This window comes from Pan troglodytes, chromosome Y (genome assembly GCF_028858775.2).
Source record: "Pan troglodytes isolate AG18354 chromosome Y, NHGRI_mPanTro3-v2.0_pri, whole genome shotgun sequence".
Taxonomy (NCBI): Eukaryota; Metazoa; Chordata; class Mammalia; order Primates; family Hominidae; genus Pan; species Pan troglodytes.
Window position 1 is genome coordinate 22,782,764 of NC_072422.2, and position 72,089 is coordinate 22,854,852.

Below are 72,089 nucleotides of genomic sequence, written 5' to 3' on the forward strand. Positions count from 1 at the left end.
CATAATAGGAATTTGGGGCCTCATAAGAACATCATGATTGAAACAAAGGTGTTCTGCTTCCTGTGAAGCCCAGTAGCAGGCCAACAACAGCTTCTCAAAGAGAATATAAGCTTTGCCAGCCTCTGGCAGCTTCTGGGTCTAAAACCCCAAAGGTATCTTCTTCCCATCTTGTTTCTACCTAAGGCTCCAATAAGCATGTTGATCTAGGACAGTTACTTGCAGTTCTGTTGACCCATCCTATAAGGGCCATAGATCCAGGGCCAGTTGCTCCGCTTGTCTGGCTTACTGAAAAGCCAGGCTGTCTTTCTGTCTCCAGTGAAATTCATAGCGTTTTCAAGTGACTGCCTGCAGAGGTTGTAAAATGTTACCCAAGTGGGGAATATGATGTCTCCAGAATCCAAGCAAGCCACTACAATTTTGGACCTCCTTTTCAGTGGTAGGGCTGCAAATTCTAGTATTTTAGCCTTAGCCTTTGGTAAAATGGACCGTTTCCCTGCATTCCATAGGATGCCAAGAACTTTACAGTTTGTGCAGGCCATTGAATTTTACTAGAGTTAACTTCCCATCCTTGAGACAGGATTTGGGTTTTTACCCTCTCCAAGCCCTGAAAACTGACTAGTTCTTCAGTTTTACCCTGACCGGGCCACTGGGACAGCTGCTTTTTCTGCAATAGGCTGGTAGCTTTGAGCCTGATCAGTCAAGACATAGGCCTGGCATGGGGCCAGGGCCAGTCTGGAAGTCAGATTAAAATTTTCCTTTTCCAGCTTACATTTCTCTTGTAGCAACCAGTCCCTATATTGACACTTTAACTCATAAGCCGTAAGCAAGCATCATCAATGCTGGGAAATTCCCTCAGCATTCCAATTACCAACTGGGATTCCCTGCAGCACCTCACGCACAGCCAATGATTCAAAATGCACTAATATAGATTCCCAATTTTCACAAAGGCCAGTTCCCTTGGACCAGTCAAAGGCCAAGGGGAAGAACTGGAGGAGTTTCCATCTGAATACATGGGAAGTTCCTGAGCTCCCTGTCTGGTTTCTGCTGCCAAAAAAATGGCACGCTTTTGCTTTTGAATCCTGTTCATGACGCCAAAAATGTACTGTGCGGGAAACACCCAAAGGGAGAAGAAAAAAAACACACACACACAATAGCTTTAAGGGTAAACAAACTTTATCCCACTTAAAAGGCAATGCAGATATAATAAGCAAATATATAAGCAAGTTGCAATGGGAAGGGGAGAAGGGAAAGTATATATATTATATATATATATAGTGTATGTATACATTATATATAGTGTATATATATTTTAAATATAGTGTATATATATTATATATAGTGTATATATAATATATAGTGTATATATATTATATAGTGTATATATAATAGCTATAGTGTATATATATTATAGCTATAGTGTATATATATATTATATATACTGTATATATATTATTTATAGTGTATATATATTATATATATAGTGTATATATAATATATATAGTGTATATATATTATATATAGTGTATATATATTATATATATATAGTGTGTGTATATATATATATATAAAATATATATATTTACACTCACCAAACTATGGAGGATTCACCACCAGACTGTGAAGCAACAGCCTGGGCTCCAGATTGGCCACTCATCCGTGCACAGACGAGGAGAGATCTCATGAAGCTTTGGCGCAGTCTGGAACCCTAGCTCTTTTTGTAATGAGTTATTTGGCATGAAGTCCAGTCAGGAGGGCCCTTCACGACTGGGCTCAAGGAACACAAAAAGGTCAACTTGTTTTTTTGATTATCTATTGTTTTTCAATAACTAACATATAGGAATAAATTGAAATAGAAATTTATCTGAAACAGAGCCGGATGAAGCCTTCAAGGGGCTCACACAACCTGTTCTGGGACTTGGTGAACATTGTTTGAATGTTCAATTGAGTTCAAATTTAATATTTAACTTTTACTCCACAAAGTGTCAAAAGTAATTCCTTCAAATGCAGGAAATTATGTAGCTACTCACAAACTAAAATTCTCAACCAAAAGTCATAAATTGAGTACAGAGATAAAAAATAAAATAAAATCTAACTACATTTGTCTACAGGGTGCTCAATTTATTTATTGATTTATTTATTTTAGAGACATGGCATTGCTGTGTTTCCCAGGTTGGTCTCAAACTTCTGGCCTCAAGTGAACCTCCTACCTCAATCCCCTAAAATGCTTGGATGACAGATATGAGCCATCATACTATATAGTAACAAAAACAGACTAAAAGTGGCAAGATGCATCAAAACAATTTTATGCAAATCGTAAACAAATGAAGACAATGTCACAATTACATTATGCAAAATACTTTTTAAATGACTGTCTTAGTTTATAAAATATACTGTAAGTTAAAACTGTCAAAGAAAACAAAGGACAAACTAATAAAAGAGTTTATTCACTGGAAACCTAGGACAATTATATACATTTATATAATTGTATTTATCTAATTATGTATACACACACATATATATATGCACCTCACATGAGGATTTTAAAATAAATCAACAACATTTTGTCAGAACATAAACAAAAAACTGCAATATACTGAGAACAATATTTTAATACACCAGTTCTGTAATTAATAATAAAGCCAGATAGAATATTAAAAAGAAAACAGAGGACATGAAAATACTATAAAGCAGTTAGATTTAACAGATGCATAGAGACCCCTCTACACAACAACAAAACTCACAGTCTTGTCAAAAGCTCATAAAACATTGTCCTAAAAATAAATATTAGGCAAAAAAATTTTTAACAGAATTAAAAAAAAATTGCATGTTACAGAAAACCCTTCAAAAAATCAATCAACCCAGGAGCTGGTTTTTTGAAAAGATTAACAAAATAGACAGACCGCTAGTAAGACTAATAAAGAAGAAAAGAGAGAAGAATCAAATAGACGCAGTAATAAACGACAAAGGGATATCACCACCAAACCCGCAGAAATACAAACTACCATCAGAGAATAGTATACACACCTCTACGGAAATAAACTGGAAAACCTAGAAGAAATTGATAAATTCCTGGAAACATACACCCCCACCCCAAGACTAAATAAGGAAGAAGTTGAATCTATGAATAGACCAATAGCAGGTTCTGAAATTGAGGCAATAATTAATAGCTTACCAACTAAAAAAAGTCCAGGACCAGACGAATTCCCAACAGATTTCTACCAGAGATGCAAAGAGGAGCTGGTACCATCCCTTCTGAAACTATTTGAATCAATAGAAAAAGAGGGAATCTTCCCTAACTCATTTTATGAGGCCAGCATCATCCTGATACAAAAGCCTGGCAGAGGCACAACAAAAAAACAATATCCCTGATGAACATCGATGCGAACATCCTCAATAAAATGCTGGCAAACCAAATCCAGCAGCACATCAAAAAGCTTGTCCACCACAGTCAAGTCAGCTTCATCCCTGGGATGCAAGGCTGGTTCAGCATATGCAAATCAATAAACATAATTCATCACATAAACAGAACCAAAGACAAAAATCTCATGACTATCTCAATAGATGCAGAAAAGGCCTTCAACAAAACTCAACAGCCTTTCATGATAAAAACTCTAAATAAACTAGGTGTTGATGGAACATATCTGAAAATAATAAGAGCTATTTATGACAAACCCACAGCCAATGTCATGCAGAATGGGCAAAACCTGGAAGCATTCCCTTTGAAAACCAGCACAAGAAAACGATGCCCTCTCTCTCCACTCCCACTCAACATAGTATTGGAAGTTCTGGCCAGGGCCATCAGCAAAGAGAAAGAAATAAAGGACATTCAATTAGAAAAAGGAGAAAGCCAAATTGTCTCTGTTTGCAGATGACATGATTGTATATTTAGAAAACCCCATCGTCTCAGCCCAAAATCTCCTTAAGCTGATAAGCAACTTCAGCAAAGTCTCAGGATACAAAATAATGTGCAAAAATCACAAGTATTTCTATACACCAACAACAGACAAACAGAGAGCCAAATCATGAATGAACTCCCACTCAACAATTGCTACAAACAGAATAAAATACCTAGGAATCCAACTTACAAGGGATGTGAAGGACCTCTTCAAGGAGAACTACAAACCACTGCTTGATGAAATAAAAGTGGACACAAACAAATGGAAGAACATTCCATGCTCCTGGAAAGGAAGAATCAATGTCATGAAAATGGCCATGCTGCCCAAGATAACTTATAGATTCAATGCTATCCCCATCAAGCTACCACTGACTTTCTTCACAGAATTGGAAAAAACTACTTTGAAGTTCATATGGAACCACAAGACAGCCTGCATAGGCAAGAAAATCCTAAGCCAAAAGAGAAAATCTGGAGGTATCATGCTACCTGACTTCAATCTATACTACAGGTCTACAGTAATCAAAACAGCATGGTACTGGTACCAAAACAGATATATAGACCAATGGAAAAAAACAGAGGCCTCAGAAATACCACCACACATCTACAACCTTTGGATATTTGACAAATGTGACAAAAACGAGCAGTGAGGAAAGCATTCCTTATTTAATAAATGTTGCTGGACAAATTGGCGAGCCATATGCAGAAAACTGAAATTGGATTTCTTCCTTACACCCTATACAAAAATTGACTCAAGAAGGGTTAAAGACTTAAATGTAAGACCTAAAACCATAAAGACCTAAAACCATAAAAACCTAAAAGAAAACCTAGGAAATACCATTCAGGACATAGGCATGGGCAAAGACTTCATGACTAAAACACCAAAAACAATGGCAACAAAAGCCAAAATAGACAAATGAAATCTAATTAAACTTAAAAGCTTCTACACAGCAAACGAAACTATCATCAGAGCGAACAGGCAACCTACAGAATAGAAGAAAATTTTTGCAATCTACCTATCTGACAAAGGACTCACATCCAGAATTTACAAAGAACTTAAACAAATTTACAAGAAAAAATGAGCAATCCCATTAAAAGGTGGGCAAAGAATATGAACAGACACTTCTCAAAAGAAGACATTTATGTAACCAACAGACATGAAAAATTGTGCATCGTCACTGTCATCAGAGAAATGCAAATGAAAACCACAATGAGATACCATCTTACACCAGTTAGAATGGGGATCACTAAAATGTCAGAAAACAACAGATGCTGGAGAGGATGTGGAGAAATAAAATGCTTTTACACTGTGGGTGGGCGTGTAAATTAGTTCAACCACTGTGGAAGACAGTGTGGCAATTCCTCAAGTATCTACAACCAGAAATACCATTTGACCCAGCAATCCCATTACTGGGTATATATCCAAAGGTTTATAAATCATGCTACTATAAAGACACTTGCACACGTATGTTTATTGTGGCACTGTTCACAAGAGCAAAGTCTTGGAACCAACCCAAATGTACATCAATGATAGACTGGATTAAGAAACTGTGGCACATATACACCATGGAATACTACGCAGCCTTAAAAAAGGATGAATTCATGTCATTTGCAGGGACATGGATGAAGCTGGAAACCATCCTTCTCAGCAAACTATCACAAGGACAGAAAAACAAACACTGTATGTTTTCACTCATAGGTAGGAGTTGAACAATGAGAACACATGAACACAGGGCAGGGAACATCAAATGCTAGTGCCTGTTTGGAGGTGGGGGGCTAGGAAAGGGATAGCATTAGGAGAAACACTTAATGTAAATGATGAGTTGATGGGTGCAGCAAACCAACATGGCACATGTATACCTATGTAACAAACCTGTATGTTCCGCACATGTACCCTAGAACTTAAAGTATAATAAAAACTGAAGGTTACAGACTATAATTTCTGACCAAAATGGATTAAAACTAGAAATCAATAACAGAAGAAAATTCATAAAATTCACAAATACATGAAAATTAAACAATTTACTCTTCAACATGTTTTTGTTCAAGAGTTAGAAAATTTAGTATTTTGAACGTGTCTATAACACCCAAGGTGAGCTACAGATTTAATACAATCCCTATGAAATTCTTAAGATTATTTTTGACAGAAACAGAGAATGTGACTCCCCAAAGTATACGGAATTTCAGGGGACCACATAAAAAAGTTGGAAGCATTACAATTCCTGATTTCAAGACATGTTAGAAATCTACAGTAATCAAAATCGTTTGTTACTGGCATAAAGACAGAAAACTAGACTAATAAAAAAATCTTTGCCAATTCTGCAGACAGTGCCTGCATCATCCTGCAGACTGAAAATGATCATTTTGCTGCTGATGACTTTAAAGTGTGAGACAGAGCTGGCCATATGCCAGTTTGTGGAGAGCGACATTACTGATAACACCAGTATCACTCAGCCTCTGCTGGAGACAGAGATGGAGGCCCTCAAGGAAGAGCTGCTCCTCATGAAGAATCATGAGGAGGAAGTCAAAGGTTTATAATACCTGATTTCCAGCTCTTGGTTGACCATGGAGGTAGATGTCCCCAAGTCTCAGGACCTTGGCAAGATCATGGCAGGCATCCAGGCCCAATATGACGAGATGGCTGAGAACAACCGAGAGGAGCTGGACAAGTACTGGTGCCGGCAGACTGAGGAGAGCACCACAGTATTCACCGTGCTGTCCACTGAGATCGGAGCTGCCGAGAGGATGCTCAGGGAGCTGAGATGTACAGTCCAGTCCTTGGATATAGACCTGGACTCAATGAGATATCTGAAGGCCACCTTGGAGAACAGCCTGAGGGAGGTAGATGCAGATGGAGGAGCTCAACAGGATCCTGCTGCACCTGGAGTCAGAGCTGACCCAAACCCGGGAAGAGAGGCACCAGGCCCAAGAGCACGAGGACCTGTGGAACATCAAGGTCGAGCTGGAGGCTGAGATTGCCACCTACTGCCACCTGCTAGAAGACGGGGAGAACTTCAATCTTGGCGATGCTCTGGACAGCAACAAATACCTGAAAAACATCCAAAAGAACACCCCTGCAGGATAATGGACGGCAAAGTGGTGTCTGAGACCAGTAACACCGACGTTTTGAGGTGCTGAGCCAGCAGAAGCAAGGTCCCTTTGGGGAGCAGGAGGCCAGTAAAAAGTTCAGAGGTCAAAAAAAATTACCTTCAAATCACAGAAGTGTTTCCTTCACACAAAAGTAATATAGAATCATTAATACATAGAAGTGGAAATTAAGACAATTTCCACAACTACGCACCCAGAGAGGATTAAAAAAGTAATTGACCACCAACTAATAAAACAAATACACAAGTCATAAATAAAGTATGAGTAAAGTTTATACAGGCAAATGAACAGAGAATTATGTTGGCAATAGACATATGGTTGATTCACATTTGACTTATTTTCTACACTCTTTGAAACTGTACACAGTTGAATATAGTCGTGCAAAATTATAATATATAGGCAGAATCTAAAAACACAAATGATGTAAGGCAGCCTATCCTAACAAGGAAATACAAGAATATATAATATTAGAAAATAAAATTAAATAAACATTAACCTGTGAAATACTGAATAAACAAAGCATACAACGGAAGAAGACTCTTTCTAGGTAACTAGCATGTTCAACCATAACTGGGCACCCAGAAAGATCAGATTTTGAATTATTAGCATATGGTTAGAGTAACAAAATTGCACAACAAATACATTATAATCTCCCATAAAGAGCATTTAGAAGAAAATTTTAATAGAGATTTCAATGATATTAGAGACACTTTTTATTATATTCTTAATATATTTATTACTCCTCTTTTTATACAAATGCAAAGGCTATAATTTATTTATTTATTTATTTATTTATTTATTTATTTATTTATTTAATTTTTTGAGACGGAGTCTCGCTCTGTCACCCAGGCTGGAGTGTAGTGGCGAGACCTCGGCTCACTGCAACCTCCGCCTCCTGGGTTCACGCCATTCTCCTGCCTCAGCCTCCTGAGTAGCTGGGACTACAGGTGCCCACCACCACGCCTGGCAAGTTTTTGTGTATTTTTAGTAAAGATGGGGTTTCATCATGTTAGCCAGGAAGGTCTTGATCTTCTGACCTTGTGATCCACCTGTCTCGGCCTCCCAAAGTGCTGGGATTACAGGCTTCAGCCACCGCACCTGGCCGGCTATATTTTTTGTAGTTTTAGTAGAAACGGGATTTCACCATGTTGGCCAGGCTGGTGTTGAACTCCTGATCTTGTGATCCACCCATCTCGGCCTCTTAAAGTGCTGGGATTACAAGCATGAGACACAGCACTGGCCAATAATTTATTTTTATAAAAGCAAAGAAAAGCCTTACATTTTTACATATGGGAAAAACATGAATATTGTAAAATATGCTGTGGAACACTACAATATAATAAGCAATTAGAAATAAATTATACTATCATTCAGATAGATGTTGAGGAAAGTAAATGGAAACACTAATGATAAGTTTTTCTATGCAGTGAACTTAGACACAAACTAAAACTTTTCTTAATGTGATGTGCATACTATCTACTTCACTTTCTGTATAACACATAAATTCAAGTATGCTATTCTGAAACCCCCGAAGCTAAAATTACAGGCTAATTTGACATACACAAAAACAGGACAGGGAAAACGTACAGATCACAGTCTCACTAAGCTTCATATAAGATTAATTAATAAAATAACTCATTAAGAAATCATGTGACAATTAAGAATTTGTTCTATTCCTCGCAAGTTTCCAAGTTTTTCTATGGCATCAAGTTCTTTAAAATTTCTTTGAGATGAGTAGATACAATAAACTATTCCACAGGTGAGACGTTTGGCATAGAGAGTTCACATTTCTAAGTTAGTTTCTACTAAGGGAAAGAAAACATTTTGACCTACATTACCAGAGATGAAAAAAAGAATAAAGTGAAATAGAAGATTCAACTTTATCATATGTGCTAAGGTGCTTTGGGCTCTGATAATTTTTTTTCCAATTTTTTTGCAGGATCACATTTGAAATCATAGGACTGAAAATTATGAAGAAGAAACCTTTGTCCTTGGACTTTCTGAAATATGTGAACCAAACCCCAATGCCTGCACTTTTACTCTCACAGACTTCTGACATGAGGCACAGATTTTTACAAAACAGCTTAACATGGAAGTCTCACAAAATGTGCAGATTTCCTCAGATCCCAAAAACAATGGAAAAGTACTCAGACCACAAGGCCTTCACAGGAATAACAGAAAGAAGAGGAGAACTTTGGCTGTCACTGTGAATGCCCTGGAATGCTAGAGGATGAACAGGAGAAGCCTTAGAAGACTGAAGAGCATAATAAGCAAGGGTAGGAAATTCCCATCTGTGGAGGCAAAAGAAGTAAATCTAGAATTTTCCAGAACCAATTTCTTTGAAGCAGAACTTCCAACACCACATTTTTAAGGTTTTCTCCTTGGCCTTTGCACCTCTCATCTTTGTTATTTGTTCATTCTTTCCTATTGGGGTGATGCCTATTATTCTCTCTTTTTACATTCCAAAGATATTTCCTTTACTGTAGAATGGGGCATCCAAGGGAGACTACAGCCATGAGTTCTTAGCTTCTGCTTCTGGTTGAGCCAGTAAGGTCCTTTCCTCATCCCCCTTTGCTGCTTATCACTAGAGACAGAACCTGAAAACCATTGCTGCAGGCTGCTAAAAACCTAACACAAAACAGAGCCATAACAAAAACAAAACAAGGCGGGTTGGAAAAGCTTGCTGTACAAGGCAACCAGGTCTGGCTTATATTCACCACATCCCTTCTTCTTTCCCAGAACAGCAATTGGGCTCAAGAGAAAACATCCAACTTTCAGTATCTCCCTCAGTATAGAATGAGAACAGTGGAACATATATTCAAAGGTTTGGCTTTTTGGGCTACCCCCATGACTAGATTCTGTCTCCCCCAACAGGGAATGCTAAAGGAAATGGCAGAGTTATGAGAATGACAACTTATGACTGCTGAGAAGAGAAGTTCCATGCTTATCACAGCCTCAGAGAAACAAACACTGCAATCAACTGCGGAAGCAAAGGACTACCGTGTCTGGAAAACAATGGGAAAAAATATCTTTACCTTAAAAATACACACACAAGCCCACAGAAGACACATTGAGGACCCTGTTAATGAAGCACCAGGATGTACAGCCTCGCTGATTGTTGTATTATCTTGTAGTAAGAAAGTTTGTACATACTACATTACACAGTTGTTTTATAAATTTCTGAATCTCATCAAAAGATTGCAGGACATACAGAAAAGGACGAAAACATGTCCCAAATGAAGAAATAAAATAAACCTACAAATATTGACCTTTAAAAATCTTTGTTGACTTTTAAAGGTCAAAATTTGTAGGTTTATTCTTTGTTGTTTTTGTTGTATTCGCATTATATAATTTCAAAAATCAAAATAATTATCAAAGCTCCTTAATGACATGGACACTCCTCCGGTCCGCAGGGCCCCCGCAAGGGAGGAGACTCGACACCATGCAGGACACCCGGGTGGACCCCCAACCCACGCCCAAGTCTCAGAGCAGGAGCAGGCACCTGGCTGCACCAGGACGAAGCCGCCTCCACCCCCAGCGGTCGCGGACTCCGGGAGCTCCAGACCTAGGGTCGTGGTGAGATTTTTTGATTGACTGCGCGATGGTGGCTGAGTTGCAAGCAAATGGGTTTCATCACCTTAAATGGTTTTGAACCAATGAAGCTATATTCCCTTAAAAAGACGGACAGCCCATCGTGTGAACTATAGAGTTTGTGAACAAATTTATATTGGGTTCATAGTGGCATCATGCATACAGACTCCTGCGAGTTCCCCTAAGTTCTTAGAGGACTGCTTTGCCTTTTCAGCTGAGAGTTGCAAAGTTCCGTAAAGAATGGCCCTTGTGGATAAGCGCTAAGTCAAGAGACAGCGATTGGACAGAATTTGTGAAGGAATTCGCCGCCAGATCATGAAAGACCCCCTGAGCCCCCGCTCACTGGCCGCGTTCCTGGTCGGCCGTGACTGCACTGTGTACATGCCCATCCTGAAGGACCTGGCCACCGTGGCCTTCTGTGATGCAGTCTACGCAGGAGATCCACGAGAAGGTTCTAAACGGAGCCGTGGGCTCCATGATGTACCACGCCATCACCTCACCAGGGAGGATCTGGCAAATTTCAAGGCCTTGAGAGTGATCGTGGGGGTGGGCAGTGGCTATGACAACGTGGACATCAAGGCTGCCAGCGAGCTTGGAATTGTTGTGTGAAACATCCCGTCCGCAGCCGTGGAAGAGACAGCAAATTCCACCAACTGCCACATCCTCAACATGTACCGGAGGAACACATGGCTGTACCAGGCACTGTGGGAAGGCAAGCGGGTTCAGAGAACGGAGCAGATCTGCGAGGTGGCCTCGGGAGTGACCCCCATTCGTGGGAAGACGCTGGGCCTCATCGGCTAGGGTCGCACGCAGCAGGCTTTCGCAGTTCCAGCCACAGCCTTTGGATTCAGCGTCATATTTTATTACCCCTACTTGCAGGATGGGATCGAGCAGTCCCTGGGCATGCAGAGGGTCTACACCCTGCAGGATTTGCTGTAGCAGGGCGACTGCATCTCCTTGCACTGCAGTCTCCACGAACTTAAGCACCACCTTATCCATGACTTACCATAAAGCAGATGAGGCAGGGAGCATTCCTTGTGAATGCAGCCCGTAGTGGCCTGGTGGACGAGAAAGCCTTAGCACAGGCCCTCAAGGAGGGCAGGATACGAGGGGCAATCCTCGACGTGAATGAGTCGCAGCCCTTTAGCTTTGCTCAGGGTCCGTTGAAAGATGGCCCCAATCTCATCTGCACTCCTCACACTGCCTGCTACAGCCAGCAGGTGTCACTGGAGATGAGGGAGACAGCTGCCACGGAGATCTGCGGAGCCATCACAGGCCGCATCCCAGGAAGCTTAAGAAACTGTGTGAACAAGGAATTTTTTGTCATATCTGTGCTTTGGTGGGAAATAGACCAGCAAGCAATTCATCCAGGCATCGTGCGGGTGGCTCCAGGAGGACTTCCCGCATCCATGGAAGGGATCTTCCCTGGAGGCATCCCGGTGACTCACAAACTCCCCACAGTGGCACATCCTTCCCAAGCGCCCTCTCCCAACCAGCCGTCAAACACGGGGACAATCGAGAGTACGCCAAGGAGAAATAACAGACAATGCCGGAAGGTAATCATTCAGATACACTTGGGAACAAGAGACAGTGAAAAATAGATAAACTAAGAGAAAAAGAATCTGACGCTCTTCTTAGCTGATTCTGGACATAGGCTCATTGGTATTGCAGTGCTAAAACTACAAGAGCTAGAAAACTGAAGATGTCGTCTGCTTACGGAAGCTCTGAAAGACTAGAGTGTGATTTATTAACGACCAACTTCCGTTATTGTGTGTTGTTTTTCATCTGTGCGTCAAATCACAAAGAATAAATAGAACTTTTTCCTTTATCAGTCCCTTGGGCACAGCAGGTCCGGAACACCCTGCTCAGAATGTTGCATCAAGACTTCAAACATCAAAATAAAAACCATGAGGAGGAAATCCCCATCTTGTGACTTGAGTCCCTTCAGTCTACAGGGACTGTTTACCGCTTTTTGCTAATAGGAAGATCACATTACTAGAAAATGTGGAGTAAACTATGTGCCTGTGTTAGTCATCCGCACCCATAGGATTGAAGACAGTACCGGCCCCTGTACAGAGAAGCATCTCTCATATCTGAACTGCATACTGAGCGGGCAAGTCGGTTGCAAGTTCAGTAAAAGCCTCCAATAATGCAAAAAAAAAAAAAAAAAAAAAAAAAAGTATTAAGTTTCACAAGCTGTTTGTAATGAAGTATATTTTCTCAGTTTCAGATCCTCTGCTATTTTATTGAGTGGAAAGGGTTCAAGGTTTCTTGAACCCTTGCACTAAAAGGGTTCAAGAAAAATAATATTGCATTTTCTTATGTCACAGGAAACACTTTTAATGGTAACTTGTCAGATGCTCTATGAACAAACCCACTTTTTAAGACATTGATAAAGTCTTCTTTTCTTCATGTTGTGTTTTATACAAGAACACTTCAGATGTATTGGATGTGACTGATTTTAACAAATTCTATTAGATTTGCCTCAATTAGTTACATGTTCTGTTCATAGTCTTTTGTGAATCATTGTCTTTTTGTTTAAAAAGATGGCCTATTTTGATGCTTTGATTAGGTACATTTACGTTTTTGTAAGAAAAGAAAAATTTTTTAAATTGTCCCAAACAGAAAAATAATGGCTATCAGAAGTACATTTTGTTGTAGTGTAGTACGAGTTACCATTACTGTAGTTGTTTATTGTAAAGATGGACATTTAGCATTCAGTGCAGTTTTCAATAAAATGTAATTAGAAAAAAACTGTTTAATGAACAAAAACAGAACACAGATAACAAAAGAATATTAGAAGAAGTGATACATAAAGAAAATGAGATATCAATAAAAAGATTTTTAAAAACCTACAACAATTGTGAATCTGAAGAACATAATAACTATATTAAAAATTTAATCAACACTCACAAAAGCAGACTAATAAAGGAGAAAAAAATTACACAATTAATGACATTGTAGTTATAAATATTGAGTGATAAAAACAAATTTTTTAAACAGAATGGAGAAAAAAGTATAGGACGTACTGCACACCATCAAGTGGACTATTATATTTATAAATATAAATATTTACATTTTTTTGTTATCTTACAAAAACAATACAGGAGAAAAGTAATAAAGCGGTTATTTTTAAAAAATAGCTGAGAAATCCCCAGATGACAAGGTAATTAAACAAGAAGAAATACTTCCAAACAAAAACCTTCAACTGGAATAATATCACTTCAGAAATAAAAAAAACTAAACCTTTCCAAAATAAATAAAAGTTGAGTCTGTTACTAACCACTGGAACAGTCCTAAAGGAAATGTTAAAGAAACTCTATCACGTCAAAAAATGAAATGATGCTGCACAGCATCATAAAAGCACATGAAAATAGAAAGTGCTATATTAAAGGTAAATATATAAACAGGTAAAGAAATCTCTACTGTCATAATGATGGTGCACAAAATTTTCAAAATATTGCCATGGACTTTAAAAAATGCAGCAAAAATCTGCATAAATGTGTGTTCATAGAGAATAAGAAAAGATAATATGTGATATTAATAAAACGGTGGGGATGTGAAGAGGTACAACTTTGCATTCAGTTGAAATATAGTTGTTATATACTGTCATAACTTTAAGATGATTTATGAAGTCTTTATTTCTCAAGATGATTACCAAAAAAACCTGTAGAATGTATGCAAAGGCAAATGAGAAAGAAATTCAATCATGTCGCTACAAAATCAACAAACAAAAATAAAGAAGTAAGAGAAAAAATGATAAATAACACATCTACAAGAAACACAGAAGACAATTACAAATAATAAAGTAACTTCATTAACTGCAGTAATTACTTCAAATATAAAAAGCTAAATACCTTAAAGAAAGTTAATAAATAATTTAATGTATTAAGAACAAAGAAGATCCGGCAATGTGCTCTCTACAAGAGTCACTTCAGCTCTAAGAACTCAAATAAGTTGAAAGTAACAGTATAAAGAAAATGTACTTTATGCAATGAGTAGCTACAATTGGAGGGCCATGGTCATAATTATATTAAACAAAATATATTTTAAATCAAAAATGTGAACAAGAGACAGATTGGTATTATGTTTTTGTTTTTGTTTTTGGAGACAGAGTCTCATTCTGTCACCAGGCAGGAGTGCAGTGGCACTATCTCGGCTCACTGCAACCTCCGCCTCCCCGGTTCAATCGATTCTCCTGCCTCAGCTTCCTGAGTAGCTGGGACTACAGGCATGCACCACCACACTCAGCTAATTTTTGTACTTCTTAGTAGAGATGGGGTTTCACCTTGTTGGCCAGGATGGTCTCGATCTCTGGACCTCATGATTCACCCGCCTTGGCTTCCCAAAGTGCTGGGACTGCAGGCGTGAGCCATTGCACCCGCCCGGCCGAGACAGATTGGTATTATGTAATGGTGAGATGGATTAACTTTCAAGGAATCTATAACAATAATTTATAAATCATATATGTATATAATTTGAAAAATCTGCAAAAATATACCAATGAGATTTTGACAAAAATTACATTAAATTTTTATATTACTATAAATAGCATTGACATCTTTCTGTTTTTTTTTTTTTTTTTTTTAGAGACAGAGTTTCTTTCTCCCAGGCTGGAGGGCAGTGGCACGATCTCGCGATAGGCTCAGTTCAACCTCCTCCTCCCAGGTTCAATTGATTCTTGTCTTTCAAATATGTAAAAGAAATATTGACAGAAGTCATGCAAGAAATACATAGCAACACAACAATGGTGGACTTCAAGACTCCACTTTCAATAACGACTAGAATAGTCAGATATAATATCAGTAAGAAAGCCAAACCTGAACACCATAGACCCAACCAGCATTTACAGAACTCTCCAATTGAAAGGAGCAAAATCTGCGATATTCTAAGTCACACAGGGTACATTCTGTTAGGATACATGTCTTATTAAATTTAAGAAAACTGAAGTCATACAAAGTAAATGAAACTAGAATTCAAAAGCAAGAAAATGTGGCAAATACGTAAATAAGAGGAAATTAAGCAAAACCTTTCTATAGTCTTGCTGAAGTGTCAGGTGATTTAATATTGTTAAGATGTCAGGGCCGGCACGTGGCTCATGCCTGTAATCCCAGGACTTTGGGAGGCCAAAGTGGGTGGATCACTTGAGAGCAGAAGTTTGATACTAGCCTGGTGAATATGGCAAAACCCTATCTCTACTAAAAATACAAAAGTTAGCGAGATGTGATGGTGCATGACTGTATTCCCAGCTACTCTGGTGGCTGAGACTGGAGAATTGCTTGAACCTGGGAAGCAGAGCCTGCAGTGAGCACATCTCACACCCCTGCCCTTCAGCCTCAGTGACTCACTAAAACTCCATCTCCAAAAAAAAAAAAAAAAAAAATTGTTGTCAGTACTACTCATGATGATATAAAAATGTAATGTAATTTTTGTCAAAATCCCAATGGTATTTTTTTGCAGAATTTTTGTGTATAATTATAAAGGTTGCTTAGGAAATGTGACTAGCCAAACACCCTTTAAAAAGAACAAAGAGTTATTAAATTTTCTGATTTAAAATCATAATACAAAGCTACGAAAATAAAAAAAATATAGTATTGCCACAAAAACAGATACATAGATGATGAAACAGAATAGAGATCCCAGAAATAAACCCTTGCATATGTGATAAAATACTCTTCCATAAGCTTTCCATGATCACACAATAGAAAAATAAGAATCTCTTTAACAAAGAATTTTCCAAATTGAATATTTACAGAGAAAAAAATAAAGTTGGATGCTTCCTTTGTATCACATAAAAAAAGAAAAGTTTTTTTTTAATGGATTCAATACTTAAACATAAAAACTAATAAAATTCTTAGGAGTAAACATAGAGGAAAAGTTTATGACATAAGTCTTAAAACTCTTCCCTTAAGTTTGACATCAAATTCATATGCAACAAGGAAAAGAACAACGACAAAAAAAGGGACTACATTAAGCTTCAACTATTCTACACATCAAATAAAACATTTAGTGGCATACAAATGTCACCTAATAAGTGGGTGAAAGCTAGGCATGGTGGCTCATGCCTATAATTCTAGAACTTTAGGAGGCCAAGGTAGAACAATTACTTGAGGCCAAAGTTTGAGACTAGCCATGAAAACATAGGAAAACCCTGCCTTGTATAGGGTTATATATGTGCATACATACATACACACATACATGTAACAAAAAAAAAGTAAAAATATTTTCTAATCACATATTTGGTAGGTGTTAATTTTCAAAATATATAAATTCCTAAAACTCAACAACAAAAAAAGTTAGTAACTTGATTTAGAATGGCAAATGTTTGAAATGACTTTCTCCAAAGAAGATATAGAAATGACTAGGCATTTAAAAGGATACTCGACATCTCTCTTCTAGAAAAATGCAAAGCAAAGTCACAATAATCTACCACCTCAAACCTATTTTTAAAATAGTATGAAAGCTCTTCAAAAAATTTAAAATAAGATCATTATACAATCCAGCAAACCCTATACTGGCTATGTATTTAAAATATACAACACATGATCCAGAAGAGATATTTGCACACCCAAATTTATTGCAGCATTACTAACACAAGCCAAAAGGCAGAATAACCCAGATGTCCCTTGACCAATGAACAGATTAATAACAAGTGACACATACATAAAGTAGAATATTATTCAGTCTTTAAAAAGTCACATTATATGATAATTATTGAGAACATCATGTTAACTGAAATAAGCCAGGAACAAAGTGACAGTCTATGATTCCATTAATAATCAGGTATCTTAAGCAGACAAACTCATAGGAAAAAAAGTTAGAATGGTGTTTCTTAAGGGCTGAAGAGATGGTAAAATGGGCAGTTGTCTTAAAAGGAATTTAATTTTAGTTTCGCAAGACATAGAAGTTCTACAGATCTTTTGCATAACTATGTGAATGTACTTAACACTAACGAAATATACACTTAAAAAGAATTAAGATGGTAAATTTTACATTATGTGTTTTTACCACAATCACGATTTTTAAAAGAAAAAATATGGACTTATAAAGCTTTCCAAAAATTAAATTTTGTTCACAAAAGATTTTCTCTCACACAAAGGAAGTATAGATTTATAATTAAACACCTTGTGAAATTAAGACTATTTCAATGACTATTCATCCACACAAGATAAAACAACCACTGAAAATCAGCCGAAAAATATGGAAGATAAGCCATGAGCAAAGTTAGGGACATATTTATAGAGACAAGCACACACACATATAATTTAATTTTGAAAACGTATGACCGATTTATATTTTAATTAAACCCAACATTAGTTGCCTGAGTGAAATTTGGTTTTCAATTTGGGCAAATGAAAACGTTTCTGGGGTTAAATGGATTCTTTCTTCTCCGTTTCTTGATATGGACCTGTGCTGGGGATTGGTCAGCTGTTCAAGTGAAATGCACTCAGTTTTGGTTCTGTGCCAGGATTAAACCTACGATATTTCACATTTCATATATAAACCCCGATGAAGTGTTTGTAGGAGATGGCTACCCCATAATCTATGTTTTGCCAAACGTTTACTATGAGTTTCACCACCATCCTCTTGAACGTGGTATTGTAACTAAAACCCTTCAGGAAATTCTACTTAAAACTAAAATCATGTATATCTCAAGAAACTCCTTTCTGATTTGAAATGCCTCTGTCATGTATTGTCTGCAATCAGCATCCTCTTTCAAAGAAAGTAGAAAGGACACATGAGGAAACTGATAGTGTTAGTGCATGGGAGACAGAGGTGAGGATACCCATGGCGGATGAAAACATGGAAGTTATTTCTACAGCACGACTTTTTAAGTGTCTGACTGCGATGCTCCCTTGTATGTCAAATGATGTACCTTTATTGCAAGAGAAGAAACTGCGCTGTTTACCTTGACATTAAGAGGCAATTTTGAATCTCTGTCGTGATTGCTTAGGACTGAGGATTTAATGTGTTATTTTGTGGAAATCTTAGAAGCAGTAATGGGATTTAATGATCTTAACTATCATCCATCTGAAAAATCTAACGCAATTTTAAATAAAATGGCCTGCTGCTTCCACTGTTCCCTTTTTAAACCAGGAGCTGCCACTGCTTTTAACATTATGAAGGTGAATCTATGAACAGTTTGTACTATTAAAAAAAAAATCCACATTGACTTGAAGTGTACAGGCAGAGTTGGAAATTATAGCATCCAAAATTATAATACATACGTAAAACGCAAAATGAAATCAACTGCTTCCCTGGAACCTATTCTAAATAATTGAGACAGTAATATGGAATTGTAAAGAAAAGTAAGAAACATACTTACTCATAAAATCTTGCAGGCAGTTTTTTTTCTTTTTTTGAGACAGAGTCTCGCTCTGTCACCCAGGCTGAAGTGCAGTGGCGAGATGTCAGCTCATTTCAACCTCCGCCTCCTGAGTTCAAACCATTCTCCTGCCTCAGCCTTCACTGAGATTGCAAGCACCTGCTACTAGACCCAGCTATCTTGCATATAAACTTGATATATCATTTATAAAAATATTTATTAGATAACTAAAATATTCTACTGTGACTGTGCATTCATGAAGTTCCGGTATCTTGAATCATTGGCATGTAGTGCATGACAGTAAAATTTTACAGAAAATACACTATAACCGTTAATAAAAGGCTCTAATAAGAGAACTTTAATGCATAAGAATTGAAAAGACACCATAAATAATTTCCATTATGTTTTTAATACACTGATGCTATTCTTACATAAAGTAAAAAGGCTGGGTAAGTTGTGGTGGCTCACACCTGTAATTCCAGCACTTTGGGAGGCCGAGGTAGCAGACTGCTTAAGCACAAGAGTTTACAACATGCCTGGGCAGCATAGGGAGACCCTGTCTCTACAAATAATAATAAACAGCCAAGTGTGCTAATACACATTTGTGGTCCCAGCTGCTCAGGAGGCTGAGGCAGGAGAATTGCCTGAGCCTGAGTGGTCAAGGCTAGAGTGAGCTGTGATTGTGCGTTGCATTCCAGCCCAGGTGACAGAGTGAGACCCTGCTTAAAGAAAAAAAAAAAAAAAAAAAAAAAAAAAAACAACTACAAATTAACCAGGAGTAGTGGCATGCACCTGTACTCCCAGCTACTTCAGAAGCTGAAGTTAGAAAATCATTTGAGCCTGAGAGTTTGAGTCTGCAGTGAGCCATAATTGAGCTACTGAACTCCAGTCTGGGTGACAGAACAAGGCCTTTTCATAGATAGATAGATAGATAGATAGATAGATAGATAGATAGATAGATAGAATACACCTGGAGAAAGAGTAAATTTTAAAAAATATAGTGTAATTTTTAAAATAAACTTTATGTGTATCACTTAGAAATTTATATAACAGGCCAGGCGTGGTGGCTCATGCCTGTAATCCCAGCACTCTGGGAAGACGAAGCGGGCAGATCAATGGGCCAGATATCGAGACCAAGACCATCCTGGCTAACACGGTGGAACCCTGTCTCTACTAAAAATACAAAAAATAAGCCGGGTGTGGTGGCGGGCACCTCTAGTCTCAGCTACTCGGGAGGCTGAGGCAGGAGAATGACATGAAACCGGGAGGCAGAGCTTGCAGTGAGCTGAGATCGTGCCACACCACTCCAGCCTGGGTGACAGAGTGAGACTCTGTCTCAAAAAAAAAAAAAAAAAGAAATTTATACAACTTAGTCAGAAGAATAAAAAACAACCTCTTAACAGTTTTTTCAAATTAAAAAAAAATGAGTTTGAAGAGAAGGGAATAAAGGGGACTTTCAGTTTATTATGTTTTTATTTTTTGGGTCAGGGTCTCACTTTGTTGCCCACATGGAAGCACAGTGGTGTGATTACAGCTCACTGCAAACTTGGCCTCCCAGGCTCAAACAATCCTCCCACCTCAGCCTCCCTAGTAGCTGGGAATACAGGTGTACATCACCACAACTGGTTACTTTTTGTATTTTTGTAGAGAGAGGGTTTTACCATGTCGCCCACACTAGAGTTGAGCTTCTGGGTTCAAACATTTCACCTGCCTTGGGCTCCCAAAGTGCTGGGATTGAGCCACTATGCCAACCAAGTTTTTTGTTTTGTTTTGTTTTTGAGATGGAGTCTTACTCTGTTGCCCAGGCTAGAGTGCAGTGGCATGATCCTGGCTCACTGCACCATTCGCCTCCTGGGTTCAAGTGATTCTCCTGCCTCAGCCTCGTGGGTAGTTGGGATTACAGGCACCCGCCACCGAGACCAGCTAATTTTTGTATTTTTTAGTAGAGACGGGGTTCCACCATGTCAGCTAGGCTGGTCTCAAATTCCTGACCTCATGATCCACCCACCTCGGCCTCACAAAGTGCTGAGATTATAGGCATGAGTCACTGCTCCTGGCCACCAGCCAAGACTTTTGCTTTATAAAGATATTTATGATGTGTTCTTTTCTTTTTACAGTATGTATTGCATTTATAATTGGAGATACAAAAAAAGGCGACTGTTAGTGTTTGACAGCAAGGCAGTAGTATTATCTTCATCAATATTTGCAACTTCATTCACAGGAACCTGTAAGAGAAAGCCCAGACAAAACTTTAAGGCAAAGAAATTACACTTGTAAAAAGTGAGAGGACTATTTTTTTTATAATAACCAATATTCCAGGTGAGGACTGTTCAGGATCTACCACTGCTCCATCTCACTTGATAACTCTCACACCTGCCAGGGTAAGAAGAAGCAGAGAGAAGGACAAATTCCAGTGAGTTTTCTCTCCCACTGAGGACCTGTTTGTCAAGTTTCCTACCATCAAGTAAAAGATGTACTAAAAATAAAACATGTACCCTTGCAGATGCTAGCAGAGAGGCACAAAATAGAAAAGGAGGTAAGCCCACACACTGTGGAGGCAGAGATCCAACTTAAGATTCAAAATGCACCAGAAAGTTGTGTAAAGTTAATTAAATTACGCAAAATCTTGGAACATTAGTTTCCTCACCTGTAAAATGGGGATCATGTGCCTACTTCATAAGTTGTTTTGACAGTTAAATTCACAAAGATATTTAATAAAGCCTGCTATGGCAAGTGTTCACATTAACAAAGTAGTATCAAACTTCAAAATATGGGAAAGGTATTTTGAATAATGTCAACGAGGCCAAGGACAACATGCCCAGCTTCATAATGAATCCCAGCCACATTACACTGAGGAGATCTACAGGTAACTATACTTCTTCAACAAATTCCATTAGAGAGGAAGAGCGTGGAGTCTGACAACATGACACAAATGTGACCAGTGTACAGTGACTTAGGTAGTGGGGGGTGGAATCCGACATATTCTCCGAATTGCAGCTACACAGTGAGTTCCCAGGAAACAAATGGAATGGAAAAGGCAACACAAAAGATACTACCATAAATGGGGTGAGCATAGCAGGTTCACAACCATAAATCTAAGCAGGAGACTCAAATCACAAGGAGGACCGAGATCTGTGAACAGCAGCTTGTGGTGGCATCAGGTTCAACTTTCTGAGACCACCGCTGTGGGCAGTGTCTTTGCAGGCACATACTCAGCAGCAGTGCATCTGAACACAGATCTCAAGGCTCTTCTCTTCATTAATTATTAAGGTGACAGATGACGGATACGCTCATGTTACAACATCCCCACGCTGTGGACCAGTGAATTCAGAAACCCCCACATAAATACACAGTGAAGAGTAGAATGACAATACTGCAGGACAGGTTAGGAATGCAGGCATTCGACCCCATAGAGTCTATTTTAAATAAGAGAAGGGCCCTAGTATTGTGCTGTGGTCTCCCTATATATAGTTCTTTATTTTTCCAATTTCATAAAGGCCATACAGTTTTTCTTCCTTTCTTTACAAATGTGCTGATGAACCCATGTGTAATTAATCCTAAAGCGGTTAATTCCTCATAAAGTACAGTAACATGATTCAATTGCTATGATGAGGTTTTTCAGGTTTTTTAAATAGTGTCCCATACTCACTAATCACAAGTGAAAATTATAAGAACATGTAATTTGAACAAAGTATCTTTTCACATAGAGTAATACACAGGTTTGTACAGATTAGATGCATCATGAAAGTTGGTAACATCTGGGAACAAAAGGAACCATCCTGAGGACATAAGGAACTTAGGGACGTCAATTATGAAGAGGTTACCTGCAAGTGGAACTTCTGGGTTTTCATTGTCTAGACAGAAAAATTTAACGGATAAGCCACAGCATATTAAGGTACATCCCCAACGGCTGTGGGTGATCAACTTTCCATCCAAAGCAGAGATGTAAAACATGAATGACTTCCAATGCTGCCCAAGTGCTCTGCACCTTGAAAGGCATCCCCTCAAAGCTGCAGCACCACCTGTTCCTGAGGGATCAGGTCACCAACTGTGTTTTTGAGACACTCGTCAGTCAGGACTCAGTTGAGGTGAGGCTGGTGATTTCAACTGTAAAACATCTAAACCATCATCTTTAGGTAGATTATTATGCCTGGAAATTGTGGTTTTCTCCTCTGCTGTTAGCAGATCCTGGGTAACCCAATAAATACTCTCTCTCACGCGTCAACTTCTATATCACAGGAAAGGCGCTGTAGAGGGTGACATTTTCGCGAAGGAGCCACAGCCTGCATCACCCCTTGAAAGCTCTGAAGTTGCGCACGGGTGGGCCACGCAGCAGATGGATGTCTCAGTTCCCATAGAGTTTAGCACAGCAGGCGGCTCCCTGGGCTGGAAGAGGTGCGATGCTCTGGAAACCCCCCGCGGGTGTGTATGTGAGAGGACACCGAGATGTTCAGCGGGCTGTTCAGTGAGGACCAGACCCCTCCGATTTGAGCAAGGGAGGTGCACTTCGCAGCGTCACACCGTCCTCATCGCCCAGCCAGACCTGCCCCTCAAGTCCTTCTCCGGACTCCCTTGGCGAGGGGGTGGCACCGCTTAGGAAAGGCGGGGGCCCACACCGCCCTGTCCCTTCCTCCAGGGCTGCGCACCACGGGGGAGGACAGACAGCGCATGCTGGGATTGTAGTTCTCAGGTCGGCGACCAATGGGCTGCAAACCGTTAAGACACCATAACTCCCAGCACTCCTAGCTAGGGACGCGCCTCCCTATCCTTCGCTGCCATACTACACACCACCCCCAAACCCAGCGCATGCTGGGATTGTAGTCCGTTGGCCTCGCAACCAATGGGCCGGAAATACTTAAAGTACTATGACTCCCAGGATGCCTTGCGAGGTACCTGCCGTCCCGATCCTTCCTCTAGGGCTGCGCACCGCCCCCAAGCCCAACGCATGCTGGGATTGTAGTCAGGTAGGCCTGAGACCAACGGACTGGAAACTGTTAAGAGACCATAACTCCCAGCACGCCTGGCTAAGGACGCACCTCCCTATCCTTCCCTCCAGTGCTACACACCGCCTCGAAGCCCGGTGGCTGCTGGGATTGTAGTGTGCAGGCCGGGGCCCAATCGCTGGAAACCGTTAAGAGACCATAACTCCCAGCATGACTGGCCAGGGACGCGCCTCTCTATCCTTCCCCCCGCCCCCCCCCACCCGGCGCGTTAAACACCGCCCCAATCCCGGTGCATCCCGGGATTGTAGTTCGTTAGCCTTGCGATCGACGTGCTGGAAACCGTTTAAGGACTATGACTCCCAGGATGCCATGCCAGGGAACCCACCCTGTTGACCTTTCCTCCAGGGCTGGGCACCGCCCCTAAGCCCAGCGCATGCTGGGATTATAGTCCGACTGTCGCGACAAAAAGGCTGGGAGTGGATCTGAGACTACAATGCCAACACTACGGGGTAAGTTTCATCTTCTCTGAGACTACAGTTCCAACACTACGGGGAAAATTTCATCTTCTCCTCCGCCCCTCCATGTTTCCAGTGCAATTCCTCCCTGCTGTGGGGAGCCTATCTGTTCCCAAACTTCTGCGTGCCAGGAGACAGCATGGCCAGGGCAGGTGGTCTCACTTGTAATTGTGACACAGTCTCCCCACGTGCCAGTTGCACGACTGTGTGCCTGAAGTTTGATTTTTCTCTGACAAGATAGAGCCCGGGAGCTTCCGACAGCCTGCCCAGCATTGCCATAACGCTTGCTCGCGGAGAGCTGGGCGCGCCCAGACCTTTGCAGGGCCCCTCCCTCAGCCCCGACCCTTCTCCTCGCCCCTCCCCTGCCACGCCTCTTTCGACATGCTGGAAAGTCATCTACCTTTAATAACAGTCATCTTTGCAAAAAAAGAAAAAAAAACTCTGAGAATAACCTATCTCCCATTCTACTTACTATTTATTTCCATAGTATCCATAAATAGTAGCAATTAGAAATCATAGCAAGTCAAGCAAAATTCCTGCCTTGACTGTTTCATAAACCACGATATGGCCTTGCTGTGGTTTTATTTGTATTTTGTTTTGTATTTATTGACCTTTTGGATATAAATATTTAGGTATTTGGATAGTTTTTGGAAGTATTCCGCTATTAGTTTTTGATTTGCTTTTGTTCCCTATTTAATTTTTTTTTTTTTTTTGTCTCTCCCTTCTCCTTAGACTCAGTCATTCCACAGGTCTCGAGAACTCTGTTCATTTCCTTTAAACTTTTTGTACTTTTTTTTCCCAGACTGATAATTTCTATTGCTGTGTCTTCTGTTTTAAATCTGTGGACAAACTCAAAATTTTTTTTCATTTCCTTATCTATTGTTTTTTTTATATATAAGTTCATTTCTTTGCTGAAGTTCCACATCTGTTTGTTTATGAACAGAATATTTTCTTTTTTCCCCACGAACGTATTCATAAAAACTGCCTTCAAATTCTTGTCTGCTGATTGCAATATCCTAGGATAGCTTCTACTGCCTGCTTTTGATATTGTGTATGGATTACATTTTCACGTTTCTTTACAAGTCTTATGAATTTTAAAATTGTGTACCAGAAACTATAAATGATAATTATAGATAGAAACTCTGGATTTTGTTGTTTTACCTTGAAGACTTTTGTTTTATAAACAGGGTTCATTGGGCTAGTGTCAAACCAATGCTTATCTCCGCTACAGTGGGCATAGCTGAAATCTTCATTCAGTTGTTAAACACATATGTCATATATGTATTATGCATAGGCGTTTTTCTAAAATAATATATTTTATTCAAGTTTCATCATCGTTATTTGTGAGAGTTGAACAAGCTACTCCACAGTTAGTGGAAGTCAGAACCTCAGTTTTATTTGATTGTAGTATTTTATATAAATGAAATTATATAGTATGTATACTTGTACATCTATTTTCTTTCCTTCCTTTTCTATCTGCTTTCTTTCCTTTTCTTCTGTCTTTCTTTCTCTCTTTTCTTTCTCTTTCTTTCTTTCTTTCTTTCTTTTTCTCTTCTTTCTTCTTTCTTTCTTTTTCCTTCCTTCTTTCTCTCTTCTTTTTTCTTTCTTTCTTTTCTGCAGGTTGGTGTGCAGTGGCATGATCTGACTGCAACCTCTGCCTACCAGGCTTAAGATATCCTTCCACTTCAGCCTTTTGAGTCACTGGGACCGCAGCCTTGCACCACCATGCCCGGCTAATTGTTTTGTGTTTTTGGTAGAGACAGGGTTTCACCATGTTGCCCAAGCTGGCATGTCTACTGTCTTTTATGCAACATTACATTTGTGATATTCACCCACCATTTGCAAGCAGCTATAGTCTGTTCATTTTAGAAAGTAGTTTTTACATTTTAGTAAAATATGAAAATACATAAAATTAACCATTTTAGTATTGTTTTGTGTGTGTGCAGTTTAAAGAAATTAAATACATTCACATTGTTTTGCAACGATTGTCCACGTTCATAAGGAACTTTTTTTCAATCTTTTAAAACTGAAGATCTGTACCCAGTAAACAGCACTCCCTTCCCATTGCCCTTTGTGTAGTCCCTGGGAACTACTCTTCTACTTTGTGTTTCTATGAACTTAACTGCTCTAAATATCTCTTATGAGTGGAAACATACAATATAGCAAAAAAATCATGAGGAAGAATAATGTATACTATATAACATATGTTTATCCATTTTAAGAAAAATGCTAGCAGAGATCAGGTCATGGTGATTATAGAGAAAGGTAGGTAACAGTGAAAAGGGGATTGGGTGCATTAAATTTACGACGTGATGCCTCAAGTGCCAGAGCAGTGAGCTTTCTGCCCCACTCGCAGGGCTGGTCAATGGTGCGGCTGGGACCCTATTCGAGCAGCCTGACTTCCAGAGCCCATGCTTAGTACAAACTTCAGTGAACCATGAAAGCAATTCCAACAACAGGCACTTAAGGGCTCTGAGATTTTATCACAGCCTGTTCTTCATGGATAGCAACTTCAGAGAAGAGTGACAGCTGTGAGGTTCCAGAAGCCACACCTCAGGTCCCCCAGTTCCTCCCCAGCAGCTGGAGTCCAGCTGCAACAGGGCCTGATGCCGGCCAGGGAACCATGGCCACAGGCTGTGTGAGGCTGGCGGCAAGACAGGCTCCCCTCCTGCCCTCTGCTCATCTGCTAGGTCTTTGCCTTTTATTCTGATTGTGCTGCTCCAGGCTTGGAACCAAGCCAGAAATTCCTCTTGAGTCTGAAGATGATGATTGTTTCCAGCTATCTGGAACCGCTGCATCTCCTGGAGGACTTTAATCTTCTGGAGACAGAGGGAAAGACAGGTTGCTGACAGGGCCTGGGTGAGAGACTCTGTAGGGGCCTTATAAAAGAAGAAGGGAGCAGGGCTGGTCTATGGGGTGTTTCTTTTAAGAGGCTGTCACCTCTCCTCCAATATCATGCAGCCCTAACTTGTTCTCAGAGTTGAATGTAAACAGCCCTTCCTCTAGGAACTTGTCATCAACTTCACTCCCCTGACTGCACCCTGCATTAGGATAGGTCTCCTCCTTCTCTGTGTATTACTTCCTTTCAATAAATCTTAGATGTGGAAGACGGGACCAGGGAATGTCCTGCCCAGGGTGATTTCTGATTTCCACCTCCACCCTCCCGCAAAGTGAGGACTTCAGCTACTGCTCACCTTTGTGTTTTTCTGGGTTTTGATCATATTTCTCTGGAAGACAGAAAGCCAAAGACCATCAGAAAGGTCCGCTGGTCCATGAGTAGCCTCCATTTCCTGGGATTTCCAAGCTTCACCACCACCAGAGCCACCAGGGTCAGAGAATGTGCACAAAAGAGGCCTTGCAGCTCTGCAGCTTCACTACTCAGGGAGTGGGACTGATGGCTGCTGTGCAGCCTCCATCACTCATGAGTCAAATACCCTGTTTACGGGGTGGGGAGGGCTGTGAGGCCCTTGCAAGAAATTTTGGCAAGGACTGAGATCTAGGAACTCAGTTCAAGACTCTCTTCTCCCAGACCTCAGGATCCTGGTCCCTGACCCGTCTGCTCCAGGCTCACTCACATCCACACACTCCTTCATGGCAATGTCCAGCATCACCAGATCAGTGAGGAATGTCTCCAGAGAGGGCATGACACCTGCACCATCAGAGTGGTAGTGGTGAGGAGCACCTGCTCTCAGGTGCCCACCCAAGTCCTGTCCCCTGAAATCTTATAAACCCCTGCCTCCTGGCGCCCTCTACCTAGGTTACCCACTTGGAGTAGCTGAAAACCCTCAGCTCTCTTTTCCCAATTCTCTATGTCTTTCCATTAGCTGTCCTCTGTGGCCATTAACCTCACCATAATTACCTCCTTGGTGGGATTTTAATAAGCCACAAGGTCATGTGGTCCCTGGCTCCACCTGTTTTAAAAGCCACAGGGAGCCCAGCTCTCCCAGGCCTTCCTCTGGTCTGTCTAATGAAGGTGTTTTAGGCACTGCAGCCCCAGGAGAAAAGGGCTGGAGTAGAAAGCCCCTCTGCTTTTTTGATTTGGAGGTCTCCAGCTGGGAGAAATAAGCTGTGTTCTCTGAAACCCTGGAGCCCTTCCCCACTACAGGTACATTCACCTTCTGCTGTCACAGCTTCATCTGAGCTCTCTGGGGCTCCGCTACAGGGTAGACAACTTATAGGTCTCCATCTGCTAGGATGAGGGACAAGGTCAGTGAAAATATGCTTCTTTCAGTTGTGCCTCAGCCACACTAACCTTGGACACGGATAAGTGGCCTGAGTCAGCTTGTCTAGTGCTCTGACCACCTCCAGTGAGCTCTGACTCTAGACTCCCTCCCAGGTCCAACACTCCCTGGATGTGTCATTTTGGGCATGCAGTCGGGTTTCCCTGAGCTCTTTCCTCAACTGGAAAGTGTGGTGGGAACCAACTACCTCACAAGGCCTCTTAACACCTCGGTTTCATGTGGCTGTCATGATTGCTGTCACCATCATCCCTCTCAGGATGAGCCAGACACAAGCACCCTCAGATTCTCTTTCTCCCTGAGCCCCATGATCGCCTTGTGAGGCCTGCCCAACAGGCTCATCATTCCTACATTTTCCACATAAGAAAACAGAGGCCCAAAGGGGCAATGACATGCCAAGGACCCCGCAAGAGAGGCCAACTCCTCCCTCAACCTGGAGGGACTGTCCCAGCTGTCCTCATCCAACACCCTAGCATCACCACTGACCAGCATTGCATCTTCTAAACTCTATGAGTGACAATATTCCCAGCCAGGCCCTGTGGTGGTGGACATGGTTCTGAGAATTGGGAATCTAATGTGGAGGAAAAGTTAAATATTTAATATGAACTCAATTGAACATGGGCACAAACAATGGTCACCAAGTCCTGGAACAGGTTGTATGAGCCCCTTGAGGTATTCATCCAGCGCTGTTCCAGAGAAATCTTTCAATCCGTTCCTATACATTAGTGATTGAAAAAACAACAGATAATTGCAAAAACAAGTCGATCTTTTGTGTTCCTTGAGCCCAGTTGTGAAGGGCACCTGTGACTGCGCCTCATGCCAAACAACTCATTACGAAAAGAGCTAGGGTTCCAGACTGTGCCGAGGTTTCATGAGACCTCTCGTTTTCTGTACATGGACAGGTGGCCGACTCTGGAGCCCAGGCTTTTGCTTCCCAATCTGGTAATGAATCCTCCATAGTCTGGTGAGTGTAAATATACATATATATATATGTATATAAATGTGTATATATACATATATAGATGCATATATATGTATATATATATAAAATATACATATAAATATACATATATATATTTTCTTTCTCTCTTTCCCATTGCAATTTGCTTATTATATTATTTGCTTATCGTGTCTGCATTGCCATACACTTGGGATAAAGGCTGTTTATCCTTAAAACTATTGTGGGTGCCTTTTCTTTTCCCCTCGTGCCTTTCCCACACAGGAGCGCAGGTGATGGAATCTCGAAGTGACCTCACTTCCTTAGTTACAAACTCAAAGGAAGTTGAGAACTCTGGTAACCTGGAGCCCTCATTCTAGAGACAGCCTTGTATTTACTAAGGAGAGTGTGAAGACCGCAAGATGTTCTCCTACTATGTCTTGAATTTCTGAGGCTCTCATCTCAGGAAGGCTTGAACTGAGAAACTTTTTTTTATGATGGAGACAGTGCTCATTCTGCACCACTGGCTCTTCTGGCCATTTGGAAGGGGTTACCCATGGATAACACAAGGCCATCCATGGCAGGCCTATCCAGGCCAGGCCTCACCTTTGATATCATCTCGGTAGCCACACACCCCTCCTCATCTCCACGTCTCGTGGGAAAGAAAGAGATAATGGGTCCTTTCTTGACAGGAGCAGGTTTCCAGATATTGGGAGGCTAAAATCCTGTCAAATTTACACCACAGGTTACAGCTGGCAGGAGGGGAAGGTGAGTGCTGGGGATCACCTTTGTCTGTTCAGATGTTTATTCTAAGGCTTCAAGCTGTCATCTTGTTTTCTCCCTGGCTGGAGGTCTATGCAAATGCTCCTATGTGCCTGATATGGGGAGTAGACTTTCTAACTGGAATTTCCTCTGCGGGGAAAGCCAGGATGCCATTGATGCCTCTTGGCCAGGCTTCCAGGCACTCTCTTTGCAGAACTCTATTCAGGAGATCCCTGAGGAGCTGTTTGATGAGTCCAACTACTCTATCTCATTGAACAAAAGGCAGGTGCACCATGCCAACAACCATGGCCCGTGCTAGACTGGAGTCAAGGTGGGCACAGAGAGGTCTCCAAATGGAAAAGACCAGGGAAGCCCAGGACCATGACCCAAATGTGAGGATTCCCCAGAAACCGTTTAGGGCTTTCTCCATTAAGTACCCACAGTTCCTTCCCAGAGGAATCTGGCCTCCATTAGTCCATAATGGCAACTTAGGTGCACAGTAACCAGTCATATGCTTGCAGGAATGTCAAAAGAAACACTTCTGTGTTGTTTTTACTTTACATTAGGTTGTGAGTATCTTTGCATGTTGCTATTATTTTTATTGTTATATCTACCCACCCCAGATACTTCCTGTAGCAGGCAGCTTCATTGCCTTGCCAGACCTTCTCTAAGTCTTAGAAGTTCACACTGTTACCAGAGAGAGGTTTTACCCAAAAAGTGGGAGTTATGCAAAAGGGTCTTATGAGACTCTATACATGTGTCTCCCAGAGCCCACCTCTATAGCCTCATCAGGACAGGAGATTTGCCCTCATATGTCTTCATAAGATTCCATAAGTGGAGCCTTTCCCTCAGTAATTTAGCCTTTTAATACTGGTTGAGCCTGACATAGTAAATTCTATTTCCACTTTAGCCATGTTACAGGGAATATACTTTTTTTTTTTTTTTTTTTTTTTGATACGGAGTCTTGCTCTGTTGCCCAGGTTGGAGTGCAGTGGCACAGCCTCTGCTCACTGCACTCCGCCTCCTGGGTTCACACCGTTCTCCTGCTTCAGCCTCCTGAGTAGCTGGGACTACAGGCGCCTGTCACCATGCCCAGATAATTTTTTTTCTGTGTGTGTGTGTGGTTTTTTTTTTTTTTTTTTTTTGGTAGGGACAGAGTTTCACCATGTTCGCTAGAATGGTCTCCATCTCCTGACCTCATGATCCACTCGCCTTGGCCTCCCAAAGTGCTGGGATTACAGGTGTAAGCCACCATGCCTGGCCGCTACAGGGAATATCTTATCTGTGTCCTAATAGGCTGTAACAGTTTGCTATGACTTCCATAATACAGTACCACAGGCTGAAGTTCTTTAACGACAAAAATGGAATGTCTCACAATTCTGGAAGTTAGAAATCCAACCTCAAGCTACTGGCTGTGTGGTTTCTCTGAGGTCTCCATCCTTGGCTTGTAGATGATCATCTTCTATCTCTGTGTTCACAAGATCTTCTCTTGTGCTTTTCTGTCCTTCCTGCCTCTTCTAATAAGGGCTCCAGTCATCTGGAATTAGGATGCACCCCAATTAATTCACTTAACTACATTTGCAGAGGCTATATGTTCAAATATAGTCACGTTCTGAGGCACTAGGTGTTAGGACATGAACATATAATTTTTAGGAAGGGAATGCAGTCTAGCTCACAACATTTACTAATCCCTTGTAGATTATAGTCTCCCAGGAAAATGATTACTCAGTGAAAGAGTAGGAAAGTGTAAAGTTTTAATAGGTAAAGCCGGAATATATTCCAAAAGGGTTGTGAAAGGTATACTGTAAATAGTAGTTTCTGAATTTATCTACTTTTGTGTATCCAGACCCCCTTGGATGTTAACATTCTTTTAATTTTTTTGTCAATCTGCTATGTGGCAAAAAATTATGTTTCTATTTCAATTTTTCAACTGATATATTTGAGTTACCTTTCAGTTGATTTATACCTATTTGGATTTTCTGTTCCCTCAGTTAACCTGCTCAATTCCTTGGCCCTCTGAGGGGTTTCTCTCACCTTGGAGTCCCCGAGCACTGACACCTTTGTCAGGTGTGGGGTTGCTGTAGTTGTTTCTCAAGACTCCTTTTAAGGTTTTAAAAGACCCAGTTAAGTTGCTTTAAGTCAAAAGGGTTGTCTTAGGGTATCTTGTCCTGTGCCCTGTCTCTAAAATAGAAAGAAAGTGAGGCTTCCCCATGCCCTTTCCTCTATGTCAGGGACAGACATAGAGCCTCAGGTAGCTTAAAGGGAATTTCATGCAACCCTCACCGTGGAAGATTCTCATTCTTACCTGTGTTTTTCTGAGCAGCCATTTGATATCACAGAGCCTTGTTTTCTCATTTGTAGACTGAGAATGTTTTTTTGAGAATTCTCTGGGATAATGTTCTTCATAAAGATTATTAATACAAGTGGGTGCTGTTGTCTTACAGCTGATATGATATCGTGAAGGCCTTGAATGTATTCATGGTTTAATTATTCTCTACCTGCACATTAAGTTTGATATCAGAGGCCTAAAATCTTTTTCACCATAAACACCCATGTCCTCCACATGCCCAAATCTCTGAAGGATGGGGATTTCCTGATCTGAGCTCCACATTCCAGGCCTCTGGTGTTTCATGGTCTTGCCATGAAAGGTCTTGTCCCCTCCCCAAGAGGAAATGAGTCTATTCTGAACCTAGAGGTGTGAATGATGCCAATGCGCCAAACCAGGCACAACGGAGAAGCTGACAAAGTCCCTGACAGCACCTTCCAGGGTCAAACTCTCTTCTTCTTTAACATTTTTCTCAACTTTTACCAGGACTTCCCCACCACTCTATAGTTTCTGGACCAGCTGTGTAGTAGTTGAGCATATGTCTTCTCCAAGGCACAGTGGTGACTCTGCCAGCTACTAACTGTGTCTTAGGATACCAGTGCATCCTTATCAGCCTCAATTTGCAGCTGCAATTCTCTGTAGAGAATTGTAAAATGAGCCTCTGTTCTGTACGAGAGACGTGCAAGGGGAGAAGAAAACACACACACAAAAAAACCTTTAAGGGTAAACAAGCCTTATCTCATGTAAATGGCAGTGCAGCTATAATAAGCAAATTGCAATGGGAAGGGGAGAAGGGAAACATATATACATATTTACATTTACCAGACTGCGGAGGATTCATGACCAGACGGGGAAGCAATAGCCTCGACTCCAGAGTAGGTCACCCGTCCGTGCACAGACAAGAAGAGGTCTTATGAACTTTCGGCGTGGCCTAGGGCCCTAGCTCTTTTTGGAATGAGTTGTTTGGCATGAGGCCCAGTCACGAGGGCTCTTCACAACTGGGCTCAAGGAACATGAAAAGGTTAACTTGTTTTTGCAATTGTCTGTTGTTTTTCAATAACATATAGGAATAGATTGAAACAGATACTTCTCCAAAACAGTGCTGGACGAATGCTTCAAGCGGCTCATGCAACCTGTTCTGGGACTTAGTGACCATTGCTTTTGTCCATGTTCAATTGAATTCAAATTGAATATTTAACTTTCCCCCACAACCTTATATGGTTTTTGTGAGAAATGAATGGCATAAAACATGAAAAGTGGATCCCTAATGCTTGGCTTTGTGGAAAGGCTGCTGGGGCATGCTCTGATTGTTCGTATTTATTATTTTTTTCTCTTCTTTCACCCCAGAAGGTCTTTCATGTCACAATGACTCATGTCCCTCTATAATTGGACAATTATATAGAAAACAAACATTTTCTTACATTTGTAAAGGGCGTTTGAGCTTCCTGTTAGCTGAACTTTGTCCTTGAAACAGAGAGATCCTGTTATCTCTCTGAGTGTGCCCCAGGCACACTCAGACATAGCTAAAGAGGTTGTAGTTAGGGCTTATTTATTCATCACGTATATATAATGCAGTTTTCAGACATTTGGCATAATTCAGTGAAGACAGCAGATGACAGTTCCTGGGCCACAATTTACTTCAGGGAGTCAGACACTGAGAGTGGACATCATAAGCAGGTCATGTTCACGGAACGTGAGATCTGACGTTCTCATGCTCTTCTCTAGGAATGGATGCACCTGTCAGCTTCTGATCAGAATGACAGACCCAGGATCAAGCATAACATTTAAATAGATGAAGAAAACTTTTTTCCAAAAGGTAACATCGCTTTATGATAAAAATTCTCAACAAATTAGGTGAAAATAAATTCACTTCAAAGTATTAAAGGCCATGTATTACAAATGAATAGCTGGGTGGACAGATGTGCCATAAGGCAAGGGCATCCGCTTCCCTAGATACATATCCAGGGGCACAGAGAATGAGCAGTTCCAGGGTTGTGCTTCACCTGAGGTCCTCTCCAGGTCGGTTTCAAGAGGACAGGACTGCGGTTCTGCATCCACCTCTGTGGAGAGCTGGAAGTAAAACGAGCTATGCTCCACCTCAGCCTAATGTAGACAATGGCTACAGAAAAGACTGTTTTCTTCCTCATAAATAGGGGTGCTCGAAGTGGGTAACCTCGATTGTTTCACATACTCATAAGTGTCTGCCAGCCTTGGTTCTTCATTGGTGAACTAGGACTCTTTGCTCTGAGACTCTGCAAAAATGCTTCTACTCCCTGAGGCCCTTCAAATCAGGCAGAGGCATGGCCACTCCAGAGGGATTTTGGGTAGATAAAGATGGGATAGAGCTAAACGTGCCACAGCACTGGACCCTGACTCTGAAGTCACGGGAAAATGCCAGTTCCTGTTGGGTTTTTGAGCTCCTCATTTGAAAGTCGTTTTAAATAATTTCCCTGGATAAGGGGAGGGTGCCTCATGAGTAAATAGCACACCCCAAATGGTGGAGGCAAAGAGAGGGCAATGGAGGATTCCAAGGTCACTCATTGTACTTGGAGCCTTCTGATCCTGCTCCTTTGTCCCCTGGAACTCTAAAGAGTCAGTGTCTTGAGGACGCAAAAAAATGGTACCTGATTTTTTTCCATAATGTTCCTGCATGGGGCTGCAGTGTTAGTGATGGCCTTGAGGTGGTTACAGCCTGCTGTGTTTCTGGTGCCTATTGAGATTTGCCGGAGCAGCTGGAGCAAGTAAGAGTCACACACCTCATGTTATTATCAACAGTTTCCACATTGCCCACTTAGCCAATCTCTTTTCCCTTGCACTCACCCTTTGCCAGCTACCTTGGTGGGCCCAACATGTAGCACAGAAAATGATTACATCATGGCTGCATGCCCCTCTGAGGACAGAACAGTCTGAAGACAGCTCGACAAAAGCACTAAAGCAAGTATATATAAAAGAAAAGAGCAAGGACTATCATATAAAGTAGAATGTTGAGAAGAGCTGCAAAGTCATTGCATGTGGGTACCCAAAGGCCTCACTGAGGTGATCTTTAATCCATGATGAGAATGACAACAGGGAGGCATCTCTGCACAAGAATGTGTCAGCGAGAAGCCACCCTTGGTGAAGAGTCTTACAGGTGTGAGTTTGGCAGAGATTAGAAAGGGACCAATATGGTACAGACAGCCTGAGGAAGAGATAAGCAGAGGCATGGAGAATCCTGGGGCTCGGGAGATGAGGCTAGATATCTGCTCCTTCTGACAACATGGCCCTAAAACTTAGCACCTTTCAATAGTATATACTATCTCACAATTTGTGTGGACCAGAATCTGGACACAGTTTAGTTAGCTGCCTCTGCCTTCACGTCCCTTATGAGATTGGGGAAGTGATCTCAACTGAAGGTGGACCAGGAAAGCATCAGACTTTAAGCTCATGCTTGTGAAAATTGGCAGGGTTAAGTGTAGACTGAGAGCATGACCTTACTTCTGTCTACTGGCCTGAGCACTCTCTCCGTTCTTTGTTATGTGCGTCTGTACATAGAGCATCTCATAGCATTGGAGCTTGCTTCCTCTGTTCGAGGAATACAATTGAGAGACAGAATTAGGCAAACAGGTTCACACAAAAAGAGACAGAAAGAAAGGGAAAGACTGAGGAAGCAAATAGGAAAAACCCAGTAGGAGGAATAATGACAGCTTTAAAAAAAATCTTGAGAGTTACAATAATTTGTATTAAAATTGTAACCCCCCGTGTAATGCTATAAGGAGATAGGTTGTAATTAACTCCTGAGGTTGAGGCCATGATGATTGAGATTATTGGCTTTATACAAGAAACCCCAGGGGGATGTCTGTCTCCTACCAAATGAGAATAAAACTTGATGTGTGCAGTCTGAAATTCAGAAGAGTCATCACCAGAGCTCAACCATGCTAATACCCTGATCTCAAGTTTCTAACCCCTAGGAGTGTGAGAAATTAAATCCTGTTGTCTATAAGCTGTCTAGTTCATGGTTCTTTGGTATAGCAGCCTGAACTAATACAAAAGTCATACACTATTGTGTATTCCATTTGACAAAAGCTGAATTTGTGCCTCCAAACTATCAAAAAAAAAAAAGACTTTAAAAATTGTATATTTAGAATGAAAGATAAGAAACAGCTTGTTGAAACACTTAAGTTTCCTCTGCTTATAAGATTTTTTAAAATTGGCTGGAATTTGTTGGAACCAATATGGTCAACTGAAGTCCATGGAGAATGAGTTTGCTGATGTTAGAACCCAAATTTCCACTGCATGTTTCATACTAACTCTCCCTGAATATTCATGTGACCTGTGAGGAAGCAAGAGGAGATGACTGTGCATGTCTCATGACTTTCCATATTACTACTTTTCTTCCAGCAATCCCCTCCTAATCCAGAGCCCACTTCTTAAGCTTTTTTAAATCAACACCTTAAAGCCTATATAAGAAAACCGATTTGAGCTGGACTTCTATCTCCTGTTGGCCAACCTACAACAAGATGCCATTTTTCTCAAAACCCAAGTGCCATACTACTGACATCAAGCAGTAGGCCATTTTGTTTAATTACAAACTGAGTCACTAACCACCTAGTGCTGGGAGACTTTGTGAAGGCTTTCCCTGACATAGGTGAGATAAGGCACATGGATATAATTCTATATATAATAAGAAGGCACTAGAAAGTTTAATGCTTGTATTAGTCCATTCTTATACCGCAATGATGGAATACCTGAGACTGGGTAATTTATAAAGAAAAGAGGATAATTGACTCACAGTTCCTCAAGATTGGGTGGGAGAGGCTCAGAAAACTTCCAATTATGGTGGCCAACAGATGAAGTGAGTGAGAGCAGGGGATATACCAGATACTTATGAAACCATCAGATCTCGTGAGAACTCACTATCACAAGAGCAGCATGAGTAAAACCCGTCCCCATAATCCAATCAACTCCCCTCAGTTCTCTCCCTTAACACCTGGAGGTTATAATACAAAATAAGGTTTGTGTGGGGGCAGACAGCTAAACAATATCAATGCCAGAGGATGATATCTACATTTAATTTCAACCTCATACTTCAGTTTCAGAATGAAACTGAAGCCCAGTGGGGAAGTGACTTTCCCAAGATTACACTGCTAGACCCCAGGCCTACTTGAGTTGTGGCCCATGCTACCTCACACCTATTCTCCTAATGCTTCCACCTCTAAGTGTGTGCGTTATTTACAGGTGAAACCACACAACGATTTTTATGTTTTATCTTATATACCTCTGATACATTCCCTAGGAAGTAGATAACATTATCCCCACTGTGCACGCTAGGAGGCTGGGGAAGCCTCAAATACACAGTGACTTTTATTAGGTCCTAGAGATGATAAGAAAAACAGGGTTACGTTCCAGCTGTCTCATATCCTGGAACCCAGGCTGCATGTAGGCCTTTCCAGGGAATTAAGGGGAAGTTGTGTTTGCATAACTGTGTACAAATAAAGAGTTCACATGGAAGAGGAGACTGAGCAATCAGTAGCATAGTAGGGCCTTTGGGTAGGTCTTACAGAAAGAAGGGGCCCAGTGGATGGAACCTTGAAGAGTTTGACACACTTTCCTGGTGACAGAACCCCACAGCAGTTAAGAAACCAGGAACCCACATTCTTGAGACAGCTCTGTATTCACCTCTGTTGGTGAGAGATGCTCAAGAGAGTGAGATGTCCTTTCATTGTGCCCTGATAATTCTGAGTTCTAGCCTTACAAAGGCTCAATGTAAAAACCTTGTCTGATAACACAGATATCAACTCAGCCCTCATTCCTGATACCCCTGGCCATTGGCCAGGTGCACCTACAGATAACACAGAGCAGCCCAGGACAGGTCCATCCAGGGCAGGCCTCTCTCATCATCTCATCTGGGCAGCCCCATGCCACTTCTCAGTACCATGAGTTGCCGTATGGACAAAAGGGAGGGCACTCTTCTTGGGCAGAAGCAGATTGTCAGGTGTTGGAACTCTTGTGTGTCTGTTATGTTCATATTCAGGTCATAGCTGGCAGAATAAAAATAAGAGAGTTGGGGACTGAGTCTGTGTACTCAGATGTGAATAGCAGGACTCTAACCTGTTCTCTGGTTTCCTTCCTTGCTGGAGATTTATTTATTTATTTATAATTTAAGTTCTGGGATACATGCACAGAATGTGCAGGTTTGTTACATAGGTTTACATTTGCCATGGTGGCTTGCTGCGCCTATCAAACTGTCAGCTAGGTTTTAAGCCCCACATATATTAGGTATTTGTCCTAATGTTCTCCTTCACTATGCCCCCTGACAAGCCCCGATGTGTGATGTTCCCCTCCGTGTGTCCATGTGTTTTCATTGTTCAACTTTCACTTATGAGTGAGAACATGTGGTGTTTGGTTTTCTGTTCCTGTTATTTTGCTGAGAATGATGGCTTCCAGCTTCCTCCATATCCCTGCAATCTAAGGTCTCTGTTCTGTTCCTTCGGTCTATATATCTGTTTTGGTACCAGTACGACTTCCTCTCTTCCTATTTGCATACCCTTTATTTCTTTCTCTTGCCTGATTACCCTGGCCAGAACTTCCAGTACTATCTTGAATAGGAGTGCTGAGAGAGGACATCCTTGTCTTGTGCTGGTTTTCAAAAGGAATTCTTCTGGCACTTGCCTATTAAGTATGATATTGGCTAGGGGTTTGTTATAAACAGCTCTGATTATTTTGGGATTTTTTCCGTCAACACATAGTTTATTTAGAGGTTTTAACATGAAGGGATATTAAGTTTTATCAAAGGCCTTTTCTGCATCTATTGAGAAAATCCTGTGGTTTCTGTCACTGGTTCTGTTTATGTGATGGATTACATTTATTGATTTGCATATGTGGAACCAGCCTTGAATCCCAGGGATGAAGCTGACATGATCATGGTGGACAACATTTTCGATGTGCTGCTGGATTTGGTTTGCCAGCATTTTATTGAGGATTTTTGCATCGATGTTCCTCAGGGATATTGGCCTGAAATTTTTGTTGCGGTTGTGTCTTTGCCAGGTTTTGGTATCAGAATGATGCTGACCTCATAAAATGAATTAAGGAGGAGTCCCTCCTTTTCAATTGTTTGGAATAGTTTAAGAAGGAATGTTACCAGCTTCTCTTTACACTTCTGGTAAAATTCGGCTGTGACTCCATCTGGTTCTCAGTGTTTTTTTATTGGTAGGCTATTAATTACTTCCTCAATTTCAGAACTTGTTATTGGTCTATTCAGGGATTCAACTTCTTCCTGGTTTAGTGTTGGGAAAGTGTACATGTCCAGAAATTTATCCATTTCTTCGATATTTTCTAGTTTATTTGTGTAGAGATGTTTATAGTATTCTCTCATGGTAGTTTTTATTTCTGTGGAATCAGTGGTGATATCCCATTTATCATTTTTTAATGTGTCTATTTGATTCTTCTCTCTTTTCTTTTTTATTAGTCTAGCTAGTGGTCCATGTATTTTGTTAATCTTTTCAAAAAACCAGCTAGTGGAATCATTGATTTTGAACAGTTTTTCTTGTCTCTATCTCCTTCAGTTCTGCTCCGATCTTAGTCGTTTCTTTTCTTCGGCTAGTTTTTGAATTTGTTTCCTCTTGATTCTCTAGTTATTTTAATTGTGATGTTAGGGTGTCGATTTTAGATCATTCCAGCTTTCTGTTGTGGGCATTTAGTGCCAGCATATCCCCCCTTAAAACTGCTTTATCTGTGTCCCAGAGATTCTTGTACATTGTCTCTTTGTTCTCATTTGTTTCAAAAAAAACTTAATTTCTCCCTTAATTTTGTTATTTACTCAGTAGTCATTCAGGAGCAGGTTGTTCAATTTCCATGTATTTATGTGGTTTTGAGTAAGTTTCTTAATCCTGAGTTCTGATTTGATTGCACTGTGGTCTGAGAGACAGTTTGTTATGATTTCCATCATTTTGCATTTGTTGAGGAGTGTTTTGCTTCCAATTATGTGGTCAATTTTAGAATATGTGCTATGTGGCCTGGAGAAGAATGTATATTCTGTTTGTCTGGCATGGAGAGTTCTGTAGTTGTCTATTAGGTCCACTTAGTCCAGAGCTGATTTCAAATCCTGAATATCCTTGTTAATTTTCTGTCTCATTGATCTGTCTAATATTGGGAGTGGGGTGTTAAAACTTCCCAGTATTATTGTGTGGGAGTCGAAGTCTCTTTATAGGTCTCTAAGAACTTGTTTTATGAATCTCAGTGCTCCTCTGTTGGGTAGGTATATATTTAGGATAGTTAGCTCTTCTTGTTGCATCGATCCCTTTACCTTTATGCAGTGCCCTTCTTTGTCTTTTTTCATCTTGGTTTAAAGTCTGTTTTATAAGAAACTAGGATTGAAACCTTGTCTTGTTTTTTTGCTTTTTTTTTTTTTTTTTGCTTTTTTTTTGCTTTTCATATGCCATTTCTGCTTCCCTTTATTTTGAGCCTATGTGTGTCTTTGCATGTGAGATGTGACTCCTGAATACAGCACAACAAAGGGTCTTGACTGTTTAACCAGTTTGCCAGTCTGTGTCTCTTAATTGAGGCATTTAGCCCATTTACATTTATGGTTAATACTGTTATGTGTGAATTTGATCCTGTTATCATGATGCTAGCTGGTTATTTTGCACATTCGTTGATGCAGTTTTTTCATAGTATCGATTGGTCTTTATATTTTGGTGCATTTTTGCAGTGGTGTACCATATTTTCCTTTCCATATTTAGTGCTTCCTTCAGGAGCTTCTGTAAGGCATGCCTGGTGGTGACATAATCCCTCAGCATTTGCTTGTCTGTGAAGGATTTTATTTCCCCTTTGCTTTTGAAGATTAGTTTGGCTGGACATGAAATTCTGAGTTGAAAATTCTTTTATTTAAGAATGTTGAATATTGGCCCCCACTCTCTTCTGGCTTGTAGGGTTTCTGCAGAGAGATCTGCTGTTAGTCTCATGGGCCTCCATTTGTAGGTAACCTGACCTCTCTCTCTGTCTGCCCTTAACATTATTTCCTCCATTTCAACCTTGGAGAGTCTGGGGATTATGTGTCTTGGAGTTGCTCTTCTCAAGGAGTATCTTAGTGATGTTCTCTGTATTTCCTGAATTTGAATGTTGGTTTGTCTTGCTAGGTTGAGGAAGTTCTCTTGGATAATATCCAGAAGTTTGTTTTCTAGCTTGAATCCATTCTTCCCGTCACTTTGAGGTATACCAACCAATCGTGGGTTTGGTCTTTTCATATAGTCCCATATATCTTAAAGCCTTTGTTTAGCTCCATCAGGCCATTTATGTTTATCTCTAAGCTGGTTATTCTAATTAGCAGTTCCTATAACCTTTTATCAAGATACTTAGCTTCTTTGCATTGGGTTAGAACATGCTTCTTTAGCTCAGAGTAGTTTATTATTACCCACCTTCTGAAGCCTACTTCTGTCAATTCTTCAATCTCATTCTCCATCCAGTTTTGTGCCACTGCTGGAGAGGGGTTGCGATCATTTGGAGGAGAAAAGGCATTCTGGTTTCTGGAAATTTTAGCATTTTTGTGCTGATTTTTCCTCATCTTCATGGATTTATCTACTTTGGGGCTGATGACCTTTGGATGGGGTTTTTTTTTGGCGGTGGGTCCTTCCTGTTGATGTTGCTGTTGTTGCTTTCTATTTGTCAGTTTTTCTTCTAACAGCAACGTTCTTCTGCAGGTCCAATGCAGTTTGCTGGAGGTCCAATCCAGACCCTGTTCACCTGGGTATCACCAGTAAAGGCTGCAGAACAGCAAAGATTTGCTGCCTTCTCCTTCCTGTGGAAACTTCATCCCAAGAGGATACCCTCCCAATGCCAGCTGGAGCACTTTTGTATGAGGTGTCTGTCCACCCCTGTTAGGAGGTTTCTCCCAGTCAGGAGTCATGGGGAACCCACTTGAGAAGACAGTCTGCCTCTTAGCAGAGCTGGTGCACTGTGCTGGCAGAATCCCTCTAGTCGAGATCAGCTGCTCTCTTCAGAGCCGGGAGGCAGGAATGATGAAATCCACTGAAGCTGCACCCACAGCCGCCCCTTCCCCCATGTGCTGTGTCCCAGGGAGATGGAGGTTTTCTGTGTAAGCCTCTAACTAGGGCTGTTACCTTTCCTTCAAATATGCCCTGCCCAGTGAGGAGGAATCTAAAGAAGCAGTCTGCCACAGCCACTTTGCTGCACCTGACCCAGACCTCCCAGCCTCCTTGGCATTGTCAGGGGAAAACTGTCTACTAAAGCCTCAGTAATGGTGGACTCCACTCCCCGCAACCGAGCTCAATTGACCCAGGTCAACTTCAGACTGCTGTGCTGGCAGCGAGAATTTCAGGATGAGGAACGCATTAGCTCTTTGTGATTTTCATGTCTGTTGCAGGGATTTGACCCATTGTTAGTGCTAGATTTGGAGTCTTAAAAAACAGATTTATCTTACTGAACTCAAAGTACAACTTGAAGATGCACTCAGCTGTTTAGTTAAATTGCAGCAGGAGAAAATGTATCTTTGCAGATCTATTTTATGTCACTTTCTTTTAGAGACGAAATTGTCTCTGGCACAGTAATTTAACTTAGTCTATGTCAAAAACATAGCCTGAAATTACTCAAAAAAATTATGAATAGTGGAGTGCATTCTATGTGTTTTCAGATTTCTTCTATGATGTAAAATAAATAACATAATGTTTTACCTTGGATTTCTAACCTCAACCCTCAGCCATTTTCCCAAACTTTTTTTTTTTTTGAGATGGAGTCTTGCTCTGTCTCCCAGCTGGAGTGCAGTGGTGCTATCTCGGCTCACTGCAAGCTCCACCTCCCATGTTCATGCCATTCTCCTGCCTCAGGCTCCCAAGTAGCTGGGACTACAGGCACCTGCCACCACGCCCGACTACTGTTTTGTATTTTTAGTAGAGACGAGGTTTCACTGTATTATCCAGGATGGTCTTGATCTCCTGACTTCATGATTCACCCATCTCAGCCTCCCAAAGTGCTGGGATTACAGGCGTGAGCCACCTTGCCCTGCCCCACTTTCCCAAACTATTAAAAGACCTTCTAAGGTGGTTCAGAAGCATTTTTCAGAGGAGATTGTTCCTAATGGTAAAGGATAATAACAGATGGATAAAAATATCAAATAAATTATGCCTCTGTTTGCAGAAGTGTCACTCTCCAGAGTCTCCAAGATCCAGAGAAGTTCCACGAGATAGAGTAGTTTATGAACATTTAACAGAGTTGGTCCTGACTGCCGTCTCAGCCTCTTAATAGCTGTGCAACTATAGACAATTTACCGGACTTAGAACAGTTATATAAACCTCAGCTGCAAGAAAACACATAACACTGATTGCAAGAATGGCAACCACTTCTCATTCCTCTCTGATCTGGGCCCTCTGCAATGTATACTTGTGGCTGCTTCCATAGAGGGAAAGATTTTCTTTTCCCAAATCTTGGATCTGGCTGGGCTTATTTACTCTGCCTCATTCATACTTTTTGTTCTAATGAAATAATTAACATGTTTAGCGTCTCATCCCAGCTTTTATCTTGTTAAAACTATATCTTATAATATGTCATCTCTCTTTACTATATTTGGTTATATTCATTCTATTCATTATTCAGCTTTACTAATCTTTTTATCTCTGTTTAGTGTTTCACTTATACATTTTCTTAATTTTTTTATTCTTTACATTCTACCGAGCTGTGATTCAAATATGCTATTTTAATATGGAAAATGGTGGCCTAGTTTTTCTTCAGAAATTTCTTTTTATTTACTTGTGTTCTTCTGTTTTTAACTTGGTTCCAATATTTGGGAAATATCACATTTGAGATGTCTGTAGTCATGTTATTTCTGTGCTTATTCCATTTTCCCTTGGAGGAAGGTGGACAGCACACAGACTTGACATCCTTGTAATCTATCAGTATCTGAAGGGACCACTTTTTTTCAGTTTGATTACTTCTCTGGCTTATTCTCTTGATTTACTTTAGCTTTCATCAAGTGCTTATATATTTTTAAACTGTATTCATTATTTTCATGGTTCTTGTAACTTCTTGAGAACTTTTACTTGTCTACACTAAAATATTTAAAAAATATGTAGCCTTTTCTTTTTAAAGCACAAATATTCAGTGCACACATGAGTAGAGTATTTCATAGGCATTGGGCAGCATACAACCACATCTTATGAGATATTCCGTTTCTTCATTCAAAACATCTCTCTCAAATATGTAGTAATAGTCACTTGTAAAGGGTAGTTCTTTTGATACTTAAAATTTTGTTTTATGTGCCTTTTTGAAAATATATACTTAACTGCAGTGAACAGAACTGACCTAGATACAAAAAGAACTACTGTTTTTGTAAAACATTAAGTTGATAGAATGACTTATCTTATTTCAAGTCTTTTGACTCTAGTCACTGTGCTTCCTTTTAGTATGTCCTTGACCTCACAAAAATAATTCGTGGAATCTTCTATTTATTTTATAAATTAATTTAAAGAAACAAAATTTGTGCATGGCTAAATATTACTTGTTGAGTACAATTTAGAATTTCTACTGTCATTTTAGTGTCCTAAAAGATATGACCTGTTGAATTTCTGCTGTCATAAAATGAATGATATCGTTAGGCCTAAACCCTTGCCATTTATTTTCGCCCTCTGTCATACAGTGTGTATCTTTGGTTCACTGCTGAAAAATTTTATTAATTTTTCTCTCTTGCTAGTAATCAAACTTTTGAATAAAGTTATCATTACTTGTCTTTATTTAGTTACTGAATGTTAAACATTTGATTTCTGATGGTCTTAATGTCATTTAATATAATTGTAAATATTTCAATTTGTCATTATTAACAAATTTCTGTATTATATATTTTAGACTCAGCTATTAATTATATGTGTGTAAATGACTGTGAATAGTTTCTAAAACATTGTAGGGGCTACTAAGTACTAATAACCCTGATTCATTAAAATTTTATTCGTTATACTATTCTTTATTTACTAAATTATTTTGTAATCTTATTTAAATTTATTCTTTTCTAAATATTTGTGAAAAAGGGGGTAGGCTAATGTGTCATTTTGATAAAACTTCATGTCAAATGATATGCTTCACTGTTTTCTTTTAGATGTAATAGCTTTTTTGACTCAGGCAATGCATGCAAGTATGAAGTATAAAAATTATAGTCTCAATCCTTAAGCAGAGGAAAAACGTGGCTATTTATTGATTGTAACAAAGCTACATTATCCCACATAATACATAAAACTTTCACAAATCTACATTATCCCACATAACAGGCATGCCAGCTGCCTAGATCTGGAAACATGGATTGTTACAAATTAGAAGTAAATAACTTGATAGGCCCAATTTAACAAATGAAGCTCAAGAAGTGGAAGATATAAGACCTATAATAAAAGATTAAATTATTGTAAAAATCTTACCACAAAGAAAAATCAGAGTCAAATATTTTAACTATTAAATTATACAAAATATTTAACAAAATACCAATCCTTTACAAATACACACCATACATAGATAAGAGATAAACAACCCTTAATTACTTTATGAGGCCAATATTACTATACCAAAGACAGACAAACCCAACATGTGTTAGGAATAATATGGGTACATACGGCTGATGAATAAAGACACATAATTCTAAAAAAGTACTAGTAAATTAAATACAGAAACACATAAAAGTAAGTATACACCGTGGCCAAGTACAATCTTTTTACAAATGAAATGGCTTAATATCTAAAAACCAAAAATTTAATACACAACATTGATAAACTGAAGAACATAAAATGATCCTTTTAATAAAAACAGGAAAGCTTGTGATACAAATAACACTGATTCATTATAAAATCCTTAACATGCTAGGAAGAAAAAACTCACTAGAACTACTAAAAAGGATTCATAAAAGTTTCCCACTAGTATTAAACTTGCTGATGAAAGACTAGGAGCTTTGCCTCACAGTCTGGGAAACAGATAAGCATGGCTACTTTTGCTACTCTACTAAATTGAACTAAAGGTGTTAGGCAGAGAAATTATATAATAAAAACAAATAAAACAATTCTAAATTTATAAAATAAACTTTTATTGTAAATGGCATCAACTTATATGCAACGATTTTTAAAGAGTTTACAAAAATCAACTGGAACTAATAAATGAGTTCAGTAAGTCACAAGATACAAGATAAATGCACAGTATTAAATTGCACTTGTATACACTAACTAGGAGCAATCTGTAAATAAAATTAGAAAAAATAATTCTACTCATTAGCTCAATGTGTAGTGGCTTAAAATTCCAAATATGCATTATGTCATATTTTCTGTTGGCCACAAATACTGACACAGCTTAGTTGAATGGGTCTACCACAATGTCCTCATGTGTCTGGAATTGGTGGGTTCTTGGTCTCACTGACTTCAAGAATGAAGCCGCGGACCCTCACGGTGAGTGTTACAGTTCTTAAAGGCGGCGTGCCTGGAGTTTGTTCCTTCTGATGTCCGTATGTGTTTGGAGTTTCTTCCTTCTGGTGGGTTCGTGGTCTTGCTGGCTCAGAAGTGAAGCTGCAGACCTTCATGGTGAGTGATACAGCTCATAAAAGCAGTGTGGACACAAAGAGTGAGCAGTAACAGGATTTATTGCAAAGAGCAAAAGAACAAAGCTTCCACAGTGTGGAAGGGGACCCAAGACGGTTGCCACCGCTGGCTCGGGCATCCTGCTTTTATTCTCTTATCTGACCCCACCCACATCCTGCTGATTGGTCCATTTTACAGAGAGCCGATTGGTCTGTTTTACAGAGAGCTGATTGGTCCGTTTTGACAGGGTGCTGATTGATGCATTTACAATTCCTGAGCTAGACACAAAAGTTCACCACGTCCCCACTAGATTAGTTAGATACAGAGTGTCCATTGGTGTATTTACAAACCCTGAGCTAGACACAGGGTGCTGACTGGTGTGTTTGCAAACCTTGAGCTGGATACGAAGTGTCCATTGGTGTATTTACAATCCCTTAGCTAGACATAAAGGTTCTCCAAGTCCCCACCAGACTCAGGGGCGCAGCTGCCTTCACCCAGTGGATCCCGCACCAGGGCCGCAGGTGGAGCTGCCTGCCAGTCGCACGCTGTGCGCCGGCTCTCCTCAACCCTTGGGTTGTCGATGGGACTGAGCGCCATGGAGCAGGGGGGTGGAGCTCGTCGGGGAAGCTTGGGCCGCACAGGAGCCCTTGGCAGAGGGGAGGCTCAAGCAAGGCGGGCTGCAGGTCCCGAGCCCTGCCCCGCGGGGAGGCAGCTAAGGCCTGGCGAGAAGTCGAGCACAGCAGCTGCTGGCCCAGGTGCTAAGCCCCTCACTGCCTGGGGCTGGCGGGGCCAGGTGCTAAGCCCCTCACTGCCTGGAGCTGGCCGCTCCAAGTGCGGGGCCCGCCGAGGCCACGCCCACCTGGAACTCGCGCTGGCTGGCAAGCACCGCGCTCAGCCTCGGTTCCCGCCCGCGCGTCTCCCTCCACACCTCCCCGCAAGCTAAGGGAGCCGGCTCCGGCCTTGGCCTGCTGAGAAAGGGGCTCCCACAGTGCCGCGGTGGGCTGAAGGGCTCCTCAAACGCGTCCAGAGTGGGCGCCAAGGCCGAGGAGGCTCCAAGAGTGAGCGAGGGCTGTGAGGGCTGCCAGCATGCTGTCACCTCTCACTCATGAGACTGAAGCTGTGTGTCAACTAAAGCTGGACTGGGAAGGATGCACTTCTGAGCTCAATCTGGTTAGTTGTGGCATTATTGTTTTGACTGAGGTCTTAGTTTCTTTCTGTCTTTGCTCAGGGCACTCTCTCCATTCTCTGTCACACAAGCCTGTAAAAATGAAAGCTCAAAACATTGAAGCTCGCTTCTCCAGAGCAAAGTATGCGACAGACAGAGAGAAAGACAGGAAAAAAGGAAGGAAACAAAAACACAAGAGAGAGAAAGTAAGAGGCAAGTGACAGTCTTTTCATAATTAAATATTGGAAGTGACATTCCCTATTTTCAAATGTATTCTACTGACATGAGGTGAGTCAGTAACAACTTACTGTTTACACATGTGTATGTATAGTTGGAAATAAAAATTGTTATGAGCCGTCATGAAGGCTGTTCACGACGTATGCTAAGGTGAGACAAATGGGCATGATTCTAAATATAACGAGAAGGTATTACAATGTGTGTTGTTGTTATTGTTGTTGTTCTGGCCAAAGAATAACAACATCTAAATTGTATTCAATTTCGATGTTTTCATGGTGGAGTTTGAAAAATAAATTCAAGAGGAGACATGACTTTCTCAAGATTCAAGTTATGAAACCCAGGCGTGTTTGAGAGGTATTCACGCAACGTCCCATCCCTTGTGGTTTCTTTCTCTAAGTTTATGCAGTAGCTGTGTTTAATATCAACCCCCAAGAGTCATGCATATCATTTTATACATATCTCATGAGATCCCTTGCAGCTGGATGCCACCATAATCCCCACTGTGCAGGATGTGAGACTATGGAGCCCCTGAGAGGCACAATGACATACTTGGGATCACAGAATTAATACATTAAACATAAAGACTTTAACTCAGCTTGTATCCTCAAGCCTGTGGCTCTGGCCGCATTCCATTTCCTCAGGGACTGGTGCAGGAGGTGCTTTATTTGCATAATTGTGCACAAGTAATCAGATGACTTGGGAGAGATTGGTGAGCAGTCATCAGTGCAGAAAAGCCTTTGAGTAGGTCTTATCGAAGGAAGGTAGGTGTTATTGAAAGAAGAATAATACCTTCAAGAAGTGACCTCATTTCTTTGGTGAAAGGCCCTAACAGTACTAAGAACTCTGGTAACCAAACACTCACATTCTAAAAACAGTCCACTATACAGCACTGTTGGCCAGAATCTCTCAAGAGAGAAAGATGTTCTGCTGTATAACAACTTTCTGAGGCTCTTGCTTGTGAAGTTCTGTTCATCACAAGTAGTACCTTCTAGCTATGTCTTCACACAGCAGAAGGGGCATGAATATTCCTTTCAACCTCTTTCACATGGGCACTATTATTTTTTCATTAGCATGCAGCCCTCCTGACTTAATAACTTTCTCAAAGTTCCAATAACTAATAGTATCACACTGAATCCACATGTGGATTAAGTTTTTAAATATGAATGTGGAGAGTGAGGAACACAAATATCCAGACCATAGCAAAAACTTACTAAGCAATAACAATTGCAGTGGACAGTATTATTAATACTTGGGGTATGGGAATTTGATGTTTCTATCACAAAGGTTAAAAAATGGTTTATCTTGGCCGGGCATGATGGCTCAAGCCTGTAATCCAAGCACTTTGGGATGTCAAGGCGGGTGGATCACAAGGTCAGGAGATGAAGACTATCCTGGTTAATACAGTGAAACCCAGTCTCTACTAAAAATACAAAAAATTTGCTGGGTGTGGTGGCAGGCGCCTGTAGTCCCAGCTACTCGGGAAGCTGAGGCAGGAAAAAGGTGTGAACCCAGGAGATGGAGGTTGCAGTGAGCTGAGATCACACCACTGCACTCCAGCCTGAGCGACAAAGCAAGACTCCATCAAAAAAAAAAATAATAATTAAAACACATAACAAAATTAAAGTCCAATTAAAGGTAAATATATAGAGCAAAAAAAAAAAAAAAAAATCAAGCTCTGATAAGGTTAATTATAATAGATTTTGCCAGAATTTTGAGATTTCTGGGGATGGACAGAGCCCAAGAGTTTCCTTCTATAACAATTTCTGTGAAGTTTCTTACACTCTTACTCAATTTGAACATGGATAAATAGGTTTTCTCTGTTTTATTATTTAAGACATTCATGATAAAGAAGGCCAATTTATGCATGATTCTTTTTTTTTTTTTTTTTTTTTTTTTTTTTTTTTTTTTTTTTTGAGACGGAGTCTCGCTCTGTCGCCCAGGCTGGAGTGCAGTGGCGCGATCTCGGCTCACTGCAAGCTCCGCCTCCCGGGTTCACGCCATTCTCCTGCCTCAGCCTCCCGAATAGCTGGGACTACAGGCGCCCGCCATCACGCCCGGCTAATTTTTTGTATTTTTAGTAGAGACGGGGTTTCACCGTGCTAGCCAGGATGGTCTCGATCTCCTGACCTCGTGATCCGCCCGCCTCGGCATCCCAAAGTGCTGGGATTACAGGCGTGAGCCACCGCGCCCGGCCTTATGCATGATTCTTAAACAATTATTGAGTCAGTGGTGTCTGCTGAGGAAGGGCACAGAATCTCATGCCCACAAAAGCATGATGTTCTATCAGATAGGAGACTTCTCCTAGAGCCAGAGCTTCATCTTTCAAATGGAATTAGAGGTTTTCACAGGCATACATTACTCTGAAACCCTATCAGAGGCTTAGCACTGAGAATATGACCAAAGAAGGTGACTAATAAACATATGACCTAGTGCTCTGATCTACAGTGATTCTACCCTCTCAAATAGCTCTTCCCTGGCTCTGGAATCTTTTCTGGATTCATCTACCAGAAACAGATACACTGAAAGATTGAGAAGAAGCTTTGATTCTCACTGTTAGTCTTGCCCTGTCTCACCGTCTTCTCTAGAAGTGCAATGTTCTAACTATTCCTGAGAGACTTCATCTCAGGTAGTTCTCTCTGATGACACAATTGAGAAGAGAAATGAGAAAGACTCAGATTATCTTGAAGGCTTGTTTAGGGTTTTTACATGATTTATGTCTCCGATTTATGTCAATATTGACAAATATAGATTCACCCCTAGATGGTAGAAAAACAGAAGGAGGAGCCTCTGTTCACAGAGAAAATAAAAGATGAATTCAATTTTTTGTAGATCCAGCTTAATCTAAACCATGGGGCATTTAATCTTTTTAGAAAAAATCAAAAGCAATAGGGTTTGTTGTTTTTGTTTTTGCTTTTGCTTTTGTGTGTGTGTGTGTTTTTTTTTTTTCCCTGAAGCAACTCAACTGTGGCCTCAGACAACTGGGCACTGAGAACGCATGCTTCTCACTAGAATTTCATTACTACATTGCAGAGAAATGGAATAATTCCAAAGGATTTTTTTTTTTTTTTTTTGAGATGGAGTCTTCCTCTGTCATCCAAGATGGAGTGCAGTGACATGATCTCAGCTCACAGCAACCTTGCCTCTCAGGTTGAAGCAATTCTCCTGCCTCAGCCTCCCAAATAGCTGGGACTACAGGCATGTGCTACCATGCCTGGCTAATTTTTGTATTTTTTAGTACAGGCTGGGTTCCACCATGTTGGCCAGATGGTCTCGATTTCCTGACCTCATTATCCACCTGCCTTGGTCACCTAAAGTGCTAGGCTTAGAGGTGTTAGCTGCATGCCCAGCCCAAAGGATTCTTAAGGGTGATATGGGGGACGGAATGGAAAAAATAAACCTAGTCTTTGCATTTCCATCTGGTCTAACTAACCCTACTCTCATCATATCCCAAAATTATTGCTAGACTCTTTTCTGGAGTGTGCCAGGGGTAATTCAGAAAGAAAAGAGGTTATTCATGCCTATCCATTTCCCATAGCTCCTGAGGTCTAAGTCGTTCACTCCCCTGGTTTCAGGTTGTTGTTCCCCTTCTATATCCTCAGAATTAATGTGATCCATTCCAATAATTATAATTGTACCTTTATCTGATCCCCTTCTATTTTGTTGTAGACATTTTATGTAGTAGAGTCAGTTGTAATGGAGACAAGAATGTTTATATACAACATAATCAGAACTAAATTAGAGTTCCATAACCCCCTTTTTGACTGCGCTGCTAATCAGATGTCATACAAACCAGGCTGCCTGGAGGTTGCAGTTAGGAGAAAACACATCTTGCCCAGGAATGTCAGTGTGGAACCTCAAATTTGGAAAATAGATTCCTATAGCCCCAATCATTTTGCAACTCTTCTGCAGAGTTAAAAGAAAGCCAGTATCTAACAGAAAATCTTGAGCTTGCAGAATAACAGACAAGAAAAAAAAAAGAAAAACTGAACTTGCCAAAACACTGAAACTCTCTCTACTTATGAAATAAACAAACTGGCTTAAATTGGTGGAATCAATATGGCCAAATGGTGTTTCAGCAGAATCACCTTGCTGAGGTCACAGTCTGAATTTTCACTACGTGTTTCATCACAACTCCCCTTCAGTTTGCACATGAGATCCACGAGGAGGCAACAAGAGATCAGTCCTCGCCTGAGAACTTTCCACTGTCCCTTTCCTTCCACTAATCACCGACTAATCTCAGAATTCACCCCATAAGTCTTTTTTAATAATATTATTACCATAAAGCCAACACAGAGAGACAGATTTGAGCTTGAGAGTCACGTTTCATTATAAAATTGCTTTCTCTTAAAAACCTGGTGTCATAGTATTGGCTTCTAGCACTTCAAGAAGTGAGCTCCTTTTACTCAATAACAATGTTATCTATATCGTAGACGCAGTCAGCAGGAGATAATCTCTTCTGGGACCAAAGAAGGTGACTAATAAACCATTTAATCAACACATTACCTAACCAACAGCGGTGGACACAGATGAGAAAAATAAGTTAAAATGAGACTATTGGCTCATTTTAATAGATTTGGTGATGAAAGAAAAAAAAAGAGAGAGATAATTTAAGTGGTCTTAAATACCTAAAAGATGACATGGATTAGCTTCAAGTAACACAAAATGTGGCTGGAGTCAGCTGATCTTTATGCTGAAGGTGTCAACAGTAGTGACCAATACTTCAGATAACGGGTCAAAAGTCTAAGGCAGTCATTCTGCTGGAAATGGTCTGGGACTTCCCCAACCATGGGACACATAGATCATCTTTCACCAAGAACCACCAACCTGGCATGCAGTGATGAGCTCTGCAGTGGACATTGATTTAGGCTTGATTGTTGTTCATCTCTTTGGAGACATAACGCTAATTGTGAACTTCTAAATTAATGGTCTGACAATTAGATCAGCAGCTAAGATAAATTTCAGTTTGCAGCCCCAAAGAAGATGTTCTTAATTAGACAGTTAATCATTTTCAATGTGGAAGCCTAAACACGTAGAATGTGGCAATAACCCAGAACTCTCAGTTCTGACAATTGAGTGAAGTAATCACCCCTGATTCAGGTTCTTCATTGGCTGACAATGAGATCAAAACACCCACACCACCCCAGTGAACACCATGAGGTGTCATCTTCCGTGGCCCATTAGTGAACCAGGAACAGACATTTAGAAAATATTCAGTAAATTGGGGAGTCCCACAGTCAGAAAGTTTGCTTGAGATAGTGGAAGGTGGCATAAAATTTCTACCAAATATGAATTTTAATTTTTACTTTAGTGTTGTTTCTATTTTAGTCTAATTTCCTTCTAGAATATGTTATTTCTGTTTACCAAGTGGCCTCCTGACGTCTTTCATAGAGTTCAAATTGACCCATCTCAAAACAGAAAGATCAAGCTAACGACCTCCCACAGGGGTCAGAATTCAGTTTCACAGCTCTGTAGCAAGCTCATTGTTGACTTACAAATTACTGTAACCAATAGTCATGTCATGGTGGCCATAACTCCAACATCCCAAAAAGTCCCTCAAGGTAGAGGCTGACTTCATTTATCAGAGGATTCAAATGGCAAAATCAAGCTTTACTAGATTACTGGATTGCTGGAAGAAGTGAGCGATGCGAATCTGCAACACAGTTTCACTAAACTTTAATAGGACAGCAAGACTCCAGATATTGTAGCCCTCTCAAAATATGAATCTTCTGATCCTTTCATCTGGAATCTGTATGTGTGCCATAAAGTCCTAACTCTGCTTGTGCCTATACTTTCTGCTCATGCAGAGATTAAAAGACAAACAGGTGGGAGCTTAGGGTTTTAGCATTTTTCCTGAGCATCTGTCTAGCCTAGAGCATCCCCATTTTTTTTCTAGATTCCAAGGAGTACTATCACAATGCTAATTCTCAGTGTCTTGTTTCCAAGTATTTCCTCCTACGATTGTCAGCATGACTATCTTTTGACCCCACTGATAGTATTTGCTCCAGGTGAACTAGGTAGTTCATTTTCATTTAAATGCTTCAATAAGCATTAAACTATTAATTTAAGGTTTCTTTGTTTTTTATAAAGTAATTCTGCTGTTTCCCTCAGAGCTCAACTTTCACTAAGTCTCATGAATTGTGTTATGTTTTGTCTAAATTTCTATTCATCTTAAAATATTTTCTGACACTATTTGTAAATTTTTTTATTCATTAATTATTTAGGAGTGTGTCATTTAATGTACACTTGTTTGCATTTCCCAAATTTCTTGCTTTTTTGGTCTCTAATTTTCTCTTTTGTGATTAGAAAACATTCATTTTATTATTTCAATCTTTCAACTTTATTGATGTTTGTTTTATGATGCAGCATATTCTCCATTCTAGAGAATGTTCTGTGGCATTTGGGAAGAACATATATTCTGATTTGGGCTGAAGAATTCTGTACATATCTCTAGTTTTATTTGGTTTATGTTATTCATGTCTTCTATTTCCTTGTTTCTCTTATGTCCAGTTCTTCTACCCAATAGTGTAAGTGGGGAAGTGAAGCTTGCAATTATTATTGTTGCAACTATTGTTGCAACCATTTCTGCCTTTATTTCTGTCAGTTTTGCTTCATGTATTTCTGTGAACTTTTGTTACATTCATATATGTTAATTTATTTTCCTCATTAATTTATCCTTCTAATTATAATTTATCTTCATCTCTAGTAATAGTATTTGTTGTCTTAAAGTATATCCTAATTTTTTAATTTTTGGTTTTTCTGGGTGCATAGTAGGTGTATACCTTTATGTAGTATATAGAATATTTTGATACAGGCATACAATGTGTAATAATTACATGAGAGTTAATGGGGTATTCGTCACCTGAGGTATTTACTTTTGGATTTCAAATAACCAAATTATACAATTTCTGTTATTTTAAAATGTACACTTAAATTACTATTAACTAGAGTCACCTTGTGCTGTCAAATGCTAGAACTGATTCATTCTTTCTAACTATATTTTTATACCCATTAACCATACCCACCTCCCCACCTCCCCACTCCCAACCTTCTACTACTTCTCTCAGCCTCTGGTGACCATCATTCTACTCTTTATCTCCATTAATTCTATTGTTTTAATTTTTAACTTTAACAAATAAGTGAGAACGTGCGAAGTTTGTCTTTCTATACCTGGCTTATTTCACTTAATATAATGACCTTCAGTTTAACCCACGTTGTTATAAATGACAGAATCTCATTCATTTTTGTGGCTGAATAGCACCACATTGTGTATATGTACCACTTTTTTGTTTATTCTTCTGTCGATAAACACCTATGTTACTTCCAAATCTTGGCTATTGCGAATAATGTTGCAAAAAACACAGGAGTACAGCTATCACTTTGATACACAGATTTTTCTCTCTTTTGGGTATATACCTAACAGTGAAATTGCTGGATTGTATAGAAGCTCTATTTTTAGTTTTCTGAGGAACCTTCAAGCTGCTTTCCATAGTGGTTCCACCAACTTACATTCCCACCAACAGCATACGAGGGTTCCCTTTTCTCCACATGCTTGTCAGCATTTGTTATTGCCTTTTAGATAAAACCCACTTTAACTGGGGTGAGGTAATAGCTCATTGTAATTTTGATTTGCATTTCTCTGATGATTCATGATGTTAATCATCTTTTCATATACCTATTTGCCATTTGCATGTCTTTATGAGAGTAATGTCTGCTTACATATTTTGCCTATTTTTTAAAATAGGATTATTAGATTTTATTTTCTATAGAGTTATTTGAGCTCCTTCTATGTTTTGGTTACAAACGCATTTTCAGATAGGTAGTTTGAAAATATTTTCTTTCATTCTGTGGGTTGTTTTTTTCACTTTGTTGATTCTTTTCTGTGCTGTGCAAAATTTTATAATTTGGTGTGATACAAATTTTCCATTTTGCTTTGGTTACCTGTGCTTGTGAGGTGTTACTCAAGAAATCTTTTCTTAATCTAAGGTTTTTTAGAGTTTCCCCAATGTTTTCTTTCAAAAGTTTTATAGTTTGCGGTTTTCCATTTAAATATTTAATCCATTTTGATTTAATTTTTGCATGTGGCAAAAGGTAGAGGTCTAGTTTTATTTTTCTGCATATGGATATCCAGATTTACCATCACTGTTTATTGAAGAGACTGATTTTTTATTCTTAATGTATTTTCTTGGTATCTATGTAAAAAATGAGTTCACTGTAGATAGACGGTTTTGGTTCTGGGTTCTCTATTCTGCTCCATTTTTCTGTGTGTCTGTTTTTATGCCAGTACTATGCTGTTTTGGTTACTACAGATCGGTAGTATAATTTTATGTAATGTAATAATGTATGTTATGTAATGGGATTCCTCCAGTTTTATTCTTTTTGCTCAGGATAGCTTTGGCTAGTCTAGGTCTTTTGTGATTTTATATAAATTTAAGATTTTTTAGAGCTGTTCTATCTATTTGTGTGAGGAATGTCAATGGTATTTTTACAGAAATTTCATTGAATCTGTAGCTTGCTTTGTGTAGCATGGACATTTTAATATTGATTCTTCCAATCCATAAACACGGAACACTGACTAATACAATCTGCAAGTGGGCGGTTTGACTTCCTCTCTTCTTATTTGAATGCCCTTTATTTTTTTCTCTTGTCTGATTGCTCTGGCCGGGACTTTCAATACTACGTTGAACAGGGCTGGTAAGAGAGGGCATCTTTGTCTGTGCCAGTTTCCAAGAAAAATGCTTCCACTTTCACCCATTCAGTAAAATGTTGGCTGTGGGGTTGTCATAGATGGCTTTTATTATTTCAAAGCGTGTTTCCTGAATACCTTGTATATGGAGAGTTTTAACATAAAGGGGTTTTGAATTTTAATAAAAGCTCTTTCTGCATCTATTATGATAATCATGAGGTTTTTGTCTTTAGTTCTGTTTGTATTATGAATCACATTTATTGATTTGCATATGTTGAACCAAACTTGCATCCCAGGGAAAAAGCCTACTTGATTGTTGTGGATAGGCTTTTTCCTGTGCTGCTGGATTTGGTTTGGCAGTATTTTATGGAGAAATTTTGCATCAGTATTCATCAAAGATATGAAATTTTTCATTCTTTTGCTTTTCTTCCAGGTTTTGATATCAGAAGAGTGCTGGCCTCATAGGATGAGTAAGGAAGAAGATGCTCCTCCTCAAATTTTTAGGAGTTTCATTAGGAATGGTACCAAATTCTTCTTTGCATATCCAGTAGAATTTGGCTGGGAATTTGTCTTTTCCTGGGCTTTTTAAAGTTGATAGTCTATTTACTACTGATTAAATTTCGGAGCATGTTATTGGTCTGTTCAAGGATTCAATTTCTTCCTGGTTCAGTCTTGGAAAGGTGTACATGTCCAGGAATTTATCTATTTGTTCTAGGTGTTCTAGTTTTTTTGCATAAAGGTGTTCATAATATTCTCTGATGTTTATTTGCATTTCTGAGGAGCCAGTGGTAATATCCCCTTTGTTGTTTCTGATTGTCTTTATTTGGATCTTCTCTCTTTTCCTCTATATTAGTCTAGCTAGTACTCCACTTTTAAAACAAAACCTACTCCTGGATTCATTAATCTTTTAGTTTTTTTGTGTGTGTGTCCCAATCTCAGTTTATCTCTGATTTTGGTTATTTCTGTCTTCTTCTAGCTTTGGAGTTGGATAGTTCTTCATTTTCTAGATCTTTTAGTTGTGATATTGAGTGGTTAAATTGAGATCTTTATTACGTTTTGTGGTGAGTGTTTAGCACTGTCAGTTTTTTTCTCAACATTGATTTAGTTGTGACTCAGGGATTCTGGTAGGTTGTGTCTTTGTTTTCATTAGTTTCAAATAACTTTTTGATTGATGGCTTAATTTCATTATTCACACAAAAGTGGTTCAGGAGCAAGTTATTTAATTTTTATGTAATCATATGGTATTGAGTCTTGGTTTTCTCACCTTTTACCTCCAATTTTATTGTACTCTGGTCTGGAAGAGTGGTTGTCATAATTTGATTTCCTTTATAATTGCTGAGGACTGTTTTATGTCTGATTATGTGGTTGATTTTAGAGTATGTGCCATGTGGCAAGGAGAATGTATATGTTGTTGTTTTTGGTGGAGAGTTCTGAAGGTGTCTATTACATCCATTTGATCCAGTGCTGCATTCAGATCTTGAATATCTAGTTAATTTTCTGCCTTAATAATCTAATATTGTAAATGGGTTGTTGAAGTCTCTCACTATAATTGTGTAGGAATCTAAGTCTTTTTGAAGACCTCTAAGAACTTGCTTTATGAATTTGGATGATCCTGTGTTGGGTGTGTGTATATTTAAAATGTATGTATTTAAATAAGAATACATATATTCTTGTTGAATTTAACCCTTTAGCATTTTGTAATGCCTTTTTTTGCCTTTTTAAATCTTTGTTGTTTTAAAGTCTGTTTTGTCTAAAATTAGGGTTGCAACCCATTCTTTCTTCTGTTTTGCATTTCCTTGGTAGATTTTTTATCCCTTCATTTTGTGCCTATAAAAGTGATTTCATGTGAAATGAGTCTTGATGACAGCATGTCATTGGTTCTTTGTTCTTTATCCAGTTTCCCACTCTATGCCTTTTAATTAGAACATTCGGCCCATTTACATTCATAGTCAGTATTGATATGTGTGCATTTGATGCTGCCATTATAATGGTAGCTGCTTATTATGCAGACTTGTTTGTGTGTCACAGGTCTGTATACCTCAGTGTTTTTTTTAAGTGGGTAATAATGGCTTTTTTCATCTATATTTCGTTCTTTCAGGAGCTCTTGTAAGGCATGTCTTGTAATGAATTTCCTCAGCATTTGCCTGTTTAAAAAGAACTTTATTTCCCCTTTACTTATGAAGCTTAGTTTGGCCAAATATGAGATTCTTGATTGGAATTTATTTTCTTCAAGGATGTTAAATATTGGTATTGGGCTCTTCTGGCTTGTAGGATTTCTGCTAAGAGGCATACTTTTACACTGATGATCTTTCCTTTGTGGTTGACATCCCTTTCCTCTCTAGCTGCCTTTGACATTTTTTTTTCTTTTATTTCGTGCTGAAGAATCTGATAACTATGTGTTTTGGTGATTATTATATTGTGAAGTATCTTACTAGATTCTCTGCATTTCCTAAATTTGAATGATGGCCTCTCTAGCCAGCATTCCCCAGGTTGGGGAAATTCTTACGAATGATATCCTGAAATATGTTTTTCAAATGGCTTCCATTCTCCCCACCTGTTTCATGAACATCAGTGGGTCATACATTTGGTCTCTTTACATAATCGTATATTTTTCAGAGGCTTAGGGGTTTTTATTATTCTTTTTTATTTCTGTCTGAATGTCTTACTTCACATAAACAGTCTTCAAACTCAGATTCTTTCTTAGCTTTGTCTATTCTACTATTAACAGTTGTGAATTTCTTATAAAAAATTTAGTGTGATTTTTTAGCTCTCTCAGGTTAGTTATGCTCTTAATACTGGCTCTTTTGTCTGTCAGCTCGTGTATCATTTTATTATGACTCTTAACGTTTTTGAATTGAGTTTCAAGGTAGTTCTGCATTATAATGATCTTTATTTCTATTCATATTCTGAATTCAATTTCTGTAATTTTAGCCATCTTGGACTGGTTTATAACCTTACTGGAGAGGTAGAGTGGCCATTTGGAGGAAAAGAGGAACTCTGGCTTTTTGAGTTGTCAGAGTTTTTGTGGTTATTCTTTCTTATCTTTCTGGGGTGATATTTCTTTAATCTTTGAAGTTGTGAACTTTTGGATTTTTCCTTTTATTCTGCTTGATGACCCTAAGGGTTTAATTGTGTTATAAGGTTGGCTCAGTCAAGTGGTTTTGTGTGTATTAATGCAGGTGAAGGTGGCTGCTCAGGGCTGAGGAGAGTATGCTGTTTTTTGTGCTTAGTTGTACTCAAATGGCAGTGTTGGCAAAGGGGCAGGGTGCTGGTGTGGTGGGGCTAGTGGGCTCTGTTTCCCCCAAGACTCTGTATGCAATGGTGGTATAGAATGGGTGGGGGCCTGGAGTACACTCCTATCAACAACAGTGCCAGGGCAGAATGCATATGCACATGTGCACTGACAGGGCAGGGAAAGCAACATCCTTCCATGCATGCACACACACACACACACACACACACACACACACACACACATACACACCAGCATAATGATGTGTGGTGTGGCAATGGGCCTTGGGGGGAAGCTGCAGTGAGGAGAGGCAGCAGGCAGGCTGATGCCTGGATGTGGTCACTCCACTTGAGCTGTCTACTGGTCAGACATGATCTGCCAGTTCAGGATCTATGATGCAGGCCCCCAGGGCACTCAAGGCGGCACTGCAAGCATGCATGGCCAAATTGGGGCCACAGGAGAGGCCAGCACACGAACGCATGCTCAGGTCAAAACATCCCCATCTGATGGGCCACCACCCTGCAGACTTTTTGTCCAAAATTTCCCCTAGGGCTAACGTCTCTTATGGGAGCAAGTTAAGTTTATGGGTATGGGCATCCCTGGACATACTTCACTACAGATGTTCCCACAATAAACCCTCTTGGCTGTGCACTGGCTGGTGTGCTGCCTCTATCCCTTCTCTAAGCAGCTCTTCCTTTCAACTCATTTTCCATGGTGGTCAGAGGGTCTCTGCCACTGGGATTCCCAGAGGCCAGTCAGGAAAGCAGGTAGCTCCTTGCCAGTTAAACTCACCTGTTTTTCTCAGAGTCACAGGGGGCCAGAAATTAGTTCCACTGTGATTTAGCCCTGTACAGGATTCCCAGCTTCCGAATCTTAAGTTCAGCTGTTGTGTCTTTCCTCCATCCACTATCAGTACCTGCCCTCTGTTAAGAGTGTGCCAGTCATCCTGGTCCCTTGGTGTCAGATGTTCCCCCTTGGTTTGTCTATTCAGCCATCTTGCTCAAATCCACAAAGTCTTATAAATCAATAATAAATAGACAACTGACTACTGGAAAAATGTGCAAATAATTTGAATTAAAAATTTCTACAGATAAAAAGCAGAATTTGTCATTAAATTTAAAATATATGACATTACTAGTTTAGAGAAATGCAAATCAAAAGCTCAATGAGATACTTACTAGAAGAGCTGTAAAAGGCAATAAAAAAGGTTGCCAAAGATATCAAAAATATGAAAGCCTCACACATTGTATGTGGGAGTGTAAAAAACAGCCGATTTAAAGAACAATTTGGCAATTATTCAAAATGTTATAAATAGTATCACCATATGACTGAGACATTTTACTCTCTGTTGTGTACTCAAAAGAAATGAAAACCTATGACTATACAAAGAATGAGATGTCAATGATCAACGCAGCAGTATTTATAATAGCGCAAAGGGGATAAAACCAAAATATTCATCAAATAATAACAGAAAAAATAATGTGTGGTGTGTCCATACAATAAAATACTATTTGACAAACAAAGAAAATGAAGTAATAATACCTGCTATGTCAGGAAAAAACCTTAAAATCACTAAAGTAAGTAAAATAAACCAAACCCAAAAGGGCAGGTAATTTACGATTTCACTTAAAATAACTTCTAATCAAAGGCTTATATATATAAAAAGGCTAATGATTGCCTATGACCAGGGTAATGAAATCAGTAAGTACAAAAGAGATTAATTTCTTTTTCCATGGTGATAAGATTATTTCAAAATTAGATTGTGGTTATGGTTGTGTGTAAGTATACTTTAAAAACCTGGAATTGTACACTTAAAACATGTGATGGTTTTGTTATAAAATTATATCCCTCTAAAATGTTTCCAAATGAAGCTGTTGACTTTTGGAGAACTAAGTCACAGACTGTAAAACCAAACCCATTTATTGTTCATCTCAATGCATGTTAAATAAAGAGGAAAAGACAAAGATATAGTTATAACATTAAAATGTTCATGGCAAATAGTTATAAGAAAAAAATTACATTTGTAAAATGTATTAATAGACATAAATTACCTGGTTAGATTTACCAGACCAGAAATGTAAATTAAATAATAGTACATTATTGAAGACCACTCTGAGTCACTGATTATTAGAAACTTGTAATGATGTCATCATAGGGTTAAAATATCCCTTATCAAAAATGACTCAGAGCAAAAATGTTCAATAAAGTGTGTTAGTGGCACCCCTGTCCAGAGTTGCTGGTACTTTTAGTGTATGGCCAATTAGAAAGCTGCTCTTTTGTCCCTCATTTTTAACCAATTTCAACACTCAAATTCAATATTGAACTCCTAAATTTATTGATAAAACATGTGAGAAGATGTTTGACTTGTTTTATTGTAAAACATGGCTAATATACAGTATGTGAAAGTTTCCATAAATTTCTTAAATTATATATTTAAAAGATATTATGAAAATAAAAAATCTTAGCAAACATAGGGAGAATTATAAACTAACATTTATCATACATCCCCATCACAAGGCTTCAGCAATTCTCATATTTTTCTCTTTCATTTTTCATTATGAACTTCAATTATTCTGGTAATATTTTAAAGTAAGTATATTATGTTGTCAGTTTGTAGAAATTTGAGTACCTATATCTAAGAAATAAAGAGAAAATAAAAATAGTACCATAAAATATAAGTAAATACAAGTATTCTCTAATATTGTACTAAACAGTTTCTTGATTTTTTACTTGCAAAACAGTAGAACTTAGCAACCACCAAGATTTTATGAGAAATAACAGTTTAAGACTAATATTTATCCTGGAGACTCAAAGCAACTATAAATAAATATATCTTTGGTTAATAATAAAATATTTGCTTAAAAATAAAGTATTAGTAAAAACACATTTTGAACATGGCTGACACCTTTATTACTAGACATGGGGCTTGTGTTGTAAATAATTAGTTTAAAAGTCCATGGAAAAGAGATTTTCAACCAAAAAGTCTATAGAAAACAAAAAAATCTGTTTTTTCTGAACTCAGGGTGTGAGGCCAGCTTTTAAAGCCTTGATTTTCAAAAGCACTCAAGACCCTAAGCTTGATAAGCAAGTCACCAGCAGGTCTCATTTTTCAGCTCTGTGCACCAGGTGGCATGTCTAGCAAAATGTCCCCTCTCATGTCAGGTTTTTTCTGTGAACTCAGAATGGCCACTGTCCCTTAGTATGCAGCCCTGCAGTGGACCCAAAAATGACAATCAATCAGGTCCAGAGTTGCTCATTATGGTCTTTCCAGAATGTAATTATCTAAGGACAATTCTCCCCTTGTAAAATTAAGAAAGTATCAGAATATTTGCCTAATTTTTGATAACATTATACTGTGAGCCACAAAAAAGCAAGAATTTAAAAGGTAAGGGATTATCTGTATCCTAGGGCACAGAAATACACCTCAAATAGAATAGTTTCACACATGATTTTATATGTGGACTTCCTGTGTGAAAGCAAAGAATGTGGGGGTCAATAGTAGAGAATTCTGTATATAGCGGAATTTTAAGAAATCAGAGAGGCCGATGGGGTTCAGGAGGGTATTTATTAATTATTTAGGTGCACTGGTCCAGTCGGATTAACATCCAAAGGAATGAGTCCTGAACAAAGACTTAAGCTATCTTTTAAGCATTTCATGGGTGAGGGGAGATTTGTGCAGGGAGAATCATACTACAGAAGCAAGAAACAAAGACAGTTATTCAATTGAGACATGCATTACATTATTTCTTACTTTTCAAGGAAAAACCTGTTTTGTGACTTGAATTTATCTGTCTAGTGACCTTGCAGCTTCACAGCTAGGGAAACAGGGTCTTCACAATTCCTGGGACGGGAAGAGAGATAAGGATCCCTAGCCACAGAAAAACAGACAGTTAGTTTGTAAAGAACTCCAGCTGTTACTCTTTCTCAACAGGAGTTGGGTTTTCTTACACACAAGTGAGTTTCTGCTTACACACTCTTTATTCTCTTATAAGTCCTGTTCCATTCTCCCCATTGGTGCTTTTTATAACAGAGGTGTTAATAGAAAGCACCATTATTTGCCACATCTTCTTGGAGCAGAGCTTTTTCTTCTTCTGGCAGTGGCTGATGTCTGGTTAATGCATCAACTGTGCAGTAGTGTTTTGGGCTACTATTGCCTCCATAGTTGACTGAATGCTCCTAATAAACAGAGACAAAATGCAAGGGAGGATGAGGCAGATGCAAAGAATAAGCAAGAACCTACTAATGAGGGTTTAAAATTTTTCAAATGCTGAGAACCATCCTCCAAACAAGGAATCCGGGGACTACCTGGATCAAGTCTGAAGTGGAACCTGGGCCAACTTGTGCATTCTAGCTGTAATTTTTATGACCATTAATATTGATTTCTTGGCTATTGTTATTGATTTCTAGGCAACAGTTTGTTAAATTAAATTTTCTACATATTCCCCCTCCTGAGATAAGAGGTAATTTAAAGCCAGCCTATTTTGATACATAGCATTTCCTATTTGTGTTGCTTGTATTGCCAATAAATCCAGTGCCCCCGATGTTTCATTGATTATGATTTCAAGGACTGCCTGCAACTTCATGATGCGGCTGAGGATATAGATTATGGTGCAGTACCCTCATGACCTGTCTTGCACCCAGGTAGCTGGCCCATAGTATGTCATGATTCTTTCAGGAGGCCATTTATTATCTTTTTGGTCTCCTGTGTCCACATCTTTTTTGAAATTTTTGTTACTTTTGTGATTATGCTTTTTCTCGTTCTTCTTTTATTTTTATTATAAACTGGATATTCTAAAAATTTCCCTTGCTTTAGAGGAATTAGAAAGAAGGATGGCTTGATTGCTTTTAACAGACATGCCCCTGCCCATTTTGCTGGCAGTTGCCAATATGCCCATGCTCCACATATCCAATATAGGCCAGAGGGTGGCTTTCAAGCATTTGAAGCCTCTAGCTGATGCCAAGTGCAGCTTAGAGTAGAGAATTGAGAGAAAGTGTTTGGACCTGGTAAGTAAGAGTCATTCTGGGTGTTTCTCCATAGAGTTTTGTTTTTAGTCTCATGATAATACTGTTGCCCTAGGCAGGTTGTTTTTCCTACTGCCTCTGTGAAAGCCTTTCCCCATTGGGTGATACGGTACTTTCCAATTATGGAGATTTTTAACAATCAAACACTGGCTGAGGCTGTTGGTTCACTGGCAGGGTTAAGTAAACTGAAGTTATCTTGTGGCATTAATTCCTTTGCCTCCCATTGCCACTCATTCTCCATATTAGTTTCTCTACATACATAGCATGAAGAAATTTTTAAGCTGCCATCTCTGTTTTCAGCTAGTTGAGCAAATAAGTTTTTGGTTGATGGAGGAAGCTCGGGCACTGGCTGATCAAAATGCTTACAGAATGACTTGGTCTTGAGGGGTTGGATGCATTTGAGTCCTTTTAGTATTTTTGACAATTAGTAGTGGAACTCCAAGACCTGCTCCTTGCCTATCAGCTCATAATAGTGCTCTCTGTCCTGTAGACCAAAAAGGTAGCTCTGGCTTTAAGACAGTAAAATTTAAAGGATCGCATGTCCTTGTCTTACAATCTGGTTTTTAGGATTATGAACATACGTGGCATGGCAGTCATCAAAGAGGAAATAGGCCCTTTTTAGAAGGGAGGGGCTTCTTTGGTTTGAGATATAAGCTTTTCTTCTTTTTCTCCCTCTAATTTAATATGTACCTCAAACCAGAATTCATAGGTTAAGAGCCCAAGGTCATAACATACATAACTGATTATTTCCTCAGTCACAGACTGAATAGGTGGTCTGGTTGTATGTGCATGTTCCTAACTTGGTTTCTGTACATTCATAGTAGGTATGGTACAGTAGAGTTTTAACTATGGTATTTTTTACGGAGGTAGTGTGTGCACAGTGTGGACATCCTTCAGGAGATTTATCCCCTTTTAGTATGGGCAGAAATGGTAACAACATTATTGTATATAATAGAAACATGCTTACACTACACTTGGGCACACAAACCTTCCTCTGGGCATAGACATTTGCAGTTTTTGCAGTAATAATGTAACAACAGAACAATCATTAGTGACAGAATTATAACTAGGGTTATAAATTGTATTTACATTTACTTATCCAGAGATGGTCCTCTTAGCTTTGGCTGTGTGTACACTAGTCAGCTTCCGGGATGTGACTAGAGCAGAGTTTGAAGGATCCTCAAGCTTCAGCCATGTGTAGACTGACCAGCCTCCAGTGTGGTCAGAGCAAGGCAGTTATCCTTTTTACCTGTGGTTGAGACTTGCCATAGGGCTATTCAAGTGGGGCAATCTGGGTCTTGTTGGCTAATCCACAGGTTGTCATCAGGACTCGCTACTGCCACTGGTTTTAGCCAGCTATGGTGAATCCAAGGTGTGACACCTGCAACTTTAACAGCAGTGGGAGTAGACATGATTACAATATGCAGCCTATCCTATATGGGTCCTAGAGTGGTTGAATTCCATTTTTTTACCTAAACAAAGTCCCCAGGTTTGAAAGGGTGTACTGGGTCTGTTAGACTTATAGGCATTTTTTTATATACTTAACCATGCATCTTTTGCATAGCCATACTTAAAGCCTGCATTTGCCTTCTTAAAGTTAGTTTTCCCAGTTTACAGAGATTATCCTTAATCTGATTTTTATGGGAGGTGGGCAGCTGAACAAAATCTCAGAGGGCGAATACTCAGTTTTTTTTGGTGGGGGTGCACCTGACTCGGAAGAGGACCATGGGCAAGACCTGATATTACTTCAGATGAGTTTTTTGACAAAATTTCTTCAACAGCTGCTTGAGTGTCCAGTTTATGCTCTCCACTTTACCTGAGATCTGCTACCTGTAGGCTGTATGTTATTTCCACTTTATTTTTAATAGTTGAGTTAAGTCCTGAACTATTTTAGCCACAAATGTTGGTCCATTCTCTGATCTTAGAGTTAGAGGCAGTCCAAATCTGGGAACAATGTCTCTTAACGTCTTGGTCACCTCTAGTGCCTTCTCTGTCCTGGTGGGAAAGGCCTTGAGCTATCCTGAAACGGTGCAAATGAACACCAACATGTACTGATAGCCCCCGTCTCAGGGTGATTCAGTGAAGTCCATAAGCAGTTTTTCACAGGGCATGGCTCCTTTTTCCTGAACTCCCATGGACCGAGTAGGACCTTGTCATGGATTGTTCTGAGTGCAAGTTAAACACAGTTTACAAATGGCTCGAGTAATAGCAATGAGCCATGGCAGAAAAAAAATGATGCCTTAATAATGTCTTTATTTTTTTTTAATCTGAGTTCTGTGGTGGAACTATTTTACAAATCTGGGGGCCACCATTTCAGGTATGGCTAGCCTCCCAATGAAGAATTTGTACTATCCCCTTTCAATGTAGTTCTTATTTTCCTGGGGAAGCCAAGCTCTTTTATTTGGAGTGTAGATTGGGATCTCCAGGAGGGGAATCTCCGGGAGGAGAGGCATAGCTAAGGCTGGAGTTGTCATTGCAGCCTGCTTTGGCTCTTTGCCTTCCTATATTTTTAGCCCTTAGTGTTCTTGCTTTTTGCTGCCTCTTGCAGGACGTCACTACCATCACTTTTGGGGCCCATACATCGTTTAAGAACTGTAGAATTTCTTCCTTGTACTTTATTTCTTTGTTTCCAGCAGTTAAAAGTCTTCTTTTTTTCTTTGTAAATAACCTTATGAACATGGAAAGTGGCAGAAGCATATTTGGAATCTGTGTAAATATTTGTCTTTTGGTCTTTTGCTAGCCAGAGAGCTCTTGTCAGAGCTATTAATTCTGCTTTCTAATCAGAAGTTTCTGTAGATGAAGACTGCACCTCTACTATTGAGTCTAAAGTCACCACTGCATATACAGCTTGGCGGGCTCCTTTTATTAGGAAACTGCGTCCATCAGTAGAATATTCAATGTTCGGGTCCCCGAGGGACTGATCTGTCAAATCTCTCTGGCTTGAGAACACTTTATCTACCACATCCACACAACAATGAAAGGGGCCTCCTGGCACTGACTCGATGGAGTAAGGTAGCTGGGTTTAGGGTATTCACAGTCTCTAAAGTTAGTTTACCAGCTTCCTGCACCAGTAGGGCAGTGGCAGCTAGTGCTTTAAAACAAGGAGGTCATCCAAGTGCAACAGAATCTAATTGCCTGGATAAGTATGCCACCAGGCGATGCCATGACCCTATGGCTTGAGTCAGAACCCCTGTGGCCTCCCTTTCACTTGTGGACATACAAGAAGAAAAGTTGGTTAGTTAGATCTGGCAGTCTTAAAGCTGGGGCCTGAGTCAAGGCTTCTTTGATTTCTTTAAAATCCTTCCCCTCTTTGGCCTCCTAGGGGAAGGGCTCCTTTTTCCCTCCTCTTAGTGGCTTGGTATAATGGCTTAACCATGAGCAAGAAATTTGGGATGTAAACAGGGCAGAACCTTGCTGCTCTTAGGAAATCTCTTACTTGACACCGGGTGGTTGGAGTAGAAAGTGCACACACAGCCTGCTTTTGTTCAGGACTAAGCCATGTTTCCTCTTGGCTTATATAAAAGGTTAAATATTCGACACTTTTAGAGGAGATTTGAGCTTTTTCTGACACTTTTTATTCTGCCTTCTACAGCAGGTGCAGTGGTTCTTGGGTTTCTTCTCGGTGTAGTAGCCCTTGGCGTGTGTGTGTGTGTGTGTGGTTTTTTTGGTTTTGTTTTTTGTTTGTTTGTTTGTTTTTTACCATTGCCCTGATCATTTTCCTTATTTTTTTTTTACATTTATCCTTCCAGTGTCCTTTCCTTTTGCACCATGCACATTAATCTCTCTCTAGCCTCAGCTGGCTTTCAAACTCCTGTCCAGACTAGCCTTTTTCATGACTACGTTCACACCCGTGTCCATGCCTCCTTGTAAAGCCAGCTTCTCTTCCCGTAAGGGCTGCTGCTAGTAAATTAGCCTTTCTTAAGCCTGTGATCAGCCTTTCCCTTTGCCTCCTGATCTCGGTTAATGTACACCTTGGTTGTCACTTTAATAAGCTGAGTAGCATTCACGCCTACGGAGCTTCTAACTTCTGCAATTTATGCCTGATATCTCCTTGGGTCTGCCTTACAAATGCTGTTTTCACCCTTCACTGATTTTTGAGTAGCCTCAGGGTTAAACGGAGTGTACAATAAAAGTGTCTCACAAAGTCTTTCATAAAACTTGCTGTGCTTTTATCTGCACCCTGAAGCACCACTGAGATTTTTTTAAATATTGATTGCATTTTTCTTTTACCATACTTTAGCTTTTGCAGAAGGGCTTCTCGGCACCTTTGTAGGTGCTGAATCTGGACTACATCATCTGGGTCCTAGTGGGGGTCCTCCTGTCCTCTTAAGAGGCATGAGCATATCTTATGCACAACCAGACCTGAGATGGCGTGCCTGATTTTTGCTCTCATTTCACCTTCTTGGGTGAGACTGGCAGCATGTATCCATTGGAACTTAACTCCTTAGGGACAGTTACCTTGGTAAAGGGGGTAGATTGGAATGTAAGGAGGAGAGGTCTGTATTCTTTTCTGTGGTTCTTAAGAAACCGGTTTTTCTGCCTTTTCTGAGATTTTTTAATTTGTCTTCAGCTGCTGGGGCAGCTGATTTTACTTTCACTTTTGGCTGGGATGTGCTACAAGCCTCTGTGTCTCCTTTCAACTCTGTAGCTGCCAGAGCAGCTGATTTCTCTTGCTGTGAGCTGCGAGCACTCTACAGTAAACTCCTAGGAAGGGCTGCATTCATTTAGCCACGAGTCAATATAAAGACTAGGTCTGAATGTCCTCGCTGTTCTCTGACCCTAGTCACCACCTTAAAACACACAGCCAATTTTTCTATAGTGCCTTTGGCAAGCCGTCCAAAACTAAAAGAGGGCTATTCTAATTCACAGTATGTCCTTAACTTTTGAATATTCAGCTTCATCCTATAATCACCTCTAAATCTTTTTTTAAAATTCTTTATTATGCTTTTCAAAGGAGTCACTTTTGATGCTTTCCCTCCCATTTCCTCCGTTGTAGTTCCCTTTCACTCTTGGGTCTGCCAGACCTGGTCCTATTATGGTAGTTTCAGATGCTGCTTAGCCAGGAACATGCCTTCCCCTGTCACAGACTGCTGCAGCTGTAAATCTGGTACTATCAGCCATATGAAGCACCCTAGGTCTGATTTCCCCCACATTCGCCTCAGAGCACACAGCCAGAACTAAAGGATCTGTGCCTCCCCATGTCACTCCCTGCATTGGCCTCTCCCAATGTAGCAGAAAGAGCCTCAGACAAAACCCCTTGGACACTGAGTTAAAGAAGAAAGGGGTTTATTCAGCTGGGACCTTCAGCAAGACTTCTTTCCCAAGAGCTGAACTCTCCAAGTGAGCAATTCCTGTCCCTTTTAAGGGCTCACAACTCTAAGGGGGTCCACATGAGAGGATAATGATCCATTGAGCAAGCAGTGTTTATGTGACTGGGGGCTGCATACACTGGTAATTAGAAAGGAACTGAACAGGACAGGGATCTTCACAGTGCACTTTTTATGCAAATAACCGATTAGGTCAGGGGTTGAGCTCTAACTACCAGGCCCAGGGTGTGGCGCTGGGCTGTCTGCTTGTGGATGTCGTTTCTGCCTTCTAGTTTTTTACTTCTTCTTTCTTTGAAGGCAGAAATTGGGCATAAGACAATATGAGGGTTGGTCTCCTCCCTTATTTCCCCTCTTTGAGACTCTCACTCATTTTATTAGTGGGAGTTCTCACCTTCTTCCTCACTATCTATGTCTTCCTCTATGACAGATTGATAGTGATTCATGTAGTACACTTTTGCTGAAGCATTCTGGTGAATGAGTTGCGATGAAACCTTTTACCACTTGAATGAGTACAGGTAGTAAGCAAGAGATCAGTAAGCAGGTTCCTATTACTACTATAATTTCCATTATAAGAGTTTTAAATCTTTCTAGTGCTGGGAACCATTTTCAAACATGACCTCAGGGTCAAATTGGTGCCACACTTGTACAGGCACAAGTGCCAGTTTCATCATGCCTTTAACTGTATCTTCGACTACTTGCCCCTGATCATCTATGTGCAGGCAGCAATTGGGCCTAATTACAGTCACTAAATTGGGCCAAATTACAGTCACATTTAATTTACTAAAATAACCAGACAGCCAGACAGGTTTCCAAACATTGGCAAATGTTTCAGGGAGAAAAAAAATACCCCACTAGAGAAGCACGGCTGTATCTATGTGTGTACATACACACGGGGCCAGGCAGTTCTATGCATGATAGTCTGGGACTGTAAAAGTGACTATACAACCCTTTACATTCTGTCACGTAAGTTATAATTTAAAGTGAGGATCTTTTTCTGTGATTTAGAAACTGACATTTATTTTTTTTAGTTGGGAGCCACTTTTAGCATTTTTCCCTTTGTTGATACATGATAATAGTATATATTTGTGGTGCCTAAGTGATATTTTGGTACATGCATGTAATGTACAGTGATCAAATCAGAGTAATTAGAATATCCATCACCTCAAACATGGATATTATTTTCCTTGTTTTTGAAAAATTTCCTTTGTGTTGGAAGAATTGAAAGCCATCTCTTCTAGCTATTTAAAATATGTTAAA

The 72,089-nt window shown here is 39.9% G+C and overlaps 2 long non-coding RNA genes and 2 pseudogenes across 2 annotated transcripts; 3 read left to right on the forward strand and 1 right to left on the reverse strand.

Moving 5' to 3' along the window:
* The first annotated feature begins 6,457 nt into the window (after nucleotides 1-6,457).
* Nucleotides 6,458-6,977, forward strand: LOC134809395 (keratin, type I cytoskeletal 18-like; annotated as a pseudogene).
* Nucleotides 6,978-10,831: 3,854 nt separating this feature from the next.
* On the forward strand, nucleotides 10,832-12,256 carry LOC107971301 (C-terminal-binding protein 2-like; annotated as a pseudogene).
* Nucleotides 12,257-19,252: 6,996 nt separating this feature from the next.
* Nucleotides 19,253-23,712, reverse strand: LOC134809406 (uncharacterized). Its single transcript, XR_010155011.1, has 2 exons — nucleotides 22,742-23,712; nucleotides 19,253-21,142 (listed from the first exon to the last, which is right to left on the reverse strand). It is a non-coding gene; the product is annotated as an uncharacterized LOC134809406 (long non-coding RNA).
* Nucleotides 23,713-24,262: 550 nt separating this feature from the next.
* LOC104005655 (uncharacterized) lies at nucleotides 24,263-45,577 on the forward strand. The gene is made up of 3 exons (XR_679055.5): nucleotides 24,263-24,369; nucleotides 34,364-34,454; nucleotides 42,313-45,577. It is a non-coding gene; the product is annotated as an uncharacterized LOC104005655 (long non-coding RNA).
* The last annotated feature ends 26,512 nt before the right edge of the window (nucleotides 45,578-72,089 follow it).